Source organism: Scomber japonicus, chromosome 22 (genome assembly GCF_027409825.1).
Source record: "Scomber japonicus isolate fScoJap1 chromosome 22, fScoJap1.pri, whole genome shotgun sequence".
NCBI classification, from domain to species: Eukaryota; Metazoa; Chordata; class Actinopteri; order Scombriformes; family Scombridae; genus Scomber; species Scomber japonicus.
In genome coordinates, this window is record NC_070599.1 from 7,753,121 (window position 1) to 7,821,118 (window position 67,998).

Below are 67,998 nucleotides of genomic sequence, written 5' to 3' on the forward strand. Positions count from 1 at the left end.
ACATCATTAACACCTCCCTCAGCTGTGGTTCTGTTCCCCCAACCCTCAAACTGGCTGCCATTACACCCATCATCAAAAAATCTGGTCTCAACACTGACAATCCAAGTAACTTCCGCCCCATCTCCAATCTCCCCTTCCTGTCAAAAATCCTGGAACGGGCTGTAGCCTCTCAACTCAGAACCCACCTCTACTTCAATAATCTCTTTGAATGCTTCCAATCCGGTTTCCAATCTCAACACACCACAGAGGCAGCCCTCCTCAAAATCACTAACGATCTCCTCCTCTCCTCAGACTTTGGTCACCTCACCATCCTCATCCTTCTTGACCTCACAGCAGCCTTTGATACCATCAGCCACTCCATCCTGCTCTCCCGACTGAAATCTTCAGACCACATCACTGGCACAGCACTCACCTGGATCCACCCCTACCTCACCAACCGTCACCAGTTCATCAGCATTAACAACTGCACCTCCACCACCGCTCCTTTGTCACAAGGTGTCCCCCAGGGATCGGTGCTTGGTCCCCTCCTCTTCATCCTCTACATGCTCCCCCTTGGCAAAATCATCCATCATCACGGTCTCCAGTTTCACTGTTATGCCAACGACATCCAACTATAGATCTCCACCAAAGCCATCACCAGCACCATCCACTCCACACTCGGCAACTGTCTCACTGAAATTAAAAAATGGATGCAAGAAGAAACTATCCCCAACTGAACAGTGACATATCGGACATCATCATCATTGGTCCCACATCCCACACCAGGCCCACCCAAAACTTCAGCCGCACCTTCAACAACTGTACTCTGTTCTCCTCCCCTCACATCCGGAACCTTGGAGTCACAGCCAACTCAAGTTCGACCGCCACATTAACCACATCAGCAGGACCGCCTTCTTTCACCTCAAGAACATCGCCTGTCTCCGCCCCTCACTCACCTTCTCTGCTGCTGAAACCCTGATTTATGCTTTTATAACATCCAGACTAGACTACTGCAACAGCATCTTATACGTTGCAGTAGTCAAGCATCTTGAACAGGTAAACACTTCAACACTTGTCTGTGCAACGGAAGAAAACATTTTGTTGTTGCTTGTTTTTCTACTGAAAAAAAAGATAACATTGTGGATTGCATGTATCCTAAAATGGATGGAATGGTTACTGCACATCCCATATAACCACAATATCCTTGGTTCAATTCCATGTCATACACATCTCCATCTCCCCTTGTTTCCTATCTGCCTCTTCATTGCCCATTATCCAGTGAAGATAAAAAATACTGTATAAATGTTTCCCAGTGCATGTCATGAGGCACAACAAGTGGATACTGCAGGGAAACATTATCTGAAGAAAACTTTGAGACTTTTGTCATGAGCAAAAATCATGCCCAGTTATCCTATTAGTTCACCCATACTTAGGTCTGTTATGTCAGCCTTGTGATGAAGTGTTAAGTAAAGTGCAACTGAATATTCTTTATAGAACAGTGATGTTCAGAATATATTACCTGAAAGGTTTATCACTGCTACACTTAAATTTAGATTCTTGAACCTTGATAAGCATCAGCTTATCAGCTCATCAGCTTATCACTTGTTTAAAGAAGCATGTATACCTGTAATTCAGGACAAGTTTGCATTTTTGTTTCATACTTCATACAGTTCAACATAGATTCTTGAAACATAATGAATTAATGAAGAATTCAGTGAACACCTGCTAACATTAAAAACCATTTGCTGACAGTGTAACCTGAGACTGTGACTGAGTATGTTCAAAATGGAGAGTTTACAAATGACGTAGGTGCATCAGATGTCTTTGTTCAATTTTAAAGGTAGATGGTGATGTGCAAGAATAGTAAGGCACTTGATATGTTTGTGGTCATAACTGAAATGTTCCTTTGTTGACTTTAGAGGCCTCATGATCTTCACCTCTTTGAAGCTCAGACCACACTGTGCTGTCTCTTCCTGTCAAACAAGTGATGTGGACCTCCCTCACTCCTCCCCCTGACAAACCCCTTCATTTGACTTCCTTGTTCAAGTTTGACAGTAATGAATGTCCTTTCTGACTCCTCCTCCATTACACATCATGCTCTTGTTCTTCTCAGCCAAAAGGTGGAAACAATTAGATAGACTTTGACCCAGAGAGACATACAGGAAGAAATATAAGCAGGAAAACACAACCACAGCTTGAGTACGGAAAAATGATTACTGTTTAATTTTTTGCCAGTCACCCCCCTGCCCACACACAAAAGCACATAAATTTAACATTGAAATGAAGGGGGTTGATTTAAGTTTAGGTGGAAGAGATATTATGAGATAATAAAGATTAGCAGAGTGGTTAACGTTCACATAATGAATGTTGGAGTGTTGGCTCACCTTGTTTCTTCCTGGCTGTGGTTCAGCATTGGCAGCTAAATGATAAAAATCAAGTGTGATTACATAATGATCACGCTTAGTTTTAGATTTGTTTATGTCAACACAATTTAGAAGAGTATGTGCTACAATTTTAAAAAATAGCTGTACCTGTCTGAAGTTTCCGGATTTTAACAACCAGAATAATGATGATCATAGTGAGTAAGAGAGGCACAGCACCCAGGATCACACTCATCAGGTTTATTCCATCAGACTCTTCTACAAGAAAAAAATAGACTCTGTGTCATTAGTCTAGTGGCTTTAGACATTGTTAACATGGAGATTACTGGTTCTGTACTAATATACACAATAAGCATGTTAGATACAAGAAAGACAGATCTTACTTTTGGTCTTTAAATGTGTTTCATCATCAGATTCACCATTACCTTAAAGAAAGATGAATATTTTTGACATGTATTGGTTTCCTATTTGTCTTTGAGCTGTTTAAATGTCACACTGTGATAACTGATTCCACTGTAAACTGAAAGAGATCAAACATGACCACAATCTTACCTTGAACGTGTAACTCTGTCATATCAGCAATGACAGTGTTTGTGTCAATGTAAAATCCACAGAAATACAGTCCAGAGTCAGATAAATCCACTTGTGTGATTTTAAGAAAGACTGTAGAGATGTTTGAATTCATTTCAAATTTTAAAGTCTGAAATCCATCACAGAGTGAAGCTTCATCGTCAGCCCCGTACATAGAGGCGATACAGCTGGCTTTGGTTCTGTTGACCACTCTAAACCACTCTGCCTGTGTTGGACTTTTGGAGATGTTGGGGCACAGCAGTGCGACTTCTCCACCAGGCTGGACCTCCACAGTCTGCAACTCATAAACTGAGACAGAGATCCAACCTGAAACATACAGAGACAACAAGATATTTACTCCTCAGCTGATAAAACAACAACATATAAATACATTCACAACTAACTAATTTGTGAGTTTAAATCCTGGATGTACTTACTGAGGCTGCAGAGAAGGAATGCTGTTATTAAGGTGAAGCTCTTCATTGTGCGGACCACTGTGTCTTAGCATAGACACTTTCTATCAGTGTAAGAGGGTTTCATTGGAAAGGGGCGGGGTAATGAATAGTTCATGCTAGAAAGCTCCAATCGTTCACCTCTATCTGTATAAGATACATCAAAGAATTTCAGTCAGCATACATTTCCTCAGTTACTCCCATAGTTTTGTAAAGCCATCATGGAACTTATTCTTACCTTCTCTGTATCAGTCTGGTATGGCAGCATGGACAGCAAAACATGGGCAACACAATAATACAGACCAAACAATTATCCATTAAGCAAAACAAAAGGAACTACACAGCAGCACATAATTAATACTGCATTGGATGATAAAATCAAATCACATCAGACTTCTTCTCACTACACATTTCCCCATGTCCCCTCTAAAAGCAAAAATAGGTCAGTGTCCACCAAAATATCTTCCTCTAAGAACAGTTTTATCTCACACAAGTTCTGCCCTGTACTGGACTCTAACCTCCAATTCTCCTCCAATCACACGCAGATAATCACCCATCACTGCCACTCTCATCCTTGGCAGCAAATCACCTCACTTCAGCTTATTTCCCCACGGATGGATGTGCTCCAAGCTCGTCTCTGACCATCGTGCCCAGGTCTCATTGCAGCTTCTAATGAGCATCTCTTCTGCTTGACTGCTGAAAAACAAAAAGGATAACATTGTGGATTGCATGCGTCCTAAAGTGGATGGAATGGCACATCCCATATAACCACGATATCCCTGGTTCAATTCCATGTCATACACATCTCCATCTCCCCTTGTTTCCTGTCTGCCTCTTCATTGCCCACTATCCAGTGAAGATAAAAAATCCCCTATACATGTTTCCCAGTGGTTGTCATGAGGCACAACAAGTGGATACTGCAGGGAAACATTATCTGAAGAAAACTTTTTTGTCATGAGCAAAAATCATGCCCAGTTATCCTATTAGTTCACCCATACTTAAGTCTGTTATGTCAGCCTTGTGATGACGTGCAAATGAACATTCTTTATAGAACAGTGATGTTCAGAATATATTACCTGAAAGGTTTATCACTGCTACACTTAAATTTAGATTATTGAAACTTGATGAGCATCAGCAGTTTAACTTGTTTAAAAAGCATGTATACCTGTAATTCAGGATAAGTCTGTATTTTTGTTTCATACTTCATACAGTTCAATATAGATCATTGAAACATAATGAATTAATGAACAAATTCAGTGAACACCTGCTAACATTAAAACACTATTTGCTGACAGTGTAACCTGAGACTGTGGCTGAGTATGTTCAAAATGGAGAGTTTACAAATGACGTAGGTGCATCAGACCTCTTTGTTCAATTATGAAGGCAGATGTTGATGTGCAAGAATAGCAAGGCACTCGACGTGTTTGTGGTCATAACTGAAAAGTTCCTGTGGTGGAGACTTTGTTTTTGACTGATATAGACAGCAGCTTTTGCCACCACACAGTGCTTCTTTTTTTGCTTCCAAAAAGTCTTAATATAGCAGCTAGTTTAATTTTGTCCCAAACAAACAGGTCAGTTTTGGAAGGTTCATTTTATACTTTACAACAAGTGTTGACTTTAGAGGCCTCATGATCTTCACCTCTTTGAAGCTCAGACCACACTGTGCTGTCTCTTCCTGTCAAACAAGTGATGTGGACCTCCATCACTCCTCCCCCTGACAAACCCCTGATTTGACTTCCTTGTTCAAGTTTGACAGTAATGAATGTCCTTTCTGACTCCTCCTCCATCAAACATCATGCTCTTGCTCTTCTCAACCAAAAGGCGGAAAAAAAATTAGATAGACTTTGACCCAGAGAGACATACAGGAAGAAATATGAGCAGGAAAACACAACCACAGCTTGAGTGCAGAAACATTATCACAGTTTAATGTTTTGCCAGTCACCCTCCTGCCCACACACAAAAGCATAGCAGAGATAAAAGTAATAAAACACAATTTCCACAGCGAGCTGCAGTTCCAGCCGTCTCCCGAGTCTATCTGGTGGCAGCATACACAACACTTAGTTCCTTTTCTTTTTCGGTTGCAGGCCAACGGGTTCTTTTTGCTTTTGGCTGGAAATTCAGCGCTGCGTAGTTCAGGTCATCTGAGCCCAGATTCTGTAAATCAAATGGTTCATCAAATTGTTAAAATTAAATAACTATTTTGTTTTACAGTTTGTTTCTTTTACTTCAGACAAGTAATTGACACTTGCTTATATGCTTATAAAGTCAAAGCAGGAAGGCCCAGTTTAGTCTTTTCTGGTGAAATATCTTCTAGTTGCGCTAATGAAGCATTTCAATGTTGTTTCAGAGGTGAAAAAGACAAATCACTGTGGAGAAGAAGGGTAAAGTGTGGCTACCACCAATATTTGGCTGACATGTTTAGTATGTCACATGCTCACAAAAGTAAAACATTTAGCACAAGCAATAAATTAAACTTATAAGATCAATGAACCTAAACTGCCAGTTTAAAGTTTTAAGATCATAGTTGAAATCAGAAATTGAAAATCGAAATGAATGGGGTTCATTTGAATTTAGGTGGAAGAGATATTTGAAATAATTAAGATTAGCACACTGGTTGCAGTTCACATAATGAATGTTCAGTGTTGGCTCACCTTGTTTCTTTCTGTCTGTGGTTCAGCATTGGCAGCTAAATGATAAAAATCAAGTGTGATTACATAATCATCACGCTTAGCTTTGAATTTGTTCATGTCGACACAAATTACGAGAGTGTGTGCTACAAATATCAAACTAGCTGTACCTGTCTGAAGTTTCTTGATTTTAACAGCCAGAACAATGATGATAATAGTGAGCAAGAAAGTCACAGCACCCAGGATCACACTCATCAGGTTTATTCCATCAGACTCTTCTACCAGAAAAAATGATGGAATTAGTCTCAGTCTTTAGTCTAGTGACTTCAGACATTGTTAATATTCAGATTACTGACTGTGCTAATGAACACAATGAAAAAACTTGATAGAAAAAAGGAGAATCTTACTCTTAGTCTTTAAATGCGCTTCATCTTCAGATTCACCATTACCTTGAATTAAGATGAAAATATTATATACGTATTTGTTTCCTGTTTGTCTTCACACCACAATTTGATAATAGTTTCAACTGTCAACTGTAAGAGATAAAACATGACCACAATCTTACCTTGAACATGTAACTCTGTCACATCAGAACCAATCTGAACCAATCTGTCATAGTTAAACATTGTGAGATGTTGCGGCACTGCAGTGTGACATCTTCACCAGCCTGGACCTCCACAGTCTGAGACTCAGAAACTGAGACAGAGATCCAGCCTGAAACACACAGAGACAGCAAGCCATTTACTCCTCAGCTGATAAAACAACATCATCTAAATTAATTCAAATCTAACTCATTTGCAGGTTTAATCCTAGTGGTTAACTGGATGAATGAGAGGTTTATGTTGTATGTGGTGTTCGGAATAATTTTATGGTGGTACTCACTGAAGCTGCAGAGAAGAAATGCTGATATTAAGGTGAATCTCTTCATTGTGCGGACCACTCTGTCTTAGCATAGACTCTTTCAAGCAGTGTAAAAAGGGTTTCATTGGAAAGGGGCGGGGTAATGAATAGTTCATGCTAGAAAGCTCCAATCGTTCACCTCTATGTGTAAAAGATACATCAAAGAATTTCAGACAACATAAAAGTCCTCAGTTACTACCTTTTTTTTTTCCAGCCATGATGGAAGGTATTCTCAGCTTCTCTGTATCAGTCTGGTATGGGAGCACAGACAGCAAAACATGGACAACACAATAATATATGCAAAACAATTATCCTGTAAGCAAAACAAAAGGAACTACACAGCAGCACATAATAAATACTGCACTGGATGATAAAATCAAATCACATTAGTCTCCTTCACATTACACATTTCCCCATGTCCCCTCCAAGAGGAAAAACAGATCAGTTTCCACAAAATATCGACCTCTAAGAACATTTTTATCTCACACAAGCTCTACCCTGTACTGGACTTTAACCTACAATTCTCCTCAAATCACATGCACACAATCACACAATCACTGCCACCCTCATTCTTGGCAGCAAATCACCTCACTTCAGCTTAGTTTTCCATGGATGGACGTGCTCTAAGATTGATTGTTATTGAAGTTATTGAAACTTGATGAGCATCAGCAGTTTAACTTGTTTAAAAAGCATGTATACCTGTAATTCAGGATAAGTCTGTATTTTTGTTTCATACTTCATACAGTTCAATACAGAAACATAATGAATTAATGAACAAATTCAGTGAACACCTGCTAACATTACAAACCATTTACTGACAGTGTGACCTGAGACTGTGGCTGAGTATGTTCAAAATGGAGAGTTTACAAATGACGGGTTAGAAAGAACGGGTGCAAGAATAGCAAGGCACTTGATGTGTTTATGGTAATAGCTGAAAAGTTCCTGTGGTGGAGACTTTGTTTTTGACTGATATAGACAGCAGCTTTTGCCACCACGCAGTGCTGCTTTACTATATTGTTATCTGTTATTGCTTCCAAAAAGTCTTAATATAGCAGCTAGTTTAATTTTGTCCCAAACAAACAGGTCAGTTTTGGAAGGTTCATTTTATACTTAACAACAAGCTTTGTCTTTAGAGGCCTCATGATCTTCACCTCTTTGAAGCTCAGACCACACTGTGCTGTCTCTTCCTGTCAAACAAGTGATATGGACCTCCCTCACTCCTCCCCCTGACAAACCCCTGATTTGATTTCCTTGTTCAAGTTTGACAGTAATGAATGTCCTTTCTGACTCCTCCTCCATTACACATCATGCTCTTGTTCTTCTCAGCCGAAAGGCAAATAAAATGAGACATACTTTGACCCAGAGAGACATACAGGAAGAAATATGAGCAAGAAAACACAGCCACAGCTTGAGTACAGAAACATCATCACAGTTTATTTTTTGCCAGTCACCCTCCTGCCCACACAAAAAAGCATAGCAGAGATAAAAGTAATAAAACACAATTTCTACAGCGAGCTGCAGTTCCAGGCGTCCCCTGAGTCTATCTGGTGGCAGCATACACAACACTTAGTTCCTTTTCTCTTTCGGTTGCAGGCCGACGGGTTCTTTTTGCTTTTGGCTGAAAATTCAGCGCTGCGTAGTTCAGGTCATCTGAGCCCAGATTCTGTAAATCAGATGGTTAAAATTAAATAACTATTTTGTTTTACAGTTTGTTACTTTTACTTCAGACAAGTAATTGACACTTGCTTATAGGGTTATAAAGGCAAAGCAGAAAGGCCCAGTTTAGTCTTTTCTGGTGAAATATCTTCTAGTTGCGCTAATGAAGCATTTCCATGTTGTTTTAGAGGCGAAAAAGACACATCACTGTGGTTAAGAAGGGTAAAGTGTGGCTACCACCAATATTTGGCAGACATGTTGAGTATGCCACATGCTCACAAAAGTAAAACATTTAGCCCAAAATATAATGTCACTTATAAGATCAATGAACCTAAACTGCCAGTTTAAAGTTTGAAGATCATAGTTGAAATTGAAAATCAAAATGAATGGGGTACATTTAAGTTTAGGTGGAACAGATATTATGAGATATTATTGAGATTGCAGATTGATTAAAGTTCACATAATGAATGTTCAGTGTTGGCTCACCTTGTTTCTTTCTGGCTGTGGTTCACCTTTGGCAGCTAAATGATAAAAGGCATGTCAGTTTACATAATGATCTTGCTTTACTTTGGATTTGTTCATGTTGACACAATTTAGAAGAGTTTGTGCTACAAATATCAAACTAGCTGTACCTGTCTGAAGTTTCCTGATTTTAACAGCCAGAATAATGATGATCATAGTGAGCAAGAAAGTCACAGCACCCAGGATCACACTCATTAGGTTTATTCCATCAGACTCTTCTATAAGAAAAAATGATAGAATTAGACTGGTGGCTTTAGACATTGTTAATATTAAGATGACTGGCTCCGTGCTAATAAACACAAAGAAAAAACTTGATAGAAGAAAGGAGAATCTTACTTTTAGTCTTTAAATGTGCTTCATCTTCAGATTTGCCATTACCTTGAAGTCAGGTGAAGATATTATACACATATTGGTTTCCTGTTTGTCTTTATGTTGTTTTCACACCATACTGTGATAATTGTTTCAACTGTCAACTGAAAAAGATAAAACATGACCACAATCTTACCTTGAATATGCAACTCTGTCACATCAGCAATGACTGTGTTTGTGCCGATGTAAAATCCACAGAAATACAGTCCAGAGTCAGATGAATCCACTTGTTTGATTTTAAGAAAGACTGTAGACATGTTTGATGTCATGTCAAATTTTGCATTCTGAAATCCATCACAGAGTGAAGCTTTACTGTCAGACCCGTACATAGAGGCGATACAGCTGGCTTTGGTTCTGTTGACCACTCTAAACCACCCTGTCAGAGTTGGACTTTTGGAGCTGTTGGAGCACTGCAGTGTGACTTCTTTACCAGGCTGGACCTCCACAGTCTGAGACTCAGAAACTGAGACAGAGATCCAGCCTGAAACACACAGAGACAACAAGAGTTATACTGCTCAGTTGTTGAAACAACAAAAACATCTAAGTGAATAAATTCAAAACTAACTAATTTGCAAGTTGAAGTCCTGGATGAAAGAGAGGTTTGTTTTATATTTGTTTTTCAGAATAATTTAATACTGGTACTTACTGAGGCTGCAGAGAAGGAATGCTGTTGTGAAGGTGAATCTCTTCATTGTGCGTAACACCATGTCTCAGCATAGACTCTTTCTATCAGTGTAAGAGGGTTTCATTGGAAAGGGGCGGGGTAATGAATAGTTAATGCTAGAAAGCTCCAATCGCTCACCTCTATCTGTATAAGATGCATCAAAGAATTTCAGTCAGCATACATTTCCTCAGTTACTCCCTTATTTTCAAAGCCATCATGGAACTTATTCGTACCTTCTCTGTATCAGTCTGGTATGGTAGCATGGACAGCAAAACATGGACAACACAATAATACAGACCAACAATTATCCATTAAGCAAAACAAGAGGAAATATTACGGTAGACTAAAGGCACCCGTTCGGATTTGATAGGGCTGCCATAATTGCTGTATTAACAGTGCAACTTCATTTTAAAAGGCAGATTTCTCTCCCACAGCATGCTCTGCTCCGCTGCTGTAACACTCCCGGTGTGAGTTGACACCAGGCAGAGGACGGAGCTAAACCGTACCACAGGTCCCCCAGTAAGCCTATAGCAGCATAAACTAGGAGCTGGTCCAGGAAAAAGTCTGGGCGGGCCCTAACTGTGAGCTTTATCAGAAAGGAGTTTTAAGCCTACTCTTAAATGTAGAGAGGTTGTCTGGTCCCCGGATGGAATCTGAGAGATGGTTCCATAGGAGAGGAGCCTGATAACTGAAGGCCCTGCCTCCCATTCTACTTTTAGAGATACTAGGAACCAGAAGCAAGCCTGTATGCTGGGAGCGAAGTGTTCTAGTAGGTACATACTGTAAGGTACTATAAGCTCTTTAAGACATGATGAAGCCTGACCATTGAGAGCTTTGAAGGTAAGGAGACAGATTTTAAATTCAATTCTAGATTTTACCGGCAGCCAATGCAGTGAAGCCAAAATGGGAGTAATATGATCTCTCTTTCTAGTTTTTGTCAGAATGTGTGCAGCTGCATTCTGGACCATCTTAACTGGACTTTAACCTCCAACTCCCCTCCAATCACATGCACACAATCATTCATCACTGCCACTCTCATCCTTGGCAGCAAATCACCTCACTACAGGTTAGTTCTCCATGGATGGACGTGCTCCAAGCTCGTCTCTGACCATCGTGCTCATCGTGCTCCGTGTCTCATTGCTGCTTCTAATGAGCATCTCATTATTTACATTGCTGTTGATGACAAACATGAGTTCACTGCTTAATCCGATCATCCGCTGCCACTGCCTGACAGCTTGGCTGAGACTCTCCGTGCATCTTCAGTGACTGACAATCATGACAATCTTTTGTATGTCTCCATCTCTACTTGTACCTTCAGAAATCCTCCACTGACTGCAGTTTGCCATGATATCCTGAAGGTTGTGGTCGTGGTAGCTGAGTCCCACACCATTGCAGAAAACCTTATCTTACCTGCAACCATTGACATGGTCAGAGAGCTGCTGGATCAATCTGCAAATCACACACAAATACATTATTTATATTTATTTATGTATTTATTTCCTCACCAAGAAGCCACCCATTGCGCACAGTGCCAGCTTGTAGTCTGTTCCCAACCATGCTGTTACTCAGAATGTATGAATCATGTGTTGAACCAGGCCCTCTCGCCACAATGTTGATAAATTGCATTTGCGCATCACATATGATCTGTACATTGATCGAATGAAAATGTTTCCTGTTGACATACACAAATTCAGCATGTGATGGTGTTTTTATAGCAATGTGTGTGCAGTCGACAGCTCCAATTGCATTAGGAAAACCGACTCTCGCTGCAAATTGCGCTTTCATGTTGACCTGTTCAGCTGCATTGTATGGGAATTTGATATACCTGGCTGACATGAAGATAATTCCGTCCTACACGGCTGGCATGGTTCAGCTCAGGGTTGACTGGCACAGTCCTGATCGGTCAGCCAGCTCCCTCTGGAATGCCCCGGTTGCTAGGAACCCCATTGTGGTCAGCACCTGTATGGATACAGGCAGCGCACAGTTCCAGGAGGATTGCCCTTGGGAACCTAAAGCGGCTGATGAGCCAGTTGTCATCATGTGCTAGTAAATCCTCTCTATCTCTGAACACACCCTCTCTTCGTATTGCTAAAGCAGCCAATGTTGTTAACGGTATTTTCTACACCATTTTGCGCATGCTTTTATGTCCACTCATGTAATTGTGGACACGTGGGTGTGTTAATTGTTCATGTGTCTCTGATGCAGGCACGTGCACACATAGGGCCCTAGGGGTGCTTGAGCCCCTGCCCTTTTTGCCTCGTATTAAAAAGTGCCCTCTGTGTGTGTGTGTGTGTGTGTGTGTGTGTGTGTGTGTGTGTGTGTGTGTGTGTGTGTGTGTGCGTGTGCGTGCGTGTGTGTTTACTTGTTTGTTTTAAATAAAATTAATAAATTCCTGTTAGGGATGTAAAAATAACAAAAACGGCGGTACAAAGATTGTACCCATTTACAATACGGGGTTGTTGTGTGTGTTGAGCATGCTGCTTCTTTATCCGTTGCGGCTCCGCTCGGTCGCAGAGAGACAGAGAGAGAGAGAGAGAAAGAGAGAGAGAGAGAGAGAGAGAGAGAGACAGAGAGAGAGAGAGAGAGAGAGAGAGAGCGCTGAGGAGACATGACAGTGGAGCAACTTGAACCTGTGAGTTATGGTCTAACTAGTCGCCGTCCACGTGCTTGAATATGGGTAATATTTCAGAAAAACGCTCTACTTTAGTCAATGTGTCAGCTTCTATTTTTGCCGGACGTGGGAGCACGGCGCATCAATTAGCACAGAGCAGATCGTGCGGGACAGGAAATCGTGTACAAAATAAAACTATATTCAAAATAGAATGCACCGTGTTTACGGCGGATCATATTTCCTTCACTACAGGTCTGAAGTACAGGTCCGAGGTTTAGATATAAAGTTTATTGTGACTTTGCTACTACTGTGTGGGCTAACAAAATAATAATAATAATAATAATAATAATAATAATAATAACAGTAATTTCAGCATTCTGGGTATATAAGCTGTATTATTAACTCATGTTGACAATCATTTGTTGACACAAAATAAATGGCAATTTCATATCACTTTCACCTACAGGACACACAGCTAAGTAGTTAGCTTTCTATTATCACTTTATTTTTTATTTTTACATTAATTTCCATATTGTTTAAAGGACCGAAAAAGAAAAAAAATTTGGCAGGCACATGCTGCCCTTTACTGACTTTGAGCCCCTGCCTCTCTATAATCATGTGCACGTCACAGCTCTGATGTGCACATCACTTAGTCTGAGAACTAATTGTTTTCACATTTATTTGTTATAACAGTTTCCCAGCATCACCTCTAAGTGTCGCCAAAGGATCAACAGCTGTAGAAATGTGCGTGCACCAGCCATGAAGTTGGCGTTAGGCACCGCACATTTCCACGGTCATTTCACTCTTGATAAATGTGAACTTTGCTGTGAAAAAGAACGTACGACACGTTTTTGTGCCTACGCACCCTTTGTACATGAGGATAACAAAAAAAAAGGATAACATTGTGGATTGCATGCGTCCTATACTGGATGGAATGGTTACTGCACATCCCATATAGCCACAATATCCTTGGTTCAATGCCATGTCATACACATCTCCATCTCCCCTTGTTTCCTGTCTCCCTCTTCATTGCCCACTATCCAGTGAAGACAAAAATACCCTATAAACAGTATAGAAACATAATGAATTAATGAAGAAATTCAGTGAACACCTGCTAACATTAAACACCATTTGCTGACAGTGTAACCTGAGACTGTGGCTGAGTATGTTCAAAATGGAGAGTTTACAAATGACGTAGGTGCATCAGACCTCTTTGTTCAATTATAAAGGCAGATGGTGATGTGCAAGAATAGCAAGGCACTTGATGTGTTTGTGGTCATAACTGAAACGTTCCTGTAGTGGAGACTTTGTTTTTGACTGATATAGACAGGAGAGTGCTGCTTTTTTTTTGCTTCCAAAAAGTCTTAATTTAGCAGCTAGTTTAATTCATCCCAAACAAGGTCAGTTTTAGATGCTTCATTTTATACTTTATAACAAGTGTTGACTTTAGAGGCCTTATGATCTTCACCTCTTTGAAGCTCAGACCACACTGTGCTGTCTCTTCCTGTCAAAAAAGTTATGTGGACCTCCCTCACTCCTCCCCCTGACAAACCCCTTGATTTGACTTCCTTGTTCAAGTTTGACAGTAATGAATATCCTTTCTGACTCCTCCTCCATTACACATCATGGTCTTTTTCTGCTCAGGCAAAAGGCGGAAACAATTAGATAGACTTTGACCCAGAACAGGAAGAAACATGAGCAGGAAAAAACAACCACTGCTTGAGTACAGTAACATTATCACAGTTTATTTTTTGCCAGTCACCCCCCTGCCCACACACAAAAGCATAGCAGAGATAAAAGTAATATAACACAATTTCCACAGCGAGCTGCAGTTCCAGGCGTCTCCTGAGTTTATCTGGTGGCAGCATACACAACACTTAGTTCCTTTTCTCTTTCGGTTGCAGGCCGACGGGTTCTTTTTGCTTTTGGCTGAAAATTCACAGCTGCATAGTTCAGGTCATCTGAGCCCAGATTCTGTAAATACAATTGTTAAAGTTAAATAACTATTTAGTTTTACAGTTTGTTACTTTTACTTCAGACAAGTAATTGACACTTGATTATATGCTTATAAAGGCAAAGCAGAAAGGCCGAGTTTAGTCTTTTCTGGTGAACTATATTCTAGTTGAGCTAATGAAGCATTTCAATGTTGTTTCAGAGAAGAAAAAGACACATCACTGTGGAGAAGAAGGGTAAAGTGTGGCTACCACCAATATTTGGCATGTTGAGTACGGAACATGCTCACAAAAGTAAAACATTTTCACAAAAAATTATGTCACTTATAAGATCAATGAACCTTAACTGCCGGTTTAAAGTTTGAAGATCATAGTTGAAATTGAAAATCGAAAATGAATGGGGTACATTTAAGTTTAGGTGGAAGAGATATTATGAGATTATAAAGATTAGCAGAGTGGTTAAAGTTCACATAATGAATGTTCAGTGTTGGCTCACCTTGTTCCTTTCTGGCTGTGGTTCGGCATTGGCAGCTAAATGATAAAAATCAAGTATGATTACATAATGATCACGCTTAGTTTTAGATTTGTTTATGTCGACACAGTTTACGAGAGTATGTGCTACAATTTTCAAAACTAGCTGTACCTGTCTGAAGTTTCCTGATTTTAACAACCAGAATAATGATGATCACAGTGAGCAAGAGAGGCACAGCACCCAGAATCACACTCATCAGGTTTATTCCATCAGACTCTTCTACATGAAAAAAAATAGACTCTGTGTCATTAGTCTAGTGGCTTTACACATTGTTAATATTGAGATTACTGGTTCTATACTAATATACACAATAACCATGTTAGATAGAAGAAAGACAGATCTTACTTTTAGTCTTTAAATAAGTTCCATCACCAGATTCACCATTACCTTAAAGAAAGATGAATATTTTTGACATGTATTGGTTTGCTATTTGTCTTTGAGCTGTTTTAATGTCACACTGTGATAACTGATTCCACTGTAAACTGAAAGAAATAAAACATGACCACAATCTTACCTTGAACGTGTAACTCTGTCACATCAGCAATGACTGTGTTTGTTTCCATGTAAAATCCACAGAAATACAGTCCAGAGTCAGATAAATCAACTTGTGTGATTTTAAGAAAGACTGTAGAGTTGTTTGAACTCATATTGAATTTTGCATTCTGAAATCCATCACAGAGTGAAGCTTCATCGTCAGACCCGTACATAGAAGCGATACAACTGACTTGGGTTCTGTTGACCACTCTGAACCACTCTGCCAGAGTTGGACTTTTGGAGATGTTGGAGCACAGCAGTGTCGCTTCTTCACCAGACTGGACCTCCACAGTCTGTAACTCATAAACTGAGACAGAGTTCCAGCCTGAAACATACAGAGACAGCAAGAGATTTACTCCTCAGCTGATAAAACTACAACATATAAATACATTCAAAACTAACTAATTTGTGAGTTTAAATCCTGGATGTACTTACTGAGGCTGCAAAGAAGGAATGCTGTTATTAAGTTGAATCTCTTCATTGTGCGGACCACTGTGTCTCAGCATAGACTCTTTCTATCAGTGTAAGAGGGTTTCATTGGAAAGGGGCGGGGTAATGAATAGTTTATGCTAGAAAGCTCCAATCGTTCACCTCTATCTGTAAAAGATACATCAAGAATTTCAGTCAGCATACATTTCCTCACTTACTCCCACAGTTTTGTAAAGCCATCATGGAACTTATTATTACCTTCTCTGTATCAGTCTAGTATGGCAGCATGGACAGTAAAACATGGGCAACACAATAATACAGACCAAACAATTATCCAGTAAGCAAAATAAAAGGAACTACACAGCAGCACATAATGAATACTACACTGGATGATAAAATCAAATCAAATCAGGCTCCTTCTCACTACATATTTACCCAATGCCCCCCCATGAGGAAAAACAAGCCAGTGTCCACCAAAATATCTTCCTCTAAGAACAGTTTTATCTCACAAAAGCTCTGCCCTGTACTGGACTTTAACCTCCAACTCTCCTCCAATCACACACACATAATCGCCAATCACTGCCACTCTCATTCTTGGCAGCAAATCACCTCACTTCAGCTTACTTTTCCACGGATGGACATGCTCCAAGCTCGTCTCTGACCATTGTGCCCGGGTCTCGTTGCTGCTTATAATGAGCATCTCTTCTGCTTGACGCTGCTTGACTGCTGAAAAACAAAAAGGATAACCTTGTGGATTGCATGCGTCCTAAAGTGGATGGAATGGTTACTGCACATCCCATATAACCACAATATCCTTGGTTGAATTCCATGTCATACACATCTCCATCTCCCCTTGTTTCCTATCTGCCTCTTCATTGTCCACTATCCAGTGAAGACAAAAATACCCTATAAATGTTTCTCAATTGCTTGTCAAGAGGCTCAACAAGTGGATACTACAGGCAAACATTATCTGAAGAAAACTTTGAGACTTTTGTCAGGAGCAAAAATCATGCCCAGTCATCATATTAGTTTACCCAGACTTAGGTCTGTTATGCCAGCCTTGTGATGAAGTGTTCAGGAAAGTGCAACTGAATATTCATAATAGAACAATGATGTTCAGAATATATTACCTGAAAGGTTTATCACTGCTACACTTAAACTTAGATTCTTGAAACTTGATAAGCATCAGCAGTTTAACTTGTTTGAAAAGCATGTATACCTGTAATTCAGGATAAGTCTGTATTTTTGTTTCATACTTCATGCAGTTCAACATAGATTCTTGAAACATAATGAATTAATGAACATATTCACTGAACACCTGCTAACATTAAAACACTATTTGCTGACAGTGTAACTTGAGACTGTGACTGAGTATGTTCAAAATGGAGAGTTTACAAATGACGTAGGTGCATCAGACCTGTTTGTTCAATTATAAAGGCAGATGGTGATGTGCAAGAATAGCAAGACACTCGATGTGTTTGTGGTCATAACTGAAAAGTTCCTGTGGTGGATACTTTGTTTTTGACTCATATAGACAGCAGCTTTTGCCACGACAAAGTGCTGCTTTACTATATTATCTCTTTTTTCTTTGCTTCCAAAAAGTCTTAATATAGCAGCTAGTTTAATTTTGTCCCAAACAAACAGGTCAGTTTTGGAAGGTTCATTTTATACTTTACAAGTGTTGACTTTAGAGGCCTCATGATCTTCACCTCTTTGAAGCTCAGACCACACTGTGCTGTCTCTTCCTGTCAAACAAGTGATGTGGACCTCCCTCACTCCTCCCCCTGACAAACCCCTGATTTGACTTCCTTGTTCAAGTTTGACAGTAATGAATGTCCTTTCTGACTCCTCCTCCATCACACATCATGCTCTTGTTCTTCTCAGCCAAAAGGCAGAAAAAAATTGATAGATTTTGACCCAAAGAGACATACAGGAAGAAATATGAGCAGGAAAACACAACCACAGCTTGAGTACAGTAACAGTGTCAAAGTTTAATTTTTTGCCAGTCACCCACCTGCCCACACACAAAAGCACAACAGAGATAAAAGTAATAAAACACAATATCCACTGCAAGCTGCAGTTCCAGGTGTCTCCTGAGTCTATCTGGTGGCAGCATACACAACATTTAGTTCCTTTTCTCTTTCGGTTGCAGGCCGGCGAGTTCTTTTTGCTTTTGGCTGGAAATTCAGCGCTGCGTAGTTCAGGTCATCTGAGCCCAGATTCTGTAAATCAAATTGTTAAAATTGAATAACTATTTTGTTTTACAGTTATAGGGTTATGAAGGCAAAGCAGAAAGGCCCATTTTAGTCTTTTCTGGTGAAATATCTTCTAGTTGAGCTAATGAAGCATTTCAATGTTGTCTCAGAGGCGAAAAAGACAAATCACTGTGGGGAAGAAGGGTAAAGTGTGGCTACCACCAATATTTGGCTGACATGTTGAGTACGCCACATGCTCACAAAAGTAAAACATTTTGCACAAAAAATAATGTCACTTATAAGATCAATGAACCTAAACTGCCAGTTTAAAGTTTGAAGATCATAGTTCAAATCAGAAATTGAAAATTGAAATGAATGGGGTTCATTTAAGTTTAGGTGGAAGAGATATTTGAGATAATAAAGATTAGTAGTACAGTTCACATAATGAATGTTCAGTGTTGGCTCACCTTGTTTCTTTCTGGCTGTGGTTCGGCATTGGAAGCTAAATGATAAAAATCAAATGGGATTACATAATGATCACGCTTAGCTTTTAATTTGTTTATGTTGACACAATTTACAAGAGTATGTGCTACAATTTTCAAACTAGCGGTACCTGTCTGAAGTTTCCTGATTTTAACAGCTAGAATAATGATGATCATAGTGAGCAAGACAGTGACAGCACCCAGGATCACACTCATCAGGTTTATTCCATCAGACTCTTCTACAAGAAATAATGATGGAATTAGACTATATTTCTTTAGTCTGATGGCTTTAGACATTGTTAAGATTGAGATTACTGGCTCTGTGATAATTAACACGATGACAAAACTTGATAGAAGAAAGGAAAATCTTACGTTTAGTCTTTAAATGTGCTTCATCCTCAGATTCACCATTACCTTAAAGAAAGATGAAGATATTATACACATATTGGTTTCCTGTTTGTCTATAAGGTATTTCCACACCACACTGTGATAATTGTTTCAACTGTCAACTAAAAGAGATAAAACATGACCACAATCTTACCTTGAACGTGTAACTTTGTCACATCAGCAATGACTGTGTTTGTGCCGATGTAAAATCCACAGAAATACAGTCCAGAGTCAGATAAATCCACTTTTGTGATTTTAAGAAAGACTGTAGAAATGTTTGAACTAATTTCAAATTTTGCATTCTGAAATCCATCACAGAGTGAAGCTTTGCTGTTAGACCCGTACATAGAGGCAATACAGGTGACTTTGTTTCTTTCAACCACTCTGAACCACTCTGTCTGAGTTGGACTTTTGGATATTTTGGAGCACAGCAGTGTGACTTCTCCACCAGGCTGGACCTCCACAGTCTGCAACTCATAAACTGAGACAGAGATCCAGCCTGAAACATACAGAGACAACAAGATATTTACTCCTCAGCTGATAAAACAACAACATATAAATACATTCAAAACTAACTAATTTGTGAGTTTAAATCCTGGATGTACTTACTGAGGCTGCAGAGAAGGAATGCTGTTATTAAGGTGAAGCTCTTCATTGTGCGGACCACCGTGTCTCAGCATAGACACTTTCTGTCAGTGTAAGAGGGTTTCATTAGAAAGGGGTGGGGTAATGAATAGTTCATGCTAGAAAGCTCCAATCGTTCACCTCTATCTGTAAAAGATACATCAAAGAATTTCAGTCAGCACACATTTCCTCAGTTACTCCCATAGTTTTGTAAAGCCATCATGGAACTTATCCTTACCTTCTCTGTATCAGTCTAGTATGGCAGCATGGACAGCAAAACATGGGCAACACAATAATACAGACCAAACAATTATCCATTAAGCAAAACAAAAGGAAATATACTGTACAGCAGCACATAATAAATAATGCACTGGATGATAAAATCAAATCACATCAGGCTCCTTCTCACTACATATTTCCCCATGTCCCCTCCAAGAGGAAAAACAGGTGAGTGTCAACCAAAATATCTTCCTCTAAGAACAGTTTTATCTCACAAAACCTCTGCCCTGTACTGGACTTTAACCTCCAACTCTCCTCCAATCACACGCACATAATCACCCATCACTGCCACTCTCATCCTTGGCAGCAAATCACCTCACTTCAGCTTACTTCTCCACGGATGGATGTGCTCCAAGCTCGTCTCTGACCATCGTGCCCACGTCTCGTTGCTGCTTCTAATGAGCATCTCTTCTGCTTGACGCTGCTTGACTGCTGAAAAACAAAAAGGTTAACATTGTGGATTGCATGCGTCCTAAAGTGGATGGAATGGTTACTGCACATCCCATATAACCACAATATCCTAGGTTCAATTCCATGTCATACACATCTCCATCTCCCCTCATTTCCTGTCTGCCTCTTCATTGCCCACTATCCAGTGAAGACAAAAATACCCTATAAATGTTTCCCAGTGCTTGTCATGAGGCACAACAAGTGGATACTGCAGGCAAACATTATCTGAAGAAAATTTTGAGACTTTGGTCAGGAGCAAAAATCATGCCCAGATATCATATTAGTTCACCCAGACTTAGGTCTGTTATGTCAGCCTTGTGATGAAGTGTTAAGTAAAGTGCAACTGAATATTCTTTATAGAACAGTGATGTTCAGAATATATTACTTGAAAGGTTTGTCACTGCTACACTTAAATTTAGATTCTTGAACCTTGATGAGCATCAGCAGTTTAACTTGTTTGAAAAGCATTTATACCTGTTATTCAGGATAAGTCTGTATTTTTGTTTCATACTTCATACAGTTCAACATAGATTCTTGAAACATAATGAATTAATGAAGAAATTCAGTGAACACCTGCTAACATTGAAACACTATTTGCTGACAGTGTAACCTGAGACTGTGGCTGAGTATGTTCAAAATGGAGAGTTCACAAATGACGTTGGTGCATCAGACCTCTTTGTTCAATTATAAAGGCAGACGGTGATGTGCAAGAATAGCAAGGCACTCGATGTGTTTGTGGTCATAACTGAAAAGTTCCTGTGTTGGAGACTTTGTTTTTGACTGATATAGACAGCAGCTTTTGCCATCACAGAGTGCTGCTTTTTTTTAGCTTCCAAAAAGTCTTAATATAGCAGCTAGTTTAATTTTGTCCCAAACAAACAGGTCAGTTTTGGAAGGTTCATTTTATACTTTACAACAAGTGTTGACTTTAGAGGCCTCATGATCTTCATCTCTTTGAAGCTCAGACCACACTGTGCTATCTCTTCCTGTCAAACAACTGATGTGGACCTCCATCACTCCTCCCCCTGACAAACCCCTGATTTGACTTCCTTGTTCAAGTTTGACAGTAATGAATGTCCTTTCTGACTCCTCCTCCATCAAACATCATGCTCTTGCTCTTCTCAACCAAAAGGCGGAAAAAAAATAAATAGACTTTGACCCAGAGAGACATACAGGAAGAAATATGAGCAGGAAAACACAACCACAGCTTGAGTGCAGAAACATTATCACAGTTTAATTTTTTGCCAGTCACCCCCCTGCCCCCACACAAAAGCATAGCAGATATAAAAGTAATAAAACACAATTTCCACAGCGAGCTACAGTTCCAGGCGTCTCCTGAGTCTATCGGGTGGCAGCATACACAACATTTAGTTCCTTTTCTCTTTCGGTTGCAGGCCGACGGGTTCTTTTTGCTTTTGGCTGGAAATTCAGCGCTGCATAGTTCAGGTCATCTGAGCCCATATTCTGTAAATCAAATGGTTCGAATTAAATAACTATTTTGTTTTACATTTTGTTACTTTTACATCAGACAAGTAATTGACACTTGCTTATGTGGTTATACAGGCAAAGCAGAAAGGCCCATTTTAGTCTTTTCTGGAAATATCTTCTAGTTGAGCTAATGAAGCATTTCAATGTTGTTTCAGAGGCGAAAAAGACAAATCACTGTGGTGAAGAAGGGTAAAGTGTGGCTACCACCAATATTTGGCTAACATGTTGAGTATGCCACATGCTCACAAAAATAAAACATTTTGCACAAAAAATAATGTCACTTATAAGATCAATGAACCTAAACTGCCAGTTTAAAGTTTGAAGATCATAGTTGAAATTAGTACATTTAAGTTTAGGTGGAAGAGATATTATGAGATAATAAAGATTAGCAGAGTGGTTAAAGTTCACATAATGAATGTTCAGTGTTGGCTCACCTTGTTTCTTTCTGGCTGTGGTTCGGCATTGGTAGCTAAATGATAAAAATTAAATATGATTACATAATGATCATGCTTAGCTTTGAATTTGTTCATGTTGACACAATTTACAAGAGTATGTGCTACAAGTTTCAAACTCGCGGTACCTGTCTGAAGTTTCCTGATTTGAACAGCCAGGATAATGATGATCATAGTGAGCAAGACAATGACAGCACCTAAGATCACACTCATCAGGTTTATTCCATCAGACTCTTCTACAAGAAAAAATGATGGAATTAGACTATATTTCTTTAGTCTGATGGCTTTAGACATTGTTAAGATTGAGATTACTGGCTCTGTGATAATTAACATGTTGACAAAACTTGATAGAAGAAAGGAAAATCTTACGTTTAGTCTTTAAATGTGCTTCACCCTCAGATTCACCATTACCTTAAAGAAATGTGAAGATATCATACACATATTGGTTTCCTGTTTGTCTTTAAGGTATTTCCACACCACACTGTGATAATTGTTTCAACTGTCAACTGAAAGAGATAAAACATGACCACAATCTTACCTTGAACGTGTAACTTTGTCACATCAGCAATGACTGTGTTTGTGCCGATGTAAAATCCACAGAAATACAGTCCAGAGTCAGATAAATCCACTTTTGTGATTTTAAGAAAGACTGTAGAGATGTTTGAACTAATTTCAAATTCTGCATTCTGAAATCCATCACAGAGTATAACTTTGTTGTCAGACCCGTACATAGAGGCGATACAGCTGGCTTTGGTTCCGTTGACCACTCTGAACCACTCTGTCTGAGTTTGACTTTTGGAGATGTTGGAGCACTGCAGTGTGACTTCTTTACCAGGCTGGACCTCCACAGTCTGAGACTCAGAAACTGAGACAGAGATCCAGCCTGAAACACACAGAGACAACAAGAGTTATACGTCTCAGTTGTTGAAACAACAAAAACATCTAAGTGAATGAATTCAAATCTAACTCATTTTCAAGTTTAAGTCCTGGATGAAAGAGAGGTTTGTTTTATATTTGTTTTTCAGAATAATTTAATACTGCTACTTACTGAGGCTGCAGAGAAGGAATGCTGTTATTAAGGTGAATCTCTTCATTGTGCGTAACACCATGTGTCTGCCTAGACTCTTTCTATCAGTGTAAGAGGGTTTCATTGGAAAGAGGCGGGGTAATGAAATGTTAATGCTAGAAAGCTCCAATCACTCACCTCTATCTGTATGAGATACATCAAAGAATTTCAGTCAGCTTACATTTCCTCACTTACTCCCTTATTTTTTATAGCAATCATCGAACTTATTCTTACCTTCTCTGTATCAGTCTGGTATGGCAGCATGGACAGCAAACCATGGACAACACAATAATACAGACAAAACAATTATCCAGTAAGCAAAACAAAAGGAAATATTCAGCAGCATATAATAAATACTGCACTGAATGATAAAATCAAATCACATCACACTTCTTCTCACTATATATTTCCCCATGTCCCCTCCAAGAGGAATTACAGGTCCCTGTCCACCAAAATATCTTCCTTTAAGAACAGTTTTATGTCACACAAGCTTTATCAATCAATCAGTATAGCGCCAAAACACAACAAGTCATCTCAAGGCACTTTACACATAGGGCAGGTCTAAACTGTATTCTTCAGGTTTAATTTTAAAGAGATCCAACATTCCCACATGAGCAAGCACTTGGCGACAGTGGCAAGAAAAAAACTCCCTTTAAACGAGGAGAAACCTCATTCAGAACCATGCTCAAAGTGGGCGGCCATCTGCCTTGACCGGTTGAGATAGAGAGGAGAGAGAGGAGGATAGGCTCATTGAAAACAACATTGAAGTTAGAGGCAGGAATCTGTCATCCCGACGCCTACAGGCCTGGATTACCTGTGAGACGAAAAAGCACAGAGGACTACATAGTGGAAGTTTAACTTATGGGTTTCCCCCGGCAGTCTAATCCTATAGCAGCATAAACTAGGAGCTGGTCCAGGACAAGCCTGGTTGACCCTAACTATAAGCTTTATCAAAAAGGACTTTTAAGCCTACTCTTAAATGTAGAGAGGGTGTCTGCCCCCTTGGACCTGGGAGATGGTTCCATAGGAGAGGAGCCTGATAACTGAAGGCTCTGCCTCCCATTCTACTTTTAGAGATACTAGGAACCACAAGTAGGCCTGTATGCTGGGATGGAAGTGTTCTGGTAGGTACATAAGGTACTATAAGCTCTTTAAGACATGATGGAGCCTGACCATTAAGAGCATTGAAGGTAATGAGACAGATTTTAAATTCAATTCTAGATTTTATGGGAAGTCAATTCAGTGAAGCCAAAATGGGAGTAATATGATCTCTCTTTCTAGACTTTGTCAGAACGCGTGCAGCTGCATTCTGGACCAGCTTTACTGGACTTTAGCCTCCAACTCCCCTCCAATCACACCCACATTATCACCCATCACTGCCACTCTCATCCTTGGCAGTAAATCACCTCACTTCAGCTTACTTGTCCACGGATGGACATGCTCCAAGCTCGTCTCTGACCATCATGCCCGGGTCTCATCGCTGCTTCTAATGAGCATCTCTTCTGCTTGACGTGCCTCGGATGGGACTACACAGAGAGCAGCATGATGCAGCCTGTCTACCTTGTGTGCACTGCTGGGCTTTTTCTCCAGTTCAACTCTGACAATGTTTGGAACATTTTCACCTGTGTGACATCTCACTGTGCTGCAATGATAGTGAACTTGAGCTTTACATGGCTGTCAGTGACAGGCATGAGTTCACTGCTTAATCCGATCATCCCATGCCACTGCCTGACAGCTTGGCTGAGACTCTGTTTGCATCTTCAGTGACTGACAATGACTACAATCTTCTTTCTGTCTCTGTCTCTACTTGCACCTTCAGAAATCTGTCGCTGGCTGCAGTTTGGCAGTATATCCTGTAGGTTATGGTCATGGTAGCGGAGTCCCACACCATTGTAGAATACCTTATCTTACCTGCAACCATTGACATGGTCAGAGAGCTGCTGGATCAATCTGCAGCCAATACACTGAAGACCATACTGCTGTTGAATGATACCATAAGTAGGTGGATTGAAGAAACGTTCAATGACATCAAATAACAGACCACAGCTTGCATCAAGTTAAGTGTTCACTATGCATTAAAGATAGACAAATCTACAGACATTGTGAAATATGATTTTACTTATTTATGTGAGGCATGTGTGGGAAGCAGACTCACAGACTCACTTCTACACGACAGCTGCAGAGGACATTTCAGTACTGTGGATTTGTACTTGGGTTGAGTGATTCTAAGCTGGTATATGTGCATCAGAATCACAACTGATAGTGCTACATTCATGACCAGAAAAGTTTTGGGGTTGTTGCAGAGAATAATTGTTAAGGCACAGAATGTCAATTCGGAACTATTGGTTTTTGCACCAAGGGGTCTTAGCGAGTTATGTTGCCAACGCTTCATGAAACTTTGAAAGATGTCGTCAAAGTAGTTGAACCACATGAAATGGAGTGCCAAGAACACCTGGTACTTTCAAATGCAGTGCAAAGACCTGGACAGTGAGCCTGTCCAGGTGTTGTATCATGGATTATTTCAAGGGGAAAGCTACTCACACTTTCATGACTTCCTTTTGGAGAACACCTAACCTGTTACCAACCTGTTTATTGATGATGTGTGGCTTTACAAGTTGCTTATCTCACTGATGTGTTTGAACAGGAAAACACTTCAAACATGTCTATGCAAGGGGAGGAAAACATTTCGTTTTTTACTTGTTTTTCTACTGATAAACAAAAAAGGATAACATTGTTGATTGCATGCGTCATAAAGTGGATGGAATGGTTACTGCACATCCCATACAACCAGTATATCCTTGGTTCAATTCCATGTCATACACATCTCCATCTCCCCTTGTTTCCTGTCTGCCTCTTCATTGCCCACTATCCAGTGAAGACAAAAATATCCTATAAATGTTTCCCAGTACTTTTCATGAGGCACAACAAGTGTATACTGCAGGCAAACATTATCTAAAAAAAATTATTAGACTTTTGTCAGGAGCAAAGTAAAGTGCAACTGAATATTCTTTATAGAATAGTGATGTTCAGAATGTATTCCCTGAAAGGTTTATCACTGCTACACTTAAATTTAGATTATTGAAAATTGATGAGCATCAGCAGTATAACTTGTTTAAAAAGCATGTATACCTGTAATTCAAGATAATTTTGCATTTTTGTTTCATACTTCATACAGTTCAATATAGATTCTTGAAACATAATGAATTAATGGACAAATTCAGTGAACACCTGCTAACATTAAAAAACTATTTGGTAAAAGTGTAACCTGAGACTGTGGCTGAATATGTTCAAAATGGAAAGTTTAAAAATGGCGTTGGTGTATCAGACCTCTTTGTTCAATTATAAAGGCAAATGCAAGAATAGCAAGGCACTCGATGTGTTTGTGGTCATAGCTGAAAAGTTCCTGTGGTGGAGACTTTGTTTTTGACTCATATAGACAGCAGCTTTTGCCACCACAGAGTTCTGCTTTACTATATTATCTCTTTTTTTAGCTTCCAAAAGTCTTAATTTAGCAGCTAGTTTAATTTATCCCCAACAAGGTCAGTTTTAGATGCTTCCTTTTATACTTTATAACAAGTGTTGACTTTAGAGGCCTCATGATCTTCACCTCTTTGAAGCTCAGACCACACTGTGCTGTCTCTTCCTGTCAAACAAGTTATGTGGACCTCCCTCACTCCTCCCCCTGACAAACCCCTTGATTTGACTTCCTTGTTCAAGTTTGACAGTAATGAATGTCCTTTCTAACTCCTCCTCCATTACACATCATGCTCTTTTTCTGCTCAGCCAAAAGGCGGAAACAATTAGATAGACTTTGACCGAGAGAGACATACAGGAAGAAACATGAGCAGGAAAAAACAACCACAGCTTGACTACAGTAACATTATCACAGTTTATTTTTCGCCAGTCACCCCCCTGCCCACACACAAAAGCATAGCAGAGATAAAAGTAATAAAACACAATTTCCACAGCGAGCTGCAGTTCCAGGCGTCTCCTGAGTCTATCTGGTGGCAGCATACACAACACTTAGTTCCTTTTCTCTTTCGGTTGCAGGCCGACGGGTTCTTTTTGCTTTTGGCTGGAAATTCAGCGCTGCGTAGTTCAGGTCATCTGAGCCCATATTCTGTAAATCAAATTGTTAAAATTGAATAACTATTTTGTTTTACAGTTTGTTTCTTTTACTTCAGACAAGTAATTGACACTTGCTTATATGGTTATAAAGGCAAAGCAGAAAGGCCCATTTTAGTCTTTTCTGGTGAAATATCTTCTAGTTGAGCTAATGAAGCATTTCAATGTTGTTTCAGAGGCGAAAAAGACAAATCACTGTGGTGAAGAAGGGTAAAGTGTGGCTACCACCAATATTTGGCAGACATGTTTAGTATGTCACATGCTCACAAAAGTAAAACATTTAGCACAAGCAATAAATTAAACTCATGAGATCAATGAACTTAACTGCCAGTTTAAAGCTTGAAGATCATAGTCAGAAATTGAAAATCGAAATGAATAGAGTTCATTTAAGTTTAGGTGGAAGAGATATTATGAGATAATATCGATTAGCACACTGGTTACAGTTCACATAATGAATGTTCAGTGTTGGCTCACCTTGTTTCTTTCTGGCTGTGGTTCGGCATTGGCAGCTAAATGATAAAAATCAAGTGTGATTACATAATGATCATGCTTAGCTTTGAATTTGTTCATGTTGACACAATTTACAAAAGTATGTGCTACAAGTTTCAAACTAGCGGTACCTGTCTCAAGTTTCCTGATTTGAACAGCCAGAATAATGATGATCATAGTGAGCAAGACAATGACAGCACCCAGGATCATACTCATCAGGTTTATTCCACCAGACTCTTCTACAAGAAAGAATGATGGAATTAGACTATATTTCTTTAGTCTGATGGCTTTAGACATTATTAATATTCAGATTACTGGCTCTGTGATAATTAACACGATGACAAAGCTTGATAGAAGAAAGGAAAATCTTACTTTTAGTCTTTAAATGTGCTTCACCCTCAGATTCACCATTACCTTAAAGAAAGGTGAAGATATTATACACATATTGGTTTCCTGTTAGTCTTTAAGGTATTTCCACACCACATTGTGATAATTGTTTCAACTGTCAACTGAAAGAGATAAAACATGACCACAATCTTACCTTGAACGTGTAACTTTGTCACATCAGCAATGACTGTGTTTGTGCCGATGTAAAATCCACAGAAATACAGTCCAGAGTCAGATAAATCCACTTTTGTGATTTTAAGAAAGACTGTAGAGATATTTGAACTAATTTCAAATTCTGCATTCTGAAATCCATCACAGAGTATAACGTTGTTGTCAGACCCGTACATAGAGGCGATACAGCTGGCTTTGGTTCCGTTGACCACTCTGAACCACTCTGTCTGAGTTTGACTTTTGGAGATGTTGGAGCACTGCAGTGTGACTTCTTCACCAGGCTGGACCTCCATAGTCTGAGACTCAGAAACTGAGACAGAGATCCAGCCTGAAACACACAGAGACAACAAGAGTAATACGTCTCAGTTGTTGAAACAACAAAAACATCTAAATGAATGAATTCAAAACTAACTAATTTGCAAGTTTGAATCCTGGATAAAAGAGAGGTTTGTTTTTTATTTCTTGTTCAGTATAATTTAATACTGCTACTTACTGAGGCTGCAGAGAAGGAATGCTGTTATTAAGGTGAAGCTCTTCATTGTGCATACCATCGTGTCTCAGCATAGACTCTTTCTATCAGTGTAAGAGGGTTTCATTGGAAAGGGGCGGGGTAGTGAATAATGAATGCTAGAAAGCTCCAATCGCTCACCTCTATCTGTACAGATGCATCAAAGAATTTCAGTCAGCATACAATTCTTCACTTAGTCCCATAGTTTTTTACAGCCATGATGGAAGGTATTCTCAGCTTCTCTGTATCAGTCTGGTATGGTAGCACAGACAGCAAAACATGAACAACACAATAATACAGACAAAACAATTATCCAGTAAGCAAAGCAAAAGAAAATGCAGAGCAGCACATAATAAATACTGGACTGGATGACAAAATAAAATTACATCCGACTCATTCTCGCTACTTATTTGTCCTTGTCCCCTCTATGAGGAAGTACATGTCTCTGCCCACCAAAATATCTTCCTCTAAGAACAGTTCTATATCACAAAAGCTCTGCCCTTTACTAGATTCTAACCTCCAACTCTCCTCCAATCACACGCACACAATCACCCATCACTACCACTCTCATCCTTGGCAGCAAATCACCTCACTTCAGCTTAGTTCTCCATGGATGGATGTACTTTAAGCTCATCCCCTACCATCGTGCCCAGGTCTCATTGCTGCTTCTAACAGACATCTCTTCTGCTTCTGGTGCATCGGATGGGCCCACAAAGAGAGCAGCATGATGGAGCCTTTCTGCCTTTTGTGTACTGCTGGGCTCTTTTTCCAATTAAACACTGAGTGGCTTCCGTGATGGATCATCTTGGCAATCTCTTGTATGTCTCTGTCTTTACCTGTGCCTTCAGAAACCTTGACCAACTTCAGTTTGGCACAATTTCTTGAAGGTTATGGTCATGGTATCAGAGTCCCACACCGTTGCAGAAGACCTCATCTTACCTGCAACCGTAGACATAGCCAGAGAGGCGCTGGATGAATCTGCGGCAAATACAATGAAGAACATAACCCTGGTGAATGGTACCCTAAGTGGGAAGACTGACAAAGTCTTCCATGCCATCAAAAAACAGACCACAGCTTGGATCACAACAAGTGCTCATTATACATTACAGATGTCGTGAAACAGGCAATTTCACTTATGTGAGGAATGTGTGGGAAGTGGACTCCCAGGAGCATTTTTTTACAGTGCAGCTGCAGAGGACATTTTTGCACTGTGCTTCTGTACTTGGGTTGAGTAATTCTAAACTGGGATATTTACGTCAGAATCACAACTGATAGTGCTCCCTTGGATGACCAGAAAACCCTCTGGGCTGGTGGGGGGAATAATCGTTAAGGCACAGAATGTGATTTGGAACTATTGTGTTTTTTGCACCAAGGGGCCTTATCAGCCAAAGATATGGTGCCATCACTTCATGAATATTTGAAGGATGTCATCAGTGGTTGAACCGCATTAGACGGAGTGCCAATAACACCTAGTGGTTTCAAAAGCAGTGCAAAGACCTGGACAGTGAGCGTCTGCATGTTTTGTATGATGTGGATGTTTTGAAGGGGAAATGTACTCACACACTTTCACAAACTCAGAACACAAATTATACGCTTCCTTTCAAAGAACATCTAACCTATTGCCAATCTGTTTATTCACTATGTGTGGCTGATGTTTTTGAACAGGAGAACACTTTAAATGTGTCAATGCAAACTAACTTAAGTAAAAACTGTAAAACTAAACCTAATTAGAAGATTGCATTTTGGATTACAAGTTTCTGAAAGTAAACAGAATGGTTACCACACATCCCACATGACTACAAAATAACTGGTTCAATTCCATGTCATACACATCTCTCTCTCCCCTTGTTTCTTGTCTGCCACTTTATTACCCACTATCCAATGAAGACAAAATTGCCAAATGAATTTAAAAAAAAAGTTTAATAAAGAGGCTAAATATGTTTCCCAATGCTTGTCATGATGCACCACAATTGGATACTGCAGGCAAACATTGTCTGAAAAAAACATTGAGACGTTTGTCAGGAGCAAAAATCATCATCACTTATCCTATTCCTCCACACTTAGGTCTGTTATGTCAACCTTATGATGAAAGGTTAGGTAAAGTACTATGGAATATTCTTCATATTTCAATGACCCTCAGTATGTATTCCCTGTGAGATTTATCACTGCTACAATTAAATTTAGATTATTGAACTTGATGAATAAATGAACAGATTCTGTGAACACCTCCCAACATTAGGAACCTGTTCGCTGAACGTGTAACCTAAGACTGTGGCTCAATTTGTTCTAAATGGAGAGCTGTGCAGTTAACAATAACACAGTTGCATCAGGCCTCTTTGTTCAATTTTATAGGTAGATGTTGATATATGACAGTAAAGTAATGAAGTAATAAGGTATCAATTAATGACTGGAGTGATTTCACAAAGACAGAAGATGTTGGGGTATTCATGTGGTGGATACTTTTTGAGTCATACAGACAGCTGGTTTTGCCACCAGACTGCTGGCTTATATACATTTTCTTTTCCAAAAGTATAAATGCAGCAGTTAGTTTAATTTTGTCCCAAACAAATATGTCTGTTTATGATGCTTCACTTTTACTTTCCAACAAGCTTTGTCTTTAGAGGCCTCATGATCTTCACCTCTTTGCAGCTCAGACCACACTGTGCTGTCTCTTCCTGTCAAACAAGTGATGTGGACCTCCCTCACTCCTCCCCCTGACAAACCCTCTGATTTGACTTCCTTGTTCAAGTTTGACAGTAATGAATGTCCTTTCTGACTCCTCCTCCATCACACATCATGCTCTTTTTCTTCTCAGCCAAAAGGCGGAAACAATTAGATAGACTTTGACCCAGAGAGACATATAGGAGGAAATATGAGCAGGAAAAGACAACCACAGCTTGAGCGCAGAAACATCATCAAAGTTTTATTTTATGTCAGTGACCTTACTGCCCACACACAAAAGCACCACAGAGATAAAAGTAATAAAGCATAATTTCCACAGCCAGCTGCAGTTCTAGCTATCTCCTGAGTCTATCTGGTGGCAGCATACACAACACTCAGTTCCTTTTCTTTTTCGGGTGCAGGCCGGCGGGTTCTTTCCAACCCGTGCAGCCTCCCGATCATATTTCAGTAACAAACACAAATAAAACAGACAGATAAAGAGTCCTGACGCATGAGATAACCAAAATTTAACAAGTTAACAAAATCGGGCCATTTAGTTGTGCTGCTACTACAGTAATTACGGTAGACTAAAGGCACTCATTTGGATTTCATAGGGCTGCCGTAATTGCTGTATTAACAGTGCAACTTAGTCTTAAAAAGCAGATTTATCTCCCACAGCATGCTCCACTCCGCTGCTGTAACGCTCCTGGTGTGAGTTGACGCCGGGCAGAGGACGGAGCTAAACCATAGCGCAGGTCCCCCAGTAAGCCTATAGCAGCATAAACTAGGAGCTGGCCTAGCACAAGCCTGGGCGGGCCCTAATTGTGAGCTTTATCAAAAAGGAGTTTTAAGCCTACTCTTAAATGTAGAGAGGTTGTCTGGTCCCTGGATCGAATCTGGGAGATGGTTCCATCGGAGAGGAGCCTGATAACTGAAGGCCCTGCCTCCCATTCTACTTTTAGAGATACTAGGAACAACAAGTAGGCCGGTATGCTGGGAGCGAAGTGTTCTAGTAGGTACATACTGTAAGGTACTATAAGCTCTTTAAGACATGATGGAGCCTGACCAAGAGCTTTGAAGGTAAGGAGACGGATTTTAAATTCAATTCTACATTTTATGGGAAGCCAATGCAGTGAAGCCAAAATGGGAGTGATATGATCTCTCTCTCTAGTTTTTGTCAGAACGTAGGCAGCTGCCTTCTGGACCAGCTTTACTGGACTTTAACCTCGAACTCCCCTCCAATCACACGCACATTATCACCCATCACTGCCACTCTCATCCTTGGCAGCAAATCACCTCACTTCAGCTTTCTTCTCCACGGATGGACATGCTCCAAGCTTGTCTCACTCTGACCATCATGCCCGGGTCTCATTGCTGCTTCTAATGAGCATCTCTTCTGCTTGACGTGCCTCGGATGGGACTACACAGAGAGCAGCATGATGCAGCCTGTCTACCTTGTGTGCACTGCTGGGCTTTTTCTCCAGTTCAACTCTGACAATGTTTGGACCATTTTCACCTGTGTGATATCTCACTGTGCTGCAATGATAGTGAACTTGAGCTTTACATAGCTATCAGTGACAAACATGAGTTCACTGCTTAATCCTATTATCCCATGCCACTGCCTGACAGCTTGGCTGAGACTCTGTTTGCATCTTCAGTGACTGACAATGACTACAATCTTCTATCTGTCTCTGTCTCTACTTGTACCTTCAGAAATCTGCTGCTGACTTCAGTTTGGCAATATATCCTGAAGGTTATGGTCATGGTAGCGGAGTCCCACACCATTGCAGAAAACCTTATCTTACCTGCAACCATTGACATGGTCAGAGAGCTACTGGATCAATCTGCAGCCAATACACTGAAGACCATACTGCTGTTGAATGATGCAGTAAGTAGGTGGATTGAAGAAACGTTCAATGACATCAAACAACAGACCACAACTTGCATCAAGTTAAGTGTTCACTATGCATTAAAGATTGACTAATCTACAGACATTGTGAAATATGATTTTACTTATTTATGCGAGGCATGTGTGGGAAGCAGACTCACAGACTCACTTCTACACTACAGCTGCAGAGGACATTTCAGTACTGTGAATTTGTACTTGGGTTGAGTGATTCTAAACTGGAATATATGCATCAGAATCATAACTGATAGTGCTACCTTCATGACCAGAAAAGTTTTGGGGTTGGTGCAAAGAATAATTGTTAAGGCGCAGAATGTGAATTCGGAACTATTGGTTTTGCACCAAGGGGCCTTAGCAAGTTATGTTGCCAACGTTTCATGAAACTTTGAAAGATGTCGTCAAAGTAGTTGAACCACATGAAATGGAGTGCCAAGAACACCTGGTACTTTCAAACGCAGTGCAAAGACCTGGGCAGTGAGCCTGTCCAGGTGTTGTATCATGGATTATTTCAAGGGGAAAGCTACTCACACTTTCACAAACTTAGAACATAAATTACAGACTTCCTTTTGGAGAACAACTAACCTGTTACCAACCTGTTTATTGATGATATGTGGCTTTACAAGTTGCTTATCTCACTGATGTGTTTGAACAGGAAAACACTTCAACACTTGTCTATGCAAGGGAAGGAAAACATTTTGTTATTGCTTGTTTTTCTACTGAAAAACAAAAATGATAACGTTGTGGATTGCATGCGTCCTAAAGTGGATGGAATGGTTACTGCACATCCCATATAACCACAATATACCTGGTTCAATTCCATGTCATACACATCTCCATCTCCCCTTGTTTCCTATCTGCCTCTTCATTGCCCACTATCCAGTGAAGACAAAAATACCCTATAAATGTTTCCCAGTGCTTGTCATGAGGCACAACAAGTGGATACTGCAGGGAAACATTATCTGAAGAAAACTTTTTTGTCATGAGCAAAAATCATGCCCAGTTATCCTATTAGTTCACCCATACCTAAGTCTGTTATGTCAGCCTTGTGATGACGTGCAAATGAACATTCTTTATAGAACAGTGATGTTCAGAATATATTACCTGAAAGGTTTATCACTGCTGCACTTAAATTTAGATTCTTGAAACTTGATGAGCATCAGCAGTTTCACTTGTTTAAAAAGCATGTATACCTGTAATTCAGGATAAGTCTGTATTTTTGTTTCATACTTCATACAGTTCAATATAGATCCTTGAAACATAATGAATTAATGAACAAATTCAGTGAACCCCTGCTAACATTAAAACACTATTTGCTGACAGTGTAACCTGAGACTTTGGCTGAGTATGTTCAAAATGGAGAGTTTACAAATGACGTAGGTGCATCAGACCTTTTTGTTCAATTATGAAGGCAGATGTTGATGTGCAAGAATAGCAAGGCACTCGATGTGTTTGTGGTCATAACTGAAAAGTTCCTGTGGTGGAGACTTTGTTTTTGACTGATATAGACAGCAGCTTTTGCCACCACACAGTGCTTCTTTTTTTGCTTCCAAAAAGTCTTAATATAGCAGCTAGTTTATTTTTGTCCCAAACAAACAGGTCAGTTTTGGAAGGTTCATTTTATACTTTACAACAAGTGTTGACTTTAGAGGCCTCATGAGCTTCACCTCTTTGAAGCTCAGACCACACTGTGCTGTCTCTTCCTGTCAAACAAGTGATGTGGACCTCCATCACTCCTCCCCCTGACAAACCCCTGATTTGACTTCCTTGTTCAAGTTTGACAGTAATGAATATCCTTTCTGACTCCTCCTCCATCAAACATCATGCTCTTGCTCTTCTCAACCAAAAGGCGGGAAAAAAAATTAGATAGACTTTGACCCAGAGAGACATACAGGAAGAAATATGAGCAGGAAAACACAACCACAGCTTGAGTGCAGAAACATTATCACAGTTTAATTTGTTGCCAGTCACCCTCCTGCCCACACACAAAAGCATAGCAGAGATAAAAGTAATAAAACACAATTTCCACAGCGAGCTGCAGTTCCAGGCGTTCCTTTTCTCTTTCGGTTGCAGGCCGACGGGTTCTTTTTGCTTTTGGCTGGAAATTCAGCGCTGCATAGTTCAGGTCATCTGAGCCCAGATTCTGTAAATCAAATGGTTCGAATTGAATAACTATTTTGTTTTACAGTTTGTTACTTTTACTTCAGACAAGTAATTGACACTTGCTTATATGCTTATAAAGTCAAAGCAGGAAGGCCCAGTTTAGTCTTTTCTGGTGAAATATCCTCTAGTTGCGCTAATGAAGCATTTCAATGTTGTTTCAGAGGTGAAAAAGACAAATCACTGTGTGGAGAAGAAGGGTAAAGTGTGGCTACCACCAATATTTGGCTGACATGTTTAGTATGTCACATGCTCACAAAAGTAAAACATTTAGCACAAGCAATAAATTAAACTTATAAGATCAATGAACCTAAACTGCCAGTTTAAAGTTTTAAGATTATAGTTGAAATCAGAAATTGAAAATCGAAATGAATGGGGTTCATTTGAATTTAGGTGGAAGAGATATTTGAAATAATTAAGATTAGCACACTGGTTACAGTTCACATAATGAAGTGTTGGCTCACCTTGTTTCTTTCTGTCTGTGGTTCAGCATTGGCAGCTAAATGATAAAAATCAAGTGTGATTACATAATCATCACGCTTAGCTTTGGATTTGTTCATGTCGACACAAATTACGAGAGTGTGTGCTACAAATATCAAACTAGCTGTACCTGTCTGAAGTTTCTTGATTTTAACAGCCAGAATAATGATGATAATAGTGAGCAAGAAAGTCACAGCACCCAGGATCACACTCATCAGGTTTATTCCATCAGACTCTTCTACCAGAAAAAATGATGAAATTAGTCTCAGTCTTTAGTCTAGTGACTTCAGACATTGTTAATATTCAGATTACTGACTGTGCTAATGAACACAATGAAAAAACTTGATAGAAGAAAGGAGAATCTTACTCTTAGTCTTTAAATGCGCTTCATCTTCAGATTCACCATTACCTTGAATTAAGATGAAGATATTATATACGTATTTGTTTCCTGTTTGTCTTCACACCACAATTTGATAATAGTTTCAACTGTCAACTGTAAGAGATAAAACATGACCACAATCTTACCTTGAACTTGTAACTCTGTCACATCAGCAATGACTGTGTGTTTGTTGATGTAGAATCCACAGAAATACAGTCCAGAGTCAGATAAATCCACTTTTGTGATTTTAAGAAAGACTGTAGAGATGTTTGAACTCATTTCAAATTTTGTATTCTGAAATCCATCACAGAGTGAAGTTTTGTTGTCAGAGAAGTACATAGTGGCGATACAGCTGGCTTTGTTTCCGTTGACCACTCTGAACCAATCTGTCATAGTTGAACATTGTGAGATGTTGCGGCACTGCAGTGTGACATCTTCACCAGCCTGGACCTCCACAGACTGAGACTCAGAAACTGAGACAGAGATCCAGCCTGAAACACACAGAGACAGCAAGCCATTTACTCCTCAGCTGATAAAGCAACATCATCTAAATTAATTCAAATCTAACTCATTTGCAGGTTTAATCCTAGTGGTTAACTGGATGAATGAGAGGTTTGTGTTGTATGTGGTGTTCGGAATAATTTAATGGTGGTACTCACTGAAGCTGCAGAGAAGAAATGCTGATATTAAGGTGAATCTCTTCATTGTGCGGACCACTCTGTCTTAGCATAGACTCTTTCAAGCAGTGTAAAAAGGGTTTCATTGGAAAGGGGCGGGGTAATGAATAGTTCATGCTAGAAAGCTCCAATCGTTCACCTCTATGTGTAAAAGATACATCAAAGAATTTCAGACAACATAAAAGTCCTCAGTTACTACCTTATTTTTTTTACAGCCATTATGGAAGGTATTCTCAGCTTCTCTGTATCAGTCTAGTATGGGAGCACAGACAGTATAACATGGACAACATAATAATATATGCAAAACAATTATCCAGTAAGCAAAACAAAAGGAACTACACAGCAGCACATAATAAATACTGAACTGGATGATCAAATCACATTAGTCTCTTTCTCACTACACATTTCCCCATGTCCCCTCCAAGAGGAAAAACATCCAAAAAATATCTTCCTCTAAGAACATTTTTATCTCACACAAGCTCTGCCCTGTACTGGACTCTAACCTCCAATTCTCCTCCAATCGCACGCACACAATCACTAATCACTGCCACTATCATCCATGGCAGCAAATCACCTCACTTCAGCTTAGTTCTCCAAGGATGGACGTGCTCCAAGCTCATCTCTGACCATCATGCCTGGGTCTCATTGCTGCTTCTACTGAGCGTCTCTTCTACTTGATGTTCCTCGGATGGGACTACACAGAGAGCAGCATGATGCAGCCTGTCTGCCTTGTGTGCACTGTGCACTTTTTCTCCAGCTCAACATTGACAATGTTTGGACCATTTTCACCTGTGTGACATCTCACTGTGCTGCAACGATAGTGAATTTGAGCTTTACATGGCTGTTGATGACAAACATGAGTTCACTGCTTAATCCGATCATCCCATGCCACTGCCGCACAGCTTGGCTGAGACTCTGCTTGCATCTTCAGTGACTGACGATCTTTTGTCTGTCTTCGTCTCTTCTTGTACCTTCAAGATCCTCCACTGACTTCAGTTTGGCAATATATCCTGAAGGTTATGGTCATGGTAGTGAAGTCCCACACCATTGCAGAAGACCATATCTTACCTGCAACCATTCACATGGTCAGAGAGCTGCTGGATCAATCTCCAGCCAATACACTGAAGACCATACTGCTGTTGAATGATACTATAAATATTTGAATTGAAGAAATCTTCAATGACATCAAACAACAGACCACAACTTGCATCAAGTTAAGTGTTCACTATGCATTAAAGATAGACAAATCTACAGTCATTGTGAAATATGATTTTACTTATTTATGTGAAGCATTTGTGGCAAGCAGGCTCATGGGAGCAATTGTTCTACACAATAGCTGCAGAGGACATTTTAGTACTGTGGATTTGTACTTGGGTTGAGTGATTCTAAACTGGTATATGTGCATCAGAATCATAACTGATAGTGCTACCTTCATGACCAGAAAAGTTTTGGGGTTGGTGCAGAGAATAATTGTTAAGGCACAGAATGTGAATTCCGAATTACTGGTTTCTGCACCAAGCGGCCTTAGCAAGTTATGTTGCCACCGCTTCATGAAACTTTGAAAGATGTTGTCAAAGTACGGTACTTTCAAACACAGTGCAAAGACCTGGACGGTGAGCCTGTCCAGGTGTTGTATCATGGATGCTTTCAAGGGGAAAGCTACTCACACTTTCACAAACGTAGAACATAAATTACAGACTTCCTTTTGGAGAACAACTAACCTGTTACCAACCTGTTTATTGATGATGTGTGGCTTTACAAGTTGCTTATCTCACTGATGTGTTTGAGCAGGAAAACACTTCAACACTTGTCTATGCAAGGGGAGGAAAATATTTAATTTTTTGCTTGTTTTTCTACTGGATGGAATGGTTACTGCACATCCCATATAACCACGATATCCTTGGTTCAATTCCATGTCATACACATCTCCATCTCCCCTTGTTTCCTATCTGCCTCTTCATTGCCCACTATCCAGTGAAGACAAAAATACCCTATAAATGTTTCCCAGTGCTTGTCATGAGGCACAACAAGTGGATACTGCAGGCAAACATTATCTGAAGAAAACTTTGAGACTTTTGTCAGGAGCAAAAATCATGCCCAGTTATCATATTAGTTCACCCAGACTGAGGTCTGTTATGTCAGCCTTGTGATGAAGTGTTAAGTAAAGTGCATCTGAATATTCTTTATAGAACAGTGATGTTCAGAATATATTACCTGAAAGGTTTATCACTGCTACACTTAATAATACACAATAATAACACATTTTGATTCTTGAAACTTGATAAGCATCAGCAGTTTAACTTGTTTAAAAAGCATGTATACCTGTAATTCAGGATAAGTCTGTATTTTTGTTTCATACTTCAAACAGTTCAATACAGAAACATAATGAATTAATGACGAAATTCAGTGAACCCCTGCTAACATTAAAAACCATTTGCTGACAGTGTAACCTGAGACTGTGGCTGAGTATGTTCAAAATGGAGAGTTTACAAATGACGTAGGTGCATCAGACCTCTTTGTTCAATTATAAAGGCAGATGGTGATGTGCAAGAATAGCAAGGCACTCGATGTGTTTGTGGTCACAGCTGAAAAGTTCCTGTGGTGGAGACTTTGTTTTTGACAGTAGCTTTTGCCACCACGCAGTTTTTTGCTTACAAAAAGTCTTAATATAGCAGCTAGTTTAATTTTGTCCCAGACAAACAGGTCAGTTTTGGAAGGTTCATTTTATACTTTACAACAAGCATTGTCTTTAGAGGCCTCATGATCTTCACCTCTTTGAAGCTCAGACCACACTGTGCTGTCTCTTCCTGTCAAACAAGTGATGTGGACCTCCCTCACTCCTCCCCCTGACAAACCCCTGATTTGACTTCTTTGTTCAAGTTTGACAGCAATGAATGTCCTTTCTGACTCCTCTTCCATTACACATCATGCTCTTGTTCTTCTCAGCCAAAAGGCAAAAAAAATTAGACATAATTTGACCCAGAGACATAATATGTCTCTGGGTCAAATTATGACTAATATTATACAGGAAGAAATATGGGCAGGAAAAAACAACCACAGCTTGAGTACAGAAATATTATCACAGTTTAATTTTTGCCAGTCACCCCCCTGCCCACACAGAAAAGCATAGCAGAGATAAAAGTAATTAAACACAATTTCCACTGCGAGCTGCAGTTCCAGGCAAATCCTGAGTCTATCTGGTGGCAGCATACACAACACTTAGTTCCGTTTCACTTTCGGTTGCAGGCCGGCGGGTTCTTTTTGCTTTTGGCTGGAAATTCAGCGCTGCGTAGTTCAGGTCATCTGAGTCCAGATTCTGTAAATCAAATTGTTAAAATTAAATAACTATTTTGTTTTACAGTTTGTTACTTTTACTTCAGACAAGTAATTGACACTTGCTTATGAAGGCAAAGCAGAAAGGCCCATTTTAGTCTTTTCTGGTGAAATATCTTCTAGTTGAGCTAATGAAGCATTTCAATGTTGTTTCAGAGGCGAAAAAGACAAATCAATGTGGTGAAGAAGGGTAAAGTGTGGCTACGACCAATATTTGGCAGACATGTTTAGTATGTCACATGCTCACAAAAGTTAGCACAAGCAATAAATTAAACTCGTGAGATCAATTAACTTAACTGCCAGTTTTTAAGTTTGAAGATCATATTTGAAATTAGAAATTGAAAATCTAAATGAATGGGGTTCATTTGAATTTAGGTGGAAGAGATATTTGAGATAATAAAGATTAGCAGACTGGTTAAAGTTCACATAATGAATGTTCAGTGTTGACTCACCTTGTTTCTTTCTGGCGGTGGTTCGGCATTGGCAGCTAAATGATAAAAATTAAGTGTGATTACATAATGATCACACTTAGCTTTGAATTTGTTCATTTCGACACAATTTAGAAGAGTATGTGATACAATTTTAAAAACTAGCTGTACCTGTCTGAAGTTTCCTGATTTTAACAGCCAGAACAATGATGGCAATCATAATGAGCAAGAGAGTCACAGCACCCAGGATCACGCTCATTCGGTTTATTCCATCAGACTCTTCTATAAGAAAAAAAAATGACTCTGTGTCATTAGTCTAGTGGCTTTACAAATTGTTAACATTGAGATTACTGGTTCTGTACTAATATACACAATAACCATGTTAGATAGAAGAAAGACAGATCTTACTTTTAGTCTTTAAATGTGTTTCATCATCAGATTCACCATTAACTTAAAAAAAAGCTGAATATTTTTGACATGTATTGGTTTCCTATTTGATTTGAGCTGTTTTAATGTCACACTGTGATAACTGATTCCACTGTAAACTGAAAGAGATCAAACATGACCACAATCTTACCTTGAACGTGTAACTCTGTCACATCAGCAATGACGGTGTTTGTGCCGTTGTAAAATCCACAGAAATACAGTCCAGAGTCAGATAAATCCACTTGTGTGATTTTAAGAAAAACTGTAGAGTTGTTTGAACTCATGTCAAATTTTACACTCTGAAATCCATCACAGAATAAAGCTTCATCGTCAGCCCCGTCCATAGAGGCGATACAGCTGACTTTGGTTCTGTTGACCACTCTGAACCACTCTGCCTGCGTTGGACTTTTGGAGATGTTGGAGCACAGCAGTGTGACTTCTCCACCAGGCTGGACCTCCACAGTCTGCAACTCATAAACTGAGACAGAGATCCAGCCTGAAACATACAGAGACAACAAGATATTTACTCCTCAGCTGATAAAACAACAACATATAAATACATTCAAAACTAACTAATTTGTGAGTTTAAATCCTGGATGTACTTACTGAGGCTGCAGAGAAGGAATGCTGTTATTAAGGTGAAGCTCTTCATTGTGCGGACCACCGTGTCTCAGCATAGACACTTTCTATCAGTGTAAGAGGGTTTCATTGGAAAGGGGCGGGTTAATGAATAGTTCATGCTAGAAAGCTCCAATCGTTCACCTCTATCTGTATAAGATACATCAAAGAATTTCAGTCAGCAAACATTTCCTCAGTTACTCCCATAGTTTTGTAAAGCCATCATGGAACATACAGTCATATGAAAAAGTTTGGGCACCCCTGATCATTTTCAATATTTTCCTTTATAAATCATTGGTTTTTCGGATCAGCAATTTCAGTTAAATATATCATATAGCAGACAAACACAGTGATATTTGAGAAGTAAAGTGAAGTTTATAGGATTTACAGAAAGTGTGCAATAATTACTTGAACAAAAGTAGGCAGGTGCATAAATTTGGGCACCCCAACAGAAAAATTACATCAATATTTAGTAGATCCTCTTTTTGCAGAAATAACAGCCTCTAAACGCTTCCTATAGCTTCCAATGAGGGTCTGGATTCTGGTTGAAGGTATTTTTGACCATTCTTCTTTACAAAACATCTCCAGTTCAGTCAGGTTTGATGGTTTCCGAGCATGGACAGCCCGCTTTAAATCACACCACAGATTTTGTCTGGGGACTGAGATGGCCATTCCAGAACGTTGTACTTGTTCCTCTGCATGAATGCCTTAGTAGATTTTGAGCAGTGTTTAGGGTCGTTGTCTTGTTGAAGTATCCAGCCCCGGCGCAACTTCAACTTTGTCACTGATTCTTGAACATTGTTCGCAAGAATCTGCTGATACTGACTGGAATCCATGCGACCTTTAACTTTAACAAGATTGCCAGTACCTGCACTGGCCACACAGCCCCACAGCATGATGGAACCACCACCAAATTTTACTGTGGGTAGCAAGTGTTTGTCTTGGAATGCTGTGTTCTTCTTCCGCCATGCATACCGCCCCTTATTATGTCCAAATAACTCCATTTTAGTTTCATCAGTCCACAGTACCTTATTCCAAAATGAAGCTGGCTTGTCCAAATGTGCTTTAGCATACCTCAAGCGACTCTGTTTGTGGCATGTGCGCAGAAAAGGCTTCTGCCGCATTACTCTCCCATACAGCATCTCCTTGTGCAAAGTGCGCTGAATAGTTGAACGATGCACAGTGACACCATCTGCAGCAAGATCATGTTGTAGGTCTTTGGAGCTGGTCTGTGGGTTGATCTTGACTGTTCTCACCATCCTTCGCCTCTGCTTATCTGAGATCTGTCTTGGCCCGCCACTTCGGGCCTTAACTAGAACTGTGCCTGTGGTCTTCCATTTCCTCACGATGTTCCTCACAGTGGAAACTGACAGCTTAAATCTCTGAGCTAGCTTTTTGTATCCTTCCTCTAAACCATGATGTTGAACAATCTTTGTTTTCAGGTCATTTGACAGTTGTTTTGAGGCTCCCATGTTGCCACTCTTCAGAGAAGATGCAAAGAGGAGAACAACTTGCAACTGGCCACCTTAAATACCCTTTCTCTTGATTGGCTTCACCTGTGTATGTAGGTCAAGGGTCAATGAGCTTACCAAACAAATGTTGTGTTCCAATTATTAGTGCTAAAGGTATTCAAATCAATAAAACAACAAGGGTGCCCAAATTTATGCACCTGCCTACTTGTGTTTAAGTAATTATTGCACACTTTCTGTAAATCCAATAAACTTCATTTCACTTCTCAAATATCACTGTGTTTGTCTGCTATATGATATATTTAACTGAAATTGCTGATCCGAACAACCAATGATTTATAAAGGAAAATATTGAGAATGATCAGGGGTGCCCAAACTTTTTCATACCACTGTATACATACCTTCTCTGTATCAGTCTGGTATGGCAGCATGGACAGCAAAATATGGGCAACACAATAATACAGACCAAACAATTATCCATTAAGCAAAACAAAAGGAACTACACAGCAGCACATAATAAATACTGGACTGGATGATAAAATCAAATCAAATCAGGCTCCTTCTCACTACATATTTACCCATGTCCCCTCCAAGAGGGAAAACAGGTCAGTGTCCACCAAAATATCTTCCTCTAAGAAGAGTTTTATCTCACACAAGCTCTGCCCTGTACTGGACTTTAACCTCCAACTATCCTCCAATCACACGCACATAATCACCCATCACTGCCACTCTCATCCTTGGCAGTAAATCACCTCACTTCAGCTTACTTCTCCACGGATGGACATGTTCCAAGCTTGTCTCTGACCATCGTGCCCGGGTCTCGTTGCTGCTTCTAATGAGCATCTCTTCTGCTTGACGCTGCTTGACTGCTGAAAAACAAAAAGGATAACATTGTGGATTGCATGCGTCCTAAAATGGATGGAATGGTTACTGCACATCCCATATAACCACAATATCCTTGGTTGAATTCCATGTCATACACATCTCCATCTCCCCTTGTTTCCTATCTACCTCTTCATTGCCCACTATCGGGTGAAGATAAAAAATACAGTATAAATGTTTCCCAGTGGTTGTCATGAGGCACAACAAGTGGATACTGCAGGCAAACATTATCTGAAGAAAACTTTGAGACTTTTGTCATGAGCAATAATCATGCCCAGTTATCATATTAGTTCACCCATACTTAGGTCCATTATGTCAGCCTCGTGATGAAGTGTTCAGTAAAGTGCAACTGGATATTCTTTATAGAACAGTGATGTTCAGAATATATTACCTGAAAGGTTTATCACTGCTACACTTAAATTTAGATTCTTGAAACTTGATGAGCATCAGCAGTTTAACTTGTTTAAAAAGCATGTATACCTGTAATTCAGGATAAGTCTGTATTTTTGTTTCATACTTCATACAGTTCAATGTAGATTCTTGAAACATAATGTATTAATGAACAAATTCAGTGAACACCTGCTAACATTAAAACACTATTTGTTGACAGTGTAACCTGAGACTTGGCTGAGTATGTTCAAAATGGAGAGTTTACAAATGACGTAGGTACATCAGACCTCTTTGTTCAATTATAAAGGCAGATGGTGATGTGCAAGAATAGCAAGGCACTCGACGTGTTTGTGGTCATAACTGAAAAGTTCCTGTGGTGGAGACTTTTTGACTGATTTAGACAGCAGCTTTTGCCACCACAGAGTTCTGCTTTACTGTATTATCTCTTTTTTTGCCTCCAAAAAGTCTTAATATAGCAGCTAGTTTAATTTTGTCCCAAACAAACAGGTCAGTTTTGAAAGGTTCATTTTATACTTTACAAGTGTTGACTTTAGAGGCCTCATGAGCTTCACCTCTTTGAAGCTCAGACCACACTGTGCTGTCTCTTCCTGTCAAACAAGTTATGTGGACCTCCTTCACTCCTCCCCCTGACAAACCCCTTTTTTTTTTTTTTTTTTTTTTTTTTTTTTTTTTTTTTTTTTTTTTTTTTTTTTTTTTTTTTTTTTTTTTTTTTTTTTCAATGATCTTTATTTAAACATTGTGCATAACAACTGATGTACACAAAACAGTTGTACAGATAATAACCTCTATGATAATAACACATGAAATATCAGACAGGTGCTCCAATATGTATCAAAAATAAATGAATTACAAAAAAATAAAGTTATTTAAATATTGTAAGAAAATACAAAATCAAGGAAAGGAAACTATAAAATAACAGAAGAAGGGGGGGGGGGGGGAGAAAAAAAATAAAAAATAAAAAGGGTGGGGGGGGTGTAAGCTTTATTCTTCCTTGAAAAATCTTTCGTAAATATCTATGGATGTAATACTTTGTTTAGTGTCAATTAGTGTAAGGGATTTCATGTACTCTTTGAACTCGTGCAAGAAACTTCTAAAGTTGGGTGAGGTTTTGGAGTATTTGCATTTATGTATGTGGAATTTGCCATACAAAATGAATAAGTTCATCAAAAAGGTGATGTCCTTTTCTTTATGAACAAAAAACATAATCACACTTTTGCAGTCAATTACAATGTTTATCTTGATTTTACACACTATATATTGTTCAAGTTGAGTCCAAAAGTTGATAGATTGAGCACAGTGGTAGAATAAATGAGTTAAGGATTCTGGTTCCGTATTGCAAAAACTGCATTTATTTTCAATATCTAAAAATTTAGAGAAATATAAATTTGTTGGATATATAGTGTGTAAAATTTTGATGTGAACCTCTTTTATTTTATTGGAAATACAGAACTTATAAGGCAAGGTCCAGGCCTTCTTCCAGTCAGTGTCCATAAAGATGTTATCCCAAAAAGCTTTCCCTCGTGGAGTAATTTTCCTCTTTTCATAAAAAATATTACGTATATGTTTGTTGTTACATTTAGAATCCATTACATCAAGTCCATTCAACATCAGAAGAGGTTTTATTCTCAGTGTTTCTTGATACTGATAATGGCATCTCATAAGGAGAGACAGACCATTAGGGATTGCTTTAGTTACGTAATTAAATTCTTTACTTGTAACAGGAAAGGCTTTAAGACGAAGAAAACGTTCATAACTAAGCATTATCCCATGACAGTCGAAAAGGTCACATATAAAAATAATGTTCTTATCAATCCATTTCTGTTTAAATATGGACTTTTTCCTGACAGTAACATCTTCATTATTCCATATTATAGCTTTATGAGGAGAAAAGTTGTGGGAATAGCACAATTTCCACGCTAAGAGTGCCTGTTGGTAGAATTTTGATAATTTTAAAGGTAATTTTGTGACACTGAAGTTGCAGGTGAGTAAAAAATGTAGACCACCTAATTTCTTAAAAATATTATTCGGAATAAAAAACCAGATTGAGTTTGGGGTTTTGAGACATTCCTTAATCCATTTTATTTTGAAAGTGTTATTTAAATCATAAAAATTTAGTAATTCAAAACCTCCTTGTTTCCTGGATGCCGAGAGAATTTCATTTTTTAGATGGTGTTTTTTATTTTTCCAGGCAAAATTACTAAGTATTTTATTAATTTCTTTGGATGATGAATCTTCGACAAATAAAGACAGAGCAGGATATACCAATCTTGAAATACCTTCCGCTTTGGATAAGAGAATTCTACCAAATATAGATAGGTCACGTTGAAGCCACATATTCAATATATTTTGTGTTTTTTTAATTCTGGGGAGAAAATTAAGTTGTTGTCTAGAGGACATATCTTTAGTAATATCTATGCCTAAGTATTTTACAGTTTTTTTAACTTGAATGTTACATATGTTTGCACAGTCTGTATCATAGAGACACAAGATTTCGCATTTGTTAATATTGAGATGTAAACCCGAAGCTTTAGAGAAATCATAAACTAATTGTAAAGCTGGCTCCACTTGATGTTTGTCCCTTAAAAGTAGAGCTGTATCATCAGCTAGTTGCGTAATTTTAAGTTCCTTTTGAAATATGGTTAAGCCTTTTATACTGTTGTTATTTAAAATTTTTAGGGAGAGGAGTTCTACTGCAATTAGAAATAAAAAGGGGGAAATTGGACATCCTTGACGGACAGAACGGTTGATCGGAAATCGTTTGGAGGTGTTAGGGTAGATCAATAAATTACTGTTGATGTCTTTGTACAACATTTTAACTACTGAAACAAAGTTTTCTCCAAATCCCATTAATTCTAATGTATTTAAAATAAAGGGGTGTTCCAGAGTGTCAAACGCTTTGTAGAAATCAAGAAAGACAAGAACTGCTTGTGATTCCACATGTTCTGAGTAGTCAAGTAAATCTAAGATTAATCTAATGTTATTACTAATGTGTCGCTTAGACATAAAACCTGTTTGGCATTCATTTATTATGTTTCCAAGATTAGATTTTAAGCGTCTGGAATAGACAAATGCAAATAATTTATAATCCACATTCAGAAGTGTGATGGGTCGCCAATTATCTATACATAAAGGGTCTTTATTAGGTTTTGGGATTAGGCTAATTAAACCTTGTTTCATAGTTGATGTCATTTCATTGTTTGTAATACAATCTTTATACATATTTAAAAGCGGAGTTTCAATAATATCCCAAAAGGATTTATAAAATTCAGCAGATAAACCGTCGATCCCCGGAGATTTTCCGGTTTTCATGTGTTTTAAAGCTTCTATGAGTTCCAAATTCGAGATAGGATTTTCACAAAGTTGTTTAAAGTCTTCTGATATCAAAGGGACAGAGTCCTTAATACCGTCTAAGAATTTTCCACAATGTTCAGAATCAAATTTAGACTTGTACAGTTTTTCATAGAAAGCACAAATATGTTCTGCTATATCTTTGGGATTAGTATTTAGATTATTGTTTATTCTCAACGCCGAAATGTTACATCTTTTTCGATTACGCTTTTCAAGAGCAAAAAAATAACTTGAGTTCCTTTCACCATGTTCTAACCATTTTGCCCTAGAGCGAATGAATGCACCTTTAGCAGCTTCAGTATATAAAATATCGATTTCATTTTGGAGTTGCAATAATCTAATATGTTCCTCTTCTGTTAGATTTTCCTTATTTAGAAAAGTTTTTAATTCATCCATAATTTCCATTTCTTTTTTGTCTTTATCTTTTTTGATGTTTTTGCTGCAAAGGATGGCCATTTCTCTAATTTTAAATTTAAAATATTCCCATTTTTGGATATTGTTCATATCATTTTTAGGAAAGATATCTAAAGCTATTAATTTAACAGAGTTTTGAAAAGTTTTGTTTTTAAGCAGGTTACTGTTTAGCTTCCAATATCCCCTTAATTTTTTGTCATTTTCTTTAGAACCGGAAAGATGTATTGAAATAAGTTTATGGTCAGATAAAGGAGCGTATGAATGATTAATGTCAGAAATATATTGTAAACTTGAAGAGGAGGTTAACCATAAATCAATCCTGGATTGTAATGTTCCTCTTGTATTAGACCAAGTAAACTCTTTACAATCTGGACTAAAAAAACGCCATGCATCTATCATTGATAATTCTTGGCTCATAAATTGTGTGGCTTTGAACTGTGAATTTTGAGAAACTCTTCCTGGAATTCTGTCTATCATATCATTAGGAGCATCATTAAAGTCTCCTCCTATAATCAGGAGTGCCTCTTTATTTTTACTTTGCAAATCTCTTATTTTGGACAAGACTTCTGTAAACAAAGTTTGGGCTTGTGTTGTTCCATTGTGGCCATATACATTACATATGATCAAAAAAATATTATCCAGTTTGCATAACATAATACACCATCTACCACTATCAGATTTGTGGGATTCTAAAATATCACCTGTAAATTTATTAAAAAGCAATGCAACACCTGCAGAATTATGTGTAGCATGACAAAAGTAAGCTTGATCTCCCCATTGACTTTTCCAAAACTTGATGTCTGAATCGCAGGAGTGTGTTTCTTGTAAGAGGATAATATTTGCATTTGTTTTTCGAAGAAAGAGGAACATTGCTTTTCTTTTTATATTATTTCTTAATCCCCTAACATTAAGCGAGACCATCTTCAATGAGTTAAACTTGAAATCATTCATTTTCAATGAGAAAAATAAATAAATAAAATATAAGAGCACAATGTCTGGAGAACAGAAACAAATAAGAAAATATAAGCCTTAAAGATAGGCTTGTTTGTGCAAATGCCTCGAAAGTGCGAACGAGTTTTTTTTTTTTTTTTTTTTTTTAAGTTTAGGCACCGTAATAATCAATTTAAGTAACCATAACTGGAATGTATTAAGTAACAAAGTAGTCTAAAAGTCTAACAAGTGGTTTATGAACAATCTTTTCTGTTAGCTTTTTTTTTTTTTCCCCCCATTATGGAGAAACAATCAGCTCTAAAGCTGGAAGATATAGGGACAAACCTATGGGTGTCTCAAATGACATCTTTCATTGAAGCAGCGGTGATTCTCTTTCCTTCGATGATCACATCTGGACCGCGCCATGCAGTCTTTTTTCCATCCTTGCGGGCTTTTTCAACCAGTGGCCAAAGTTTATTTCGGGATTGTCTTTCCCCGTATGTCAGATCTTCTGCAAGTCGAAGCCTTTTCTCCCTCATCACGGTGGCGGTCATCGAAGTTTTCCATATTTTTTGCCTGAAGTTGCGCATGGTGAATTGGATTATCACAGGACGAGGGCTCCTGTCATCTCTGGGACGTCCAACTCGGTGAATCGTGTCGACGAGAAAGCCAAGCTTGTTTTTATCATCTGGAGCCATTTGTGCAAAGATTTGAAAGATCTGTCTTCTTAGCTCTTCCGTAGATTCATTGGTGGATTCCGGTAGGTTGAAAAGTTTCAGATTCCAGCGTCGGCTGTAACGCTCTGCGTCTTCAATTTTTTCATCATGTTCACTGAGCCGACGACTCATCACCTGCATCTTGTCGTTGTTTGTCTGAACCATGTGTTCGATACCGCCGATGTTTTCTTTGATAGCCGCAATCTCTTCTGTGTTTTGGCTTATCTTTTGTTCGAGAGACACGAACCTGCTCGTTAAGTGTTGGATAGCTTTTAGTATGTCTGCATTAGACACCTCATCATCATTATCTCTTGAGCAAGTTTTCTTGGAGTTAGGGCTTGAAAAAGGAGTATCAGATAAAGGAGAGCAAAAGCTGAGCGGAGAGTCATCATTACAGTCCATCAAAATGTTCCCCTTTTTTTCATTCACTCGTTTTGTCATATTGTTGTCTCAGCGTTTGGCTAATTAGCCCGTTTACGTTAGCTCAAAATAGAGGGAGAAGGAGAAAAAGTCCGTGTATCTTCCCGAAAACGTTAACAAGTTAGACTTAAGCTCTTAAACCGTCTTTTTCATCACATACCAGTTTTTTAACGTGATGTTCCGTTAAGTTCACCTTAGTTTATGAAGCAAATGGTGCCCAAAACTTGGAGGAGTTCACAGCGAAGCAAGTGCTCTGGCTGCCATCTTGCTCAGCCTCCAGCGCTTCCGCCCCCCTGACAAACCCCTGATTTGACTTCCCTGTTCAAGTTTGACAGTAATGAATGTCCTTTCTGACTCCTCCTCCATCACACATCATGCTCTTGTTCTTCTCAGCCAAATGGCAGAAAAAAATAGATAGACTTTGACCCAGAGAGCAATACAGGAAGAAATATGAGCAGGAAAACACAACCACAGCTTGAGTATGGAAACATTGTCACAGTTTAATTTTTTGCCAGCCACCCTCCTGCCCACACAGAAAAGCATAGCAGAGATTAAAGTAATAAAACACAATTTCTACAGCGAGCTGCAGTTCCAGGCATCTCCTGAGTCTATCTGGTGGCAGCATACACAACACTTAGTTCCTTTTCTCTTTCGGTTGCAGGCCGACGGGTTCTTTTTGCTTTTGGCTGGAAATTCAGTGCTGCATAGTTCAGGTCATCTGAGCCCATATTCTGTAAATCAAATTGTTGAAATTAAATAACTATTTTGTTTTACAGTTATAGGGTTATGAAGGCAAAGCAGAAAGGCCCATTTTAGTCTTTTCTGGTGAAATATCTTCTAGTTGAGCTAATAAAGCATTTCAATGTTGTTTCAGAGGCGAAAAAGACAAATCACTGTGGGGAAGAAGGGTAAAGTGTGGCTACCACCAATATTTGGCTAACATGTTGAGTACGCCACATGCTCACAAAAATAAAACATTTTGCACAAAAAATAATGTCACTTATAAGATCAATGAACCTAAACTGCCAGTTTAAAGTTTGAAGATCATAGTTGAAATCAGAAATTGAAAATCGAAATGAATGGGGTACAGTACATTTAAGTTTAGGTGGAAGAGATATTATGAGATAATAAAGATTAGCAGACTGGTTACAGTTCACATAATGAATGTTCAGTGTTGACTCACCTTGTTTCTTTCTGGCTGTGGTTCGGCATTGGTAGCTAAATGATAAAAATTAAGTATGATTACATAATGATCATGCTTAGCTTTGAATTTGTTCATGTTGACACAATTTACAAGAGTATGTGCTACAAGTTTCAAACTTGCGGGTACCTGTCTGAAGTTTCCTGATTTGAACAGCCAGAATAATGATGATCATAGTGAGCAAGACAATGACAGCACCCAGGATCATACTCATCAGGTTTATTCCACCAGACTCTTCTACAAGAAAGAATGATGGAATTAGACTATATTTCTTTAGTCTGATGGCTTTAGACATTATTAATATTCAGATTACTGGCTCTGTGATAATTAACACAATGACAAAGCTTGATAGAAGAAAGGAAAATCTTACTTTTAGTCTTTAAATGTGCTTCACCCTCAGATTCACCATTACCTTAAAGAAAGGTGAAGATATTATACACATATTGGTTTCCTGTTAGTCTTTAAGGTATTTCCACACCACACTGTGATAATTGTTTCAACTGTCAACTGAAAGAGATAAAACATGACCACAATCTTACCTTGAACGTGTAACTTTGTCACATCAGCAATGACTGTGTTTACGCCGATGTAAAATCCACAGAAATACAATCCAGAGTCAGATAAATCCACTTTTGTGATTTTAAGAAAGACTGTAGAGATATTTGAACTAATTTCAAATTCTGCATTCTGAAATCCATCACAGTGTATAACTTTGTTGTCAGACCCGTACATAGAGGCGATACAGCTGGCTTTGGTTCCGTTGACCACTCTGAACCACTCTGTCTGAGTTTGACTTTTGGAGATGTTGGAGCACTGCAGTGTGACTTCTTCATCAGGCTGGACCTCCACAGTCTGAGACTCAGAAACTGAGACAGAGATCCAGCCTGAAACACACAGAGACAACAAGAGTTATACGTCTCAGTTGTTGAAACAACAAAAACATCTAAATGAATGAATTCAAAACTAACTAATTTGCAAGTTTGAATCCTGGATAAAAGAGAGGTTTGTTTTTTTATTTCTTGTTCAGTATAATTTAATACTGCTACTTACTGAGGCTGCAGAGAAGGAATGCTGTTATTAAGGTGAAGCTCTTCATTGTGCATACCATCGTGTCTCAGCATAGACTCTTTCTATCAGTGTAAGAGGGTTTCATTGGAAAGGGGCGGGGTAGTGAATAGTGAATGCTAGAAAGCTCCAATCGCTCACCTCTATCTGTACAGATGCATCAAAGAATTTCAGTCAGCATACAATTCTTCACTTAGTCCCATAGTTTTTTACAGCCATGATGGAAGGTATTCTCAGCTTCTCTGTATCAGTCTGGTATGGTAGCACAGACAGCAAAACATGAACAACACAATAATACAGACAAAACAATTATCCAGTAAGCAAAGCAAAAGAAAATGCAGAGCAGCACATAATAAATACTGGACTGGATGACAAAATAAAATTACATCCGACTCATTCTCGCTACTTATTTGTCCTTGTCCCCTCTAAGAGGAAGTACATGTCTCTGTCCACCAAAATATCTTCCTCTAAGAACAGTTCTATATCACAAAAGCTCTGCCCTTTACTAGATTCTAACCTCCAACTCTCCTCCAATCACACGCACACAATCACCCATCACTACCACTCTCATCATTGGCAGCAAATCACCTCACTTCAGCTTAGTTCTCCATGGATGGATGTACTTTAAGCTCATCCCCTACCATCGTGCCCAGGTCTCATTGCTGCTTCTAACAGACATCTCTTCTGCTTCTGGTGCATCGGATGGGCCCACAAAGAGAGCAGCATGATGGAGCCTTTCTGCCTTTTGTGTACTGCTGGGCTCTTTTTCCAATTAAACACTAAGTGGTTTCCGTGATGGATCATCTTGGCAATCTCTTGTATGTCTCTGTCTTTACCTGTGCCTTCAGAAACCTTGACCAACTTCAGTTTGGCACAATTTCTTGAAGGTTATGGTCATGGTATCAGAGTCCCACGCCGTTGCAGAAGACCTCATCTTACCTGCAACCGTAGACATAGCCAGAGAGGCGCTGGATGAATCTGCGGCAAATACAATGAAGAACATAACCCTGGTGAATGGTACCCTTAGTGGGAAGACTGACGAAGTCTTCCATGCCATCAAAAAACAGACCACAGCTTGGATCACAACAAGTGCTCATTATACATTACAGATGTCGTGAAACAGGCAATTTCACTTATGTGAGGAATGTGTGGGAAGTGGACTCCCAGGAGCATTTTTTTACAGTGCAGCTGCAGAGGACATTTTTGCACTGTGCTTCTGTACTTGGGTTGAGTAATTCTAAACTGGGATATTTACGTCAGAATCACAACTGATAGTGCTCCCTTGGATGACCAGAAAACCCTCTGGGCTGGTGGGGGGAATAATCGTTAAGGCACAGAATGTGATTTGGAACTATTGTGTTTTTTGCACCAAGGGGCTTTATCAGCCAAAGATATGGTGCCATCACTTCATGAATATTTGAAGGATGTCATCAGTGGTTGAACCGCATTAGACGGAGTGCCAATAACACCTAGTGGTTTCAAAAGCAGTGCAAAGACCTGGACAGTGAGCGTCTGCATGTTTTGTATGATGTGGATGTTTTGAAGGGGAAATGTACTCACACACTTTCACAAACTCAGAACACAAATTATACGCTTCCTTTCAAAGAACATCTAACCTATTGCCAATCTGTTTATTCACTATGTGTGGCTGATGTTTTTGAACAGGAGAACACTTTAAATGTGTCAATGCAAACTAACTTAAGTAAAAACTGTAAAACTAAACCTAATTAGAAGATTGCATTTTGGATTGCAAGTTTCTAAAAGTAGACAGAATGGTTACCACACATCCCACATAACAACAAAATAACTGGTTCAATTCGATGTCATACACATCTCTCTCTCCCCTTGTTTCTTGTCTGCCACTTCATTACCCACTATCCAATAAAGACAAAAATGCCAAATGAATAAAAAAAAGTTTAAAAAAGAGGCTAAATATGTTTCCCAATGCTTGTCGTGATGTGCCACAATTGGATACTGCATGCAAACATTGTCTGAAAAAAAAATTGAGACGTTTGTCAGGAGCAAAAATCATCATCACTTATCCTATTCCTCCACACTTAGGTCTGTTGTGTCAACCTTATGATGAAAGGTTAGGTAAAGTGCTATGGAATGTTCGTCATATTTCAATGACCCTCAGTATGTATTCCCTGTGAGATTTATCACTGCTACAATTAAATTTACATTATTGAACTTGATGAACAAATGAACAGATTCTGTGAACACCTCTTAACATTAGGAACCTGTTCGCTGAAAGTGTAACCTAAGACTGTGGCTCAATTTGTTCTAAATGGAGAGCTGTGCAGTTAACAATAACACAGTTGCATCAGGCCTCTTTGTTCAATTTTATAGGTAGATGTTGATACATGACAGTAAAGTAATGAAGTAATAAGGTATCAATTAATGACTGGAGTGATTTCACAAAGACAGAAGATGTTGGGGTATTCATGTGGTGGATACTTTTTGAGTCATACAGACAGCTGGTTTTGCCACCAGAGTGCTGTCTTATATACATTTTCTTTTCCAAAAGTATAAATGCAGCAGCTAGTTTAATTTTGTCCCAAACAAATATGTCTGTTTTTGATGCTTCCTTTTATACTTTCCAACAAGCTTTGTCTTTAGAGGCCTCATGATCGTCACCTCTTTGCAGCTCAGACCACACTGTGCTGTCTCTTCCTGTCAAACAAGTGATGTGGACCTCCTTCACTCCTCCCCCTGACAAACACTCTGATTTGACTTCCTTGTTCAAGTTTGACAGTAATGAATGTCCTTTCTGACTCCTCCTCCATCACACATCATGCTCTTGTTCTTCTCAGCCAAAAGGCAGAAAAGATTAGACACACTTTGACCCAGAGAGACATACAGGAAGAAATATGAGCAGGAAAACACAACCACAGCTTGAGTGCAGAAACATCATCAAAGTTTTATTTTATGTCAGTGACCTTACTGCCCACACACAAAAGCACCACAGAGATAAAAGTAATAAAGCATAATTTCCACAGCCAGCTGCAGTTCCAGGCATCTCCTGAGTTTATCTGGTGGCAGCATAGACAACACTCAGCTCCTTTTCTTTTTCGGTTGCAGGCCGGCGGGTTCTTTTTGCTTTTGGCTGAAAATTCAGTGCTGCGTAGTTCAGGTCATCTGTGTGCTGATTCTGTGAATCCAATTGTTAATATTAAATAACTTTTCTTTTTTTTGTCCGTACTTCAGACACACACCAGAATGCCATTCGCTAATATGATTCTAAAGGCACAGCAGATATGCCCAATTAATTTTTTCATGGGGAAATATCTTCTAGTTGAGCTAATGAAGCATTTCAACACAGAAAAAAGAATAATATCACTGTGGGGAAGAAGGGAAAAGTCTGGCTACCACTAACATGTGGCTGACATTTTGTGTGTGCCGTATGCTGACAAAAATCACACATTTTTCACAAAAAATGCTGTCATTTTTCACATCAACTTAAAAATTTGAAGATCATAGTTGAAATTAGAAATTGAAAGTGTAAATGAATGGGGTTCATTTTAGTTTAGGTGGAAGATAAAGTATGAGATAATAAAGATTATTAACAGGCTGTTTACAGTTCATATAATTAATGTTCAGTGTTGGCTCACCTTGTGTCTTTCTGGCTGTGTTTTTTCATTGGCAGCTAAATGATAAAAGGGAAAAGTCTGATTACATAATGATCTTGCTTTGCTTTGGATTTGTTCACGTCAACACAGAAAAGATTGTGTGCTACATGTTTCAAACTCGCTGTACCTGTCTGAAGTTTCCTGATTTTAACAGCCAGAACAATGATGATAATAGTGAGCAAGAAAGTCACAGCACCCAGGATCACACTCATCAGGTTTATTCTTCCATCAGACTCTTCTACAAGAAAAAATGTGTCTTTAGTCTGATGGCTTCAGACAATGACTTTGTGATAATATGCCCACTGAAAAACTTTAGAGAACAAAGGAAACTCTTACTTTTAGTCGTTAAATGTGTTTCATCTTCAGATTCACCATTACCTTGAAGTCAGATGAAGATTTTGACACATTTTGGTTTCCTGTTTATCTTTATGCTGTTTTCACACCACATGGTGATAACTGTAAACTAAAACAGATAAAACACGACCACAATCTTACCTTGGACTTGTAACTCTGTCACATCAGCAATGACTGTGTGTGTCTTGATGTAGAATCCACAGAAATACAGTCCAGAGTCAGATAAATCCACTTTTGTGATTTTAAGAAAGATAGTAGAGATGTTTGAACTCATTTCAAATTTTGTATTCTGAAATCCATCACAGAGTGAAGCTTTGCCCTCAGACCCGTACATAGAGGCGATACAGCTGACTTTGGTTCCGTTGACCACTCTGAACCAGTCTGTCTGAGTTGGGGTTGTCGAGATGATGGAGCACAGCAGTGTGACTTCATCACCAGGCTGGACCTCCACAGTCTGAGACTCAGAAACTGAGACAGAGATCCAGCCTGAAACACACAGAGACAACAAGATATTTACTCGTCAGCTGATAAAACAACATCTAATTCATCATCTAATTCAAAACTAACTAATTTTCAAGTTCAAATCATGGATTAAAGAGAGGTTTGTTTTGTATTTGGTTTGCAGATCAATTTAACAGCGGTACTTACTGAGGCTGCAGAGAAGGAATGCTGTTATTAAGGTGAAGCTCTTCATTGTGCGTACCACCGTGCCTCAGCATAGGCACTATATATCAGTGTAAGAGGGTTTCATTGGAAAGGGGCGGGGTAATGAATAGTTCATGCATGAAAGCTCCAATCGCTCACCACCATTTGTATCAGATACATCAAAGAATTTCAGACTGCATACACTTTCTCAGTTGAGGCCCATCAACACCACAAACTATAATTATAACAATAACTATAAATATATAGTTTTAAAAATAGTTCTAACTTGTGGATGGCAGAGTCCACACCACAACTATAATGACAATGACAGTGGTGAATGATATTATATATATTGTTGGGATCACTTTAAGAGCGATTTGATGAATGATAAAAACACTGACAGCCAATGAAAATCCTTCTCATAAACCATACAGCATGGCAAAATCTGCACCCAGCCTGATATTTCCAGTAAAATTTCAAAACCTGAATATAGCATCTGAATTATGGATACTGAGTGAGGCCTTTTTTTATTTCTATTTATTAGGAAAGTCAATCGATTAAAATATTTCATCACGGTTTATCGTGATTAATCGCAAATTAATGGCACTGTGTTAGGTAAATGTAGTAAAAAGGTAAAAAAAAAGGTAAAAGGTACATTTATTAATACTATTACCATGGGAGAGGACACATGTGCTTGCTTTATGCATGTTTATTATTATTGAAACAAACCAGTAGAATTAGATACTGCATGGTCAAAAAATCTGCTGTCAGGTTTGATACCTGTTTGGAAGTAGTTTACATTCACTCACCCTTTCACACACACACACTCACACTCACACTCACTCTCTCTCTCTCTCTCTCTCTCTCTCTCTCTCTCTCTCTCTCTCTCTCTCCCACACACACATACACCCTCTCACACACACACACGCACACTCTCGCACTCTCTCTCTCTCTCTCTCTCTCACTCACACACACACACACTCACACTCTCTCTCTCACACACTCACACACACACACATACATAAATACATACATACATACATACACTCTCTCTCACACACACAAACACGCACACAGAGCAAAGAGAGAGAAAAATGTAATAAGAGCAAAATGCACAATCTGTCTCTCTCTCCTCCTCACTCACACACACTCATGCTCATAAACACACCTTAGGCGAGCAGGAGAATGTTTCTCTGTATCAGCTGTATGTCTGGTATATGAGACTCTGCTTGTTATCCTAAATGTTACTGCCACTATAGGCTGGGACAAGGGTCAAACACAACATGCACAGGTTAATAACGCGTTTAAAAAAGAACACTGTTAAAATACATTTATTATAATAGATATATATATTTTAATGCAGCTTTGCTACTCAGATGACAGCCAGAGGTAATTTTTGGGTAGGTACTTTTGCACATTGCACTTCAACATCTGCTGTCGGTTGGGTCATATTGGTTCCAAAATACTTTTGAGCAACACACTTAATCGGCACTGGTCTGTGGACCCTTCTGGTTTTCTTTTTCTTTCTCTGTACAATGTAGAGCAGTAACAGGTAATTAATATCCATTTTCCTTAGGGTTAGGGCATGCTTGACATTATTGTTCATAATTGTGGATGTTCTCTTCGATATTGTTACAGTTATTATTCTGAGGGTGGACGGCCCTTTACTACCATAGTTATGTACATCCATCTCTCCACCTCTCCAACCCTTTGTAATGCTAGGATGGTAGTGGCTCAGGCTGCTTCTACCAGCTGCTCACAGAGGCAACCCTGTCTCTCTTCTTTCCCCCTAAGTCTTCTTTCCTCCATAAGTGAAGCAGACAGTGGGCAGACTCATCCAACTGAAGGCAGCATTAGCCGCACAAAGCCCACAGCTGAACTCATCCATGAGCGCTATGTCAGTCAATGTTAGGGGGAAAGAAACACATCTCACTCCGTCTAGCGTCACTCAAAAGTAGATCTGTGTCTCCATTTGCCTGGTACAGCTATTTATCAAACCAGAGAGTGCAGCGTGTGTCTCTCAGGGAAACAGTGAGACAGCAAGCAGTGTTACACCAGCCCCCAATGGGCCAATCTCCTGTTTACCCAAGGTTTGGTATGCAAAATCGGAATATCACATCTTCCTGGCTGCCAACCCTCAGCTGACTACACAGTTTTACAAGGAATGGTGTCACAGCTGCATGTTATCAGAGTGGGCAAAACTGTGACTGGGTTTACTTAACTCCAGTTCTGTCATTTTTCTCCATTATTCTTGAACATCAAGGAGATGCTGCGATTAGGTTTTTTTCTGAACTCCACATCTCAGATCCAGCAATAGCCCCCTTCATAAAGCTGTGTGTTACTTCCTTCTTCTTGTGTCTTGCGTATGTGTTACACACTTTTTGTGCTTCTACCAATGCTGTGAACTTTCCTAACATGTTGTACCAAAAGCAAATCCCATCAACCCCATGTAGTCAATTCAGTTTAATGATCAGTAATGGAAAAAAAATGAATCAGTTTATATAATAAAATATCCATTGAAACAAACTAGTTGGAATGGAGGTATAGTTAGTGTACACCCTCTGGTTATACTTGTATGAAAGAGGACAACATTTTAAAACATTATTTTTTTAAACAAGTGAATTTGAGAGAAACTTTTAAATTGTACAAGTGTACAGATGCTGTACAGCTGTATAGCTTCAATTGAGTTTTTTAATACCACATGTATTTTTTTATGTCTTAGCTGTTATATTTCTTTCAAATATTTTTGTACAGGCATTATGTTTCTTCCTTTCGGTTTTGAACTTGAGAAAGATAGAAGAACCTACATATTGCATAATGCTGTGTTACTGTCATGTTAGAAAATTCATTTCCTATGGAGGCCAAGACAAAGGTTTAAGTGTCACACGTTTTGACCCTATTAATAACCAATCAAATGCAACCTCATATTTTAGCTGTGGTGTACTCTTTTGCTCAACGCTTTCAGTCCGGACATTTGAGACGATGCTCCTGTATATGATTCTCTGTGGATTATGTAAGTTGCTTTATATAACATAGATTCAGTGTTTGATTGAGCCTGAAAATTGAATGGTAGCTCATGTTTCTAACATCATATCTTTTTGACCCAGTTTATCTGTCAGCAGTGACTGAGTCTTCAGTGCTCACACAGGACTCTGGAGTTATATCTGCCACTGTTGGGGACAATGTGACTTTACATTGCTTCTGTGACAGCCAAGTGGCAATGCACTTCTCCTGGTACCGTCAAACTTTGGGAAAAGGACCACAGGGCCTGTTTACTATTTATAAGTATGATAAATCACCCAATGTCTCACACTGGTCAGAGAAGATTCCTCGATTCTCTGTGGACATGAAGGAAGGGACGAATCATTTACACATCTCCACCGTCCAGCTCTCAGATTCAGCTTCATATTTCTGTGGAATCTCACACTCCCACAAGATTGAATTTGGAGAAGGAGTCTTTCTAAGTGTCAAAGGTATTGTGCTTATGTTTTTCATTATGCTTGATTTACTGTCAGTGAAATGCAAAGCTTACAACAACAATAGTTTTATTATAATCACCTGGAGCTTTAGCAGAATCTTAATGTGTTTTTACAACAGTTTGACAGATATAAATAACAGCATTTAAAACAGAACAGAACAAAAAGAGAAACCTACTTTTTAATACTCAAAGTAAAAGTATGCAAATTCCCAGATTTTGAAAAAAAGAAAAGTAACATTCAGGGCCCTAAAAATACAGACACAGGAATGTTTTTTTGTTTTTGTTGTTTTACATTTAATCTCTGACAGTTAATTCTCTGTGGATTTAGAAGTCAACCACAAAGAAATTATCCAGGAGCCATCATCTGAGACCATCAGACCAGGCGGCTCTGTGATGTTCAACTGCACAGTACAAAGTGGAACCTGTGGTGGAGAACGCAGAATTTACTGGTTCAGACACGGATCTCGCCAGGGAATAGTTCAGACCCACGTGGATCAGTCTAGACATGTCCCTATGGCACCGTCACTGTCACAAAGCTGTGCCTATCATTTTCAGAAAATGAACTTGAGCTCCTCTGATGCTGGAACGTATTACTGTGCTGTGGCCTCCTGTGGGGAGATACTGTTTGGAAGTGGAAGCAAGCTGCTCATCAGAGATGATGCTGAAGACCCAATGGCACAGATTCAAATCTTAGTCTGGCTGTCCATCACTAGATTTGGGATTCTGTTGCTCTTTCTAACTATTTGTCTCTTGGTTTATATCAGTAAGAGATGGTGAAATCCATGGCGCAACAAACATTTTTATTGTTTGGTTGTGTTGCAATTTTTAAATAAAAGTAACTATGATGAAGTTTGATCATTGTTTGTCTCTTTATACAGTGTGACTTAGCTAACAAAATCCATTCATCATTCATTTTAAATAATGACAGTCAATTTATTCATATCATATCATATATATATATATATATACAATTTTAGATGATATCCAGCTATGTACATTTTAGAATGCTTTCAGTCACCTAAAAACACAATCTCAAGTAAATTCAGTGTTGAAATAATGGCATAGGATGATTTTTTTAATATCATTTGATTTAAAAATATCACACAAGGTTCATGATGGTGGTGATGTGCTTTCTCATCAATCCACCTCTCTTTTCTCTCTTTCCTTGTCTGATTTTTTGTTAATCCGACCAGTAAAGCAGTGACAATACCTCAGACACATGATCAACTTGCATCCTTTGTTTAAACATAACATTTAGTTCAGATTTTCCTAACCACAAAGCTAAATAACAAGGTGTCTGCGGTCATTCAGAGACACACTGCGTTGTAGAACATCAATGCATTTAGGTTTCTTAATTTACATGTTGATCACAAAAAGAGTTTCCTGTGATCTATTGAAAGTCCTAGAGGTGGGGAGAAGTTGCGTAACTATTTTCGCAACAAAATGAGGACATCCTGCTTGAAACTACAGTACCTACACACAGAGTAAAAGGTCCTAAACAGCCACATGACCAAACTCCACCAATGAATAAGACCTCTTCTTTCTACTGCCGACCACAAGAAAGGTGTGGCCTGTTTCTGTGATGAAGCTGAAGTGTCAGCGTAACATTTGAGTCATGAAAGACACACAACCTGAGCAACATTACAATACAATACAAACATGTCAGTAAAGTTATATCATATTTATACTGTGAATTGTGGTTGGACTCAGACCAGCTGATTTGACATTATCACTCATTGTCACTCAATCTCTTCTTTTTATTATCAACAGCAAAGATGTTACAAAAAGCCTCTTACATCTCTGTCTTTGTGGCAACATGTACAACAAACAACGTTCAAAGAATGCTCTATGATGCCTTAAGCCTTTTGTATTGTATATGTGATGTCAAAGATGGAAACTCTTTACGTAACCAACTCACCAACACCGCAGAGGTGTGAGTGTACTTCTCATATATTTGGCAGCGAAGAATGCAGTGATGGTGGAAATGGGCGTATGTTTCTCAACTGACATCACTTCAAAGAAACCTTCAGATAGAAGATGTGTTTTGTCCATAGAAGAGTTCAGTTCATTGCAAGGCAAGCTTCCAAAGTATTTGATTGAAAGTGAAATAGTTTTGAAAGACGGTTTAGCATTTCATGAGAAGTCCCATTACCCTGATAAAAGGTTGTATTGGTAGACACAATCAAAGTGCAGATGAAACATGTTCAGTTTTGCTGCTTTACACTGGAGTACACACATTCAGTCATTGTGTTGTCCTGCTGTCTTCTTGGTCTGTTGGCCTTGCGATCCCTTATAGCAGCATAATGAAGGTTGTCTGCATCTTGATTTACCTGTTAACAAAATACATAGTGAATCAGTACAATATATAATACAGCGCACAAGGCACATGCAAAGATGTTAAATAGAGCATAGTACTTACCTCTACATTCTGAGCAGAAGTCACTGAATCTGTTGGTGACACACAAAATAAAGAGTCATTTTTATTCAAATGAAATGAGCCCCCTTTACTTGCTGTGAACCACACAGAATTAAAAGTACCTGTACGTTGGCAGTTTCTGATCATCATGCACACTGTGAGAGCCAATAAAACAACCAGGATGGTGGTGAACGCCAAAGCTCCACTCACGATATACACCAAGGCAGGAGAGTCATTTCCATCTGTAGACATTACTGTAGACAGTTTTTTCATGTATATCTTATTGGTGCGTACAGGAAAGGTCTGGATTCAGGATCAAGTCTACCTTAAAACACTACTGACCATATGTTCATACAGTATGTACAATAGAAGGATCATTGTAAATACTCCCACTCTCCATGCAGGTCACAAAAAGTGTATTGAAAATATCAACTTGATTTGCTTTAAATTCTGAAATGTTTAAGCTTCATATGATGTCCGGCTCCACAAAGCATATTTGGATGCAAAAAAAACTGTGGATATTGTCTTTACAGCGATGTTTCTATAGGGAGTTGCTTCGTGGTTTGTAAAGACAGAAGGAATTGTAACAGCAACCGTTCATACTTACGGGCATGTGAGTATTGTATTAAGATGAAAAACGGAGACCTAGTCTTTGAGTTCTCACTATTTAACAACTGCTCGAACAGAATTCTTACTTAGTATAATACATTCTGTTAGAGGAACTGTTTTAGTGTTTTTGTCAAGCAACACCCTTCTGAGTTATCACACCCGTACGTCTTAAGTCAAAAAAAGAACTGTTCTCAGAAAATGAAACCATTGAGTATGGCTATAATGGTGGCAATGCGGATCCATTTAATGTCAGTTCAAGTTAAAATATCTCAACAGCTTTGGCCATTCAATTTTGTAGTCATGTATGTTCTCCAGGGGAATGAATACCACTGGCTTTGGTGGTCTCATGACTTTTTAGCGTTGCTAGCACATCAGAGTGTTCATTTATGCTGTGAAATATCTCTATATTTACTCAGTGTATTGGCATAAAATCTTTCTGGTCCTTAAACAAAGTATCTTACTGATTTTTTCGCTCTCTCTCTCTTGGTGCTACCTTCCCAGTGGCGTGACATGAAATGTGTCTTCAACTTTTGAATGAATTGCCATGAAATTTAGTATAGATGTTAATTTCCCCCTCAGGATGAAGTGTAGTAATAAGGTTGGTGATCATTAACTTTTCATTTATCTTGGACTGACACCTAATACTTCTAACAGTTGTTGTCTTACTGTTCATTTTAATCCTGGTCCCTTTTCCCAGCAGTACTTCTCCACATGAAGTCACAGCACAGTAGTAGGTTCCAGCATCATCAGAGCTCAGGTTCCTCATAAGAAGGTGGTACACACAGGTAGCTTCTCCAGAGCCAGTCTCAGTCTTCTGGCAGGTGTCGTTTTTATTCCCAGAGGAGTGAATCATCTCTGGAGCAGAATGATCAGAGTTTTTCAGCCACAGGACATGAGTGTGTTCTGCTGCACAGCGGTCAGTGTGAACAGAACAGCTGAGAGCCACAGAGCGTCCTGGCTGCACTGACTCAGACTCTGGCTTCTGGATGACAGAGTCACTGATCATCTTTGCACCTTAAGAAAGAAATTAACTGTGATTATTTGCATTATGTTCACATTCAGCTGAATTTATCACTGCTTCTATCATTATCAACAGAGAATTAATACCTTTTAGCATCAGAAAGGTTCCTTCTGCAATCAGCATGTCGTTTATGCGCATTGCTCCACAGTAGTATGTGCCAACATCTTCCCACGTTGTTGCAGATATGCTCAGATGATTGCTGGTGCTGTCATATTTTATAGCATAACGTTGACGAAATTGGCTGCCAAATATTGTCAGATTATAAAAAGTATCTGTTGTGGCCACTATCTGTAGTCTCCTAGTAGTTGTCACTTTGTACCATACTCTATGTCTTACAGAACTAGAAATATGACATGTAATAGAAACAGCTTCTCCTAGCGCTGCTGACTGGAAAGAAACAGGTTGAAGGACGTCACTTAACTGTGCTTCACCTAAAACAAACAAAATAAACAGGAATGAGTCTCTTTTGTGTGCACATAAAACACATTCACAAGAAGAATTATTAGTTACTTACACACAGAGCAGAGCAGGAAAACATTTAACAGGCTCAGCATCAACTTCTCCATCTTCTCCACATGCACTTGTGACTTGCTGAGTGACTGTGGCAGCAGTGTGAACAAATTCACCATGCACATCCAACCATGTCACATCTGCCAGGCATGTGATTGGTTCATCGCATTCAACTTGGTTTACCTGATTGGCTGCTTAGTAAATCAAATAATTTGGTGTGTAGCAAAAGTAGCAACAAAAAAAGCTTACATCACATTTTTTGTGGTTAACACTAACGTAGCTTTTCTTAGAAACTGCTCATGTTTTTAGAATGTTTGACATCATGTGGCATTGTATGTCGGTCCTCTACTTTCACATTTGCCAGCAGAGTCTATATTGTATGTTGTAAACTGATAATACAAGATGAATGACGGTAGCACAGCATATACTGTATGAGTAAAAAAAAAAGAAATATAATAACGTGAAAGTAGCAGAATGCAAGGTTTACTACTACTAACTAAATATCCAGTTTTACAGGAAGGGACAACGCTCAAAACATTCACTTAAAATATATCATTACAATATTGTCACAGATTACATAAAATTAGCAAACATGGACACACTGTGTATCAATGTTTAAATAAACATAGCTGTAACAAAGTTATTTCACTGTTTGTCTCTTTACACAGTGTCATTGTTGTCGTCAGTGTCAATTGAATTTACATTGAATTCAGATATCAACAAAAGAAATTCAGCTACACAAACATGTTAAACCAATATATAAAACATTTGTATTTGTATATTTTTAGATGATATCCATCTCAAACCTTGAGTACATTTTAGGAATGCCTTCAGTCACCTGCATACACAATCGCATGTAATTTCAGTGTTGAGATGATGGGATAGGATGATTTTAAGCTATCGATAAGATTGGATTTAGAAAATATCACAAGAGGTTGATAATGGTAGTAATGTGCTTTCTCATCAAACACCTTCCCTTAACTGTCTTTCCTTTCTTGTTCATCCGACCAGTAAAGCAGTGACAATACCTCGGACACATGCTGTGATCTACTGAAAGTCCTAGAGGTGTAGAGAAGTTATATATGTTTTTTCCGAAACCAATTGACGACATCCTGCTTGAAACTACAGTACTGACACACAGAGTAAAAGGTCCTGAACAACCACATGACCAAACTCCACCAATGAATAAGTCCTCTTCTTTCTACTGCCGACCACAAGAAAGGTGTGGCCTGTTTCTGTGATGAGGTGTAACACTTCGTCATGAAAGACACACAACCTGAGCCCATATGAACATATGATACTACAAACGTATATTTGTACTGTAAATGATATAGGGGTGTTGGTATTATGCTAATCAATAGAAAATCTAGAATATAATTATTATGTTGCACATGCTACCTGATTCTACTTAAAAGTAACATTTCCACGTGTGGTCACAATCTCTACAAAACGTTTCTCTTTTCATGTGCTTATGACTGAGCTCTTTTAAAGCACTGTACATTTTAATCTTTCATTGCACTGTATGTTCTTTTAATGCTTTTAATGCAAATCATTATTTTATGCTGCACTCATATTTTATGCTCTATTTTAGTCTAGATTTTTTATTTTATTTCTCTCTTTCTATTTTTCTATACTGTCTTATTTTTATTGCAATTGGGTTCTTTTTTTAATTGTATGTTTTAATGTTTCCAATTTCTACTATAATTGGGTTTCTTTAATTATTATTTTTTAATTGTATGTTTTTTTTGCTTACAATTCTTACTGTTAAATGTTTGTTTGTATGTAAAGCACATTGAGTTGCCCCTGTGTATGAAATGTGCTATATAAATAAAGCTGCCTTGCCTTTGCTTCATCTCCTGATTTAAGCACAGAGGTGAAGGAAGTGGCAGAGGCCAGCAACGTCAAATGTAGGTCATAGAAAGGAAGCTAAAGATAATCTAACTGACATCTTACTGTGTCTTTATAGATAACGTGGACATGGTGCATGGTATTGTATCACACCTTTAGTATTTGTCTGGTATTTTTGTGGTTGGGACAGAACAATGGCTAGGATTAGGAGGAATCTACTACCTTGTACCTGCAACTGTGGCTGCTTGAAGGCTGAACTAATTATATACAGGTTTATTTTTGATTC

At 38.8% G+C, this 67,998-nt stretch overlaps 10 protein-coding genes across 10 annotated transcripts; 1 reads left to right on the forward strand and 9 right to left on the reverse strand.

Annotated features, from left to right (window-relative positions):
* Positions 1-8,449: 8,449 nt before the first annotated feature.
* On the reverse strand, positions 8,450-10,148 carry LOC128383988 (uncharacterized). The gene is made up of 5 exons (XM_053343567.1): positions 10,103-10,148; positions 9,593-9,937; positions 9,198-9,305; positions 9,052-9,086; positions 8,450-8,572 (listed from the first exon to the last, which is right to left on the reverse strand). The coding sequence occupies exons 1-5, from the start codon at positions 10,146-10,148 to the stop codon at positions 8,450-8,452; spliced, it is 657 nt and encodes a 218-aa protein (XP_053199542.1).
* Positions 10,149-14,487: 4,339 nt separating this feature from the next.
* LOC128383401 (uncharacterized) lies at positions 14,488-17,025 on the reverse strand. The gene is made up of 6 exons (XM_053343030.1): positions 17,016-17,025; positions 16,803-16,904; positions 15,730-16,074; positions 15,327-15,434; positions 15,180-15,214; positions 14,488-14,705 (listed from the first exon to the last, which is right to left on the reverse strand). Exons 1-6 carry the CDS (start codon positions 17,023-17,025, stop codon positions 14,583-14,585), a joined length of 723 nt encoding a protein of 240 aa, XP_053199005.1. The 3' UTR covers positions 14,488-14,582.
* A 1,202-nt stretch (positions 17,026-18,227) lies between these two features.
* Positions 18,228-19,897, reverse strand: LOC128383402 (uncharacterized). The gene is made up of 5 exons (XM_053343031.1): positions 19,852-19,897; positions 19,397-19,741; positions 18,987-19,094; positions 18,841-18,875; positions 18,228-18,400 (listed from the first exon to the last, which is right to left on the reverse strand). The coding sequence occupies exons 1-5, from the start codon at positions 19,895-19,897 to the stop codon at positions 18,278-18,280; spliced, it is 657 nt and encodes a 218-aa protein (XP_053199006.1). The 3' UTR covers positions 18,228-18,277.
* A 7,651-nt stretch (positions 19,898-27,548) lies between these two features.
* Positions 27,549-29,312, reverse strand: LOC128383984 (uncharacterized). Its single transcript, XM_053343564.1, has 6 exons — positions 29,267-29,312; positions 28,757-29,101; positions 28,585-28,629; positions 28,347-28,463; positions 28,201-28,235; positions 27,549-27,721 (listed from the first exon to the last, which is right to left on the reverse strand). The coding sequence occupies exons 1-6, from the start codon at positions 29,310-29,312 to the stop codon at positions 27,599-27,601; spliced, it is 711 nt and encodes a 236-aa protein (XP_053199539.1). The 3' UTR covers positions 27,549-27,598.
* A 7,133-nt stretch (positions 29,313-36,445) lies between these two features.
* On the reverse strand, positions 36,446-37,569 carry LOC128383404 (uncharacterized). The gene is made up of 5 exons (XM_053343032.1): positions 37,524-37,569; positions 37,011-37,355; positions 36,853-36,894; positions 36,616-36,726; positions 36,446-36,504 (listed from the first exon to the last, which is right to left on the reverse strand). The coding sequence occupies exons 1-5, from the start codon at positions 37,567-37,569 to the stop codon at positions 36,446-36,448; spliced, it is 603 nt and encodes a 200-aa protein (XP_053199007.1).
* Positions 37,570-40,734: 3,165 nt separating this feature from the next.
* LOC128383405 (uncharacterized) lies at positions 40,735-42,380 on the reverse strand. The gene is made up of 5 exons (XM_053343033.1): positions 42,335-42,380; positions 41,880-42,224; positions 41,474-41,584; positions 41,327-41,361; positions 40,735-40,857 (listed from the first exon to the last, which is right to left on the reverse strand). The coding sequence occupies exons 1-5, from the start codon at positions 42,378-42,380 to the stop codon at positions 40,735-40,737; spliced, it is 660 nt and encodes a 219-aa protein (XP_053199008.1).
* A 9,089-nt stretch (positions 42,381-51,469) lies between these two features.
* LOC128383349 (uncharacterized) lies at positions 51,470-53,233 on the reverse strand. The gene is made up of 6 exons (XM_053342980.1): positions 53,188-53,233; positions 52,677-53,021; positions 52,508-52,549; positions 52,267-52,374; positions 52,120-52,154; positions 51,470-51,667 (listed from the first exon to the last, which is right to left on the reverse strand). Exons 1-6 carry the CDS (start codon positions 53,231-53,233, stop codon positions 51,545-51,547), a joined length of 699 nt encoding a protein of 232 aa, XP_053198955.1. The 3' UTR covers positions 51,470-51,544.
* A 2,997-nt stretch (positions 53,234-56,230) lies between these two features.
* On the reverse strand, positions 56,231-57,879 carry LOC128383406 (uncharacterized). Its single transcript, XM_053343034.1, has 6 exons — positions 57,834-57,879; positions 57,327-57,671; positions 57,162-57,209; positions 56,959-57,066; positions 56,814-56,848; positions 56,231-56,353 (listed from the first exon to the last, which is right to left on the reverse strand). The coding sequence occupies exons 1-6, from the start codon at positions 57,877-57,879 to the stop codon at positions 56,231-56,233; spliced, it is 705 nt and encodes a 234-aa protein (XP_053199009.1).
* A 2,933-nt stretch (positions 57,880-60,812) lies between these two features.
* LOC128383407 (uncharacterized) lies at positions 60,813-62,085 on the forward strand. Its single transcript, XM_053343035.1, has 3 exons — positions 60,813-60,843; positions 60,938-61,303; positions 61,637-62,085. Exons 1-3 carry the CDS (start codon positions 60,813-60,815, stop codon positions 62,083-62,085), a joined length of 846 nt encoding a protein of 281 aa, XP_053199010.1.
* Positions 62,086-63,512: 1,427 nt separating this feature from the next.
* Positions 63,513-65,920, reverse strand: LOC128383408 (signal-regulatory protein beta-2-like). The gene is made up of 6 exons (XM_053343036.1): positions 65,869-65,920; positions 65,441-65,785; positions 65,000-65,347; positions 63,847-63,978; positions 63,728-63,756; positions 63,513-63,638 (listed from the first exon to the last, which is right to left on the reverse strand). Exons 1-6 carry the CDS (start codon positions 65,918-65,920, stop codon positions 63,513-63,515), a joined length of 1,032 nt encoding a protein of 343 aa, XP_053199011.1.
* Positions 65,921-67,998: the final 2,078 nt, after the last annotated feature.

What these genes read in the sequence shown, in the direction of transcription:
- LOC128383988 (XM_053343567.1), bottom strand. Translation starts at nt 10,148, where the DNA reads ATGAAGAGATTCACCTTCACAACAGCATTCCTTCTCTGCAGCCTCA. An exon ending in ATTCCTTCTCTGCAGCCTCA is followed by an intron (nt 9,938 to 10,102) that starts GTAAGTACCAGT and finishes TGTGTGTTTCAG; the next exon opens with GCTGGATCTCTGTCTCAGTT. An exon ending in AATCAGGAAACTTCAGACAG is followed by an intron (nt 9,087 to 9,197) that starts GTACAGCTAGTT and finishes TTTATCATTTAG; the next exon opens with CTGCCAAAGGTGAACCACAG.
- LOC128383401 (XM_053343030.1), bottom strand. An exon ending in GACAGAGTTACACGTTCAAG is followed by an intron (nt 15,435 to 15,729) that starts GTAAGATTGTGG and finishes TTTTTCATGTAG; the next exon opens with AAGAGTCTGATGGAATAAAC. An exon ending in CACAGCCAGAAAGGAACAAG is followed by an intron (nt 14,706 to 15,179) that starts GTGAGCCAACAC and finishes TTGTATTTACAG; the next exon opens with AATCTGGGCTCAGATGACCT.
- LOC128383402 (XM_053343031.1), bottom strand. Translation starts at nt 19,897, where the DNA reads ATGAAGAGCTTCACCTTAATAACAGCATTCCTTCTCTGCAGCCTCA. An exon ending in GACAAAGTTACACGTTCAAG is followed by an intron (nt 19,095 to 19,396) that starts GTAAGATTGTGG and finishes TATTTCTTGTAG; the next exon opens with AAGAGTCTGATGGAATAAAC. An exon ending in AATCAGGAAACTTCAGACAG is followed by an intron (nt 18,876 to 18,986) that starts GTACCGCTAGTT and finishes TTTATCATTTAG; the next exon opens with CTTCCAATGCCGAACCACAG.
- LOC128383984 (XM_053343564.1), bottom strand. Translation starts at nt 29,312, where the DNA reads ATGAAGAGCTTCACCTTAATAACAGCATTCCTTCTCTGCAGCCTCA. An exon ending in ATTCCTTCTCTGCAGCCTCA is followed by an intron (nt 29,102 to 29,266) that starts GTAAGTAGCAGT and finishes TGTGTGTTTCAG; the next exon opens with GCTGGATCTCTGTCTCAGTT. An exon ending in CACAGCCAGAAAGAAACAAG is followed by an intron (nt 27,722 to 28,200) that starts GTGAGCCAACAC and finishes TTTGATTTACAG; the next exon opens with AATATGGGCTCAGATGACCT.
- LOC128383404 (XM_053343032.1), bottom strand. Translation starts at nt 37,569, where the DNA reads ATGAAGAGATTCACCTTAATATCAGCATTTCTTCTCTGCAGCTTCA. An exon ending in ATTTCTTCTCTGCAGCTTCA is followed by an intron (nt 37,356 to 37,523) that starts GTGAGTACCACC and finishes TGTGTGTTTCAG; the next exon opens with GCTGGATCTCTGTCTCAGTT. An exon ending in AATCAAGAAACTTCAGACAG is followed by an intron (nt 36,505 to 36,615) that starts GTACAGCTAGTT and finishes TTTATCATTTAG; the next exon opens with CTGCCAATGCTGAACCACAG.
- LOC128383405 (XM_053343033.1), bottom strand. Translation starts at nt 42,380, where the DNA reads ATGAAGAGCTTCACCTTAATAACAGCATTCCTTCTCTGCAGCCTCA. An exon ending in GACAGAGTTACACGTTCAAG is followed by an intron (nt 41,585 to 41,879) that starts GTAAGATTGTGG and finishes TTTTTCTTATAG; the next exon opens with AAGAGTCTGATGGAATAAAC. An exon ending in AATCAGGAAACTTCAGACAG is followed by an intron (nt 41,362 to 41,473) that starts GTACAGCTAGTT and finishes TTTATCATTTAG; the next exon opens with CTGCCAATGCCGAACCACCG.
- LOC128383349 (XM_053342980.1), bottom strand. Translation starts at nt 53,233, where the DNA reads ATGAAGAGCTTCACCTTAATAACAGCATTCCTTCTCTGCAGCCTCA. An exon ending in ATTCCTTCTCTGCAGCCTCA is followed by an intron (nt 53,022 to 53,187) that starts GTAAGTAGCAGT and finishes TGTGTGTTTCAG; the next exon opens with GCTGGATCTCTGTCTCAGTT. An exon ending in CACAGCCAGAAAGAAACAAG is followed by an intron (nt 51,668 to 52,119) that starts GTGAGTCAACAC and finishes TTTGATTTACAG; the next exon opens with AATATGGGCTCAGATGACCT.
- LOC128383406 (XM_053343034.1), bottom strand. Translation starts at nt 57,879, where the DNA reads ATGAAGAGCTTCACCTTAATAACAGCATTCCTTCTCTGCAGCCTCA. An exon ending in TTTAACGACTAAAAGTAAGA is followed by an intron (nt 57,067 to 57,161) that starts GTTTCCTTTGTT and finishes TTCTTGTAGAAG; the next exon opens with AGTCTGATGGAAGAATAAAC. An exon ending in AATCAGGAAACTTCAGACAG is followed by an intron (nt 56,849 to 56,958) that starts GTACAGCGAGTT and finishes TTTATCATTTAG; the next exon opens with CTGCCAATGAAAAAACACAG.
- LOC128383407 (XM_053343035.1), top strand. Translation starts at nt 60,813, where the DNA reads ATGCTCCTGTATATGATTCTCTGTGGATTAT. An exon ending in TATGATTCTCTGTGGATTAT is followed by an intron (nt 60,844 to 60,937) that starts GTAAGTTGCTTT and finishes TTTTTGACCCAG; the next exon opens with TTTATCTGTCAGCAGTGACT. An exon ending in AGTCTTTCTAAGTGTCAAAG is followed by an intron (nt 61,304 to 61,636) that starts GTATTGTGCTTA and finishes CTGTGGATTTAG; the next exon opens with AAGTCAACCACAAAGAAATT.
- LOC128383408 (XM_053343036.1), bottom strand. Translation starts at nt 65,920, where the DNA reads ATGGAGAAGTTGATGCTGAGCCTGTTAAATGTTTTCCTGCTCTGCTCT. An exon ending in GACCAGGATTAAAATGAACA is followed by an intron (nt 63,979 to 64,999) that starts GTAAGACAACAA and finishes AACTGTCTACAG; the next exon opens with TAATGTCTACAGATGGAAAT. An exon ending in CTTCTGCTCAGAATGTAGAG is followed by an intron (nt 63,639 to 63,727) that starts GTAAGTACTATG and finishes TTTTGTTAACAG; the next exon opens with GTAAATCAAGATGCAGACAA.